The sequence below is a fragment of the Gossypium arboreum genome, chromosome 1 (assembly GCF_025698485.1).
Source record: "Gossypium arboreum isolate Shixiya-1 chromosome 1, ASM2569848v2, whole genome shotgun sequence".
Lineage (NCBI taxonomy): Eukaryota > Viridiplantae > Streptophyta > Magnoliopsida > Malvales > Malvaceae > Gossypium > Gossypium arboreum.
In genome coordinates, this window is record NC_069070.1 from 119,501,417 (window position 1) to 119,568,835 (window position 67,419).

The 67,419-nt window shown below is 35.6% G+C and overlaps 2 protein-coding genes and 3 long non-coding RNA genes across 5 annotated transcripts; 3 read left to right on the top strand and 2 right to left on the bottom strand.

Annotated features, from left to right (window-relative positions):
• Positions 1-8,800: 8,800 nt before the first annotated feature.
• LOC108481659 (uncharacterized) lies at positions 8,801-10,519 on the bottom strand. The gene has a single exon (XM_017784762.2). It carries the CDS (start codon positions 10,517-10,519, stop codon positions 8,801-8,803), a length of 1,719 nt encoding a protein of 572 aa, XP_017640251.2.
• A 5,442-nt stretch (positions 10,520-15,961) lies between these two features.
• Positions 15,962-17,401, top strand: LOC108480415 (uncharacterized). The gene is made up of 2 exons (XR_001870616.2): positions 15,962-16,408; positions 16,872-17,401. It is a non-coding gene; the product is annotated as an uncharacterized LOC108480415 (long non-coding RNA).
• LOC128295607 (uncharacterized) lies at positions 16,267-16,941 on the bottom strand. The gene is made up of 2 exons (XR_008286151.1): positions 16,812-16,941; positions 16,267-16,620 (listed from the first exon to the last, which is right to left on the bottom strand). It is a non-coding gene; the product is annotated as an uncharacterized LOC128295607 (long non-coding RNA).
• A 12,302-nt stretch (positions 17,402-29,703) lies between the features above and the next one.
• Positions 29,704-30,699, top strand: LOC128279333 (uncharacterized). The gene is made up of 2 exons (XR_008286152.1): positions 29,704-30,056; positions 30,355-30,699. It is a non-coding gene; the product is annotated as an uncharacterized LOC128279333 (long non-coding RNA).
• Positions 30,700-38,740: 8,041 nt separating this feature from the next.
• On the top strand, positions 38,741-39,835 carry LOC108481660 (rust resistance kinase Lr10-like). Its single transcript, XM_053019519.1, has one exon. It carries the CDS (start codon positions 38,873-38,875, stop codon positions 39,833-39,835), a length of 963 nt encoding a protein of 320 aa, XP_052875479.1. The 5' UTR covers positions 38,741-38,872.
• Positions 39,836-67,419: the final 27,584 nt, after the last annotated feature.

Consider the following 67,419-nt stretch of genomic DNA (forward strand, 5'->3'; position numbering starts at 1 on the left):
AATCGTCTGATTCGAAGTCAAATAACAAGTGAAGTCTAGGTGGATTTTTCCTTGGGTATTGTTTTAATCAATCGGTCTCTCTTAAAAGTAATTTCCCCAATTTTCTCCCTGTGCACCTTTAGTTTAGTTAATTTAGTTTAGATAAACAAATCCCTTAATTTTTAGGCTAGATAATAAAAAGAAAGCAATTACTAGTACTTTTAGTTCCTTTGGGTTCGACAATCCGGTCTTGCTAAAACTATATTACTGTTTGATAGGTACGTCTGCCTTTATCGTGATAATAGTTAGTTTTAAGAACGATTAATTATAAATATTTAAAACTTGTCATGAATATCACGTATCAAGGCATCTCATACAAAGTTGATATTTATAGCTTTGGAATGTTACTGATGGAAATAGTATGAAGAAGAAAGAATGTGAATGCATTCGCTGACCACATTAGTCAGATATATTTTTCAACTTGGATTTATGATTGATTGGATCACGAAAAGGACATGAAGCTGGGAGATGCTTCTGATTATGAGAAAGTAGTGGTGAGGAAGATGATAATAACAATTTTTTGATGTATATAATTATTGCCAGATGATCGTCCTTCAATGAATAAAGTCTTGAAGATGCTTGAAATTTGTCGAAACCCTTTTTTTTATTTTGAAAGCAATGGGGATCGACTTTTAAAAACGAGTGTGGAGTCACCACCAATCTCTTGATTTAGGTGTGATTGGACCACCTATTAAAACACTTTATTTAATGAAAAATAAATTTGGTTTAGGTAAAATAAAAAAAAGGGGTTCGGGAGTCGGTTACGCATGAGGAAGGGTTAGCACCCTCATTACGCCCAAAAACTGGTACCAAATTGATTTGATGCTGTCCTTAAAAAGTTTTAAAAGAAAAGATTTTTCGAAGTATATAAAAAAATGTTTGAATAGCTCAAATTAGTGGTCAAAAATTTCTTGTTCCAAAGATATGTGGTTTCATACCCTGTACGATTGGATACGATCCCTTATACCTTTAAGATGCGATCGATTTTTGACTTTTGAAAAAAATAAAAAAATTATAAAAGGGGATATTCTCGGCTTTTTATAGCCGGATTTACAGAGGAAAAATAAATAAATAAATAAAAATACATTTCTTGGTCATCATCATTTGTATTCATTAGTTTTTCTTCTCGTGTGTTCTTTTGCAGAGATGGTCGTACGGAGAAGATGACCCCGGTGATGTGGAGGCTGGCGCAAGGGTCTCGTGTGAGACCAACCTTACAGTGTCGTTCCACTTGCTCCAGAATCTTCGGCATTCACCGAGGTGAAACAACTTTGGGTGTATTGGGCCTCGGGTTTTGGGCTAAATTTGGGATATGGGTTAATTAGTTTTAGGACTTATTGGGTTATGGGTCATTTTGGGGTTTAAATTATTTTTGGCCCAAATATTTGTAACCGGACATTGGACTTTTAATTTTGGATTTTTATTATTTTTGTTTTTTATTTTGGTTTTGGTCTTGGTGTAAGCCCGGGCAAAAATGGGCCATTACAGCTGCCCCTCTTTGCTTATTGTCGTGTAATGAGAATAAAGCAAAGATCTCAAATAGGGCCAATTTTGCCCCATTTTGCTGGATTCTAACTGTAAGGAAATAGGATCGGTGGCTCAAATCTGCTCCATTGCCGATACATGGAGATAAGATATGCCAACCTTAATCTGCCTACAATTGCTTCAGGAAATAGATCTGCAAATTCCAGTTTGCTTCCTTGCTACTTCAGGAAGATAAGACTCATTCTTTAACCTGCTCTCTTGTTACCTCAAAGAGATGAGGCTGGCGGTGAAATTTGCCCCATTGCCGATACATGGAGATCTGCGAAGATCCGCTCCGCTGTAACTTCAGAGAGATCAAATCTTTAATTCCCAATCTACTTCCTTGCTACCTCAGGAAGATAAGACTCATTCTTTAACCTACTCTCTTGCTACTTTAGAGAGATAAGGTTTAATAGTAAAATCTGCTCCATTGTCGATACATGGAGATAAGATTCCATCTGCGAAGATTTGCTCCACTACAACTTCAAGGAGATAAAATCTTCAATTCTCAATCTGCTTCCTTGCTACTTCAGGCAGATAAGACTCAATCGCCAACCTGCTCTCTTGCTACCTCAGAGAGATAAGGTCAATAGCTAAAATCTGCTCCATTACCGATACATGGAGATAAGATTCGCCATCCTCGATCTGCTTCGCTACTGCTTAGGGAGATAAGATCTTCAGTCTTCAGTCTACTTCCTTGCTACCTCAAGAAGATAAGACTTCAATCTTCAACCTGCTCTCTTGCTACCTCAGAGAGGTAATGCTTAAGGCTTAAATCTACTCTATTGCCGATACATGGAGATAAGATTCACCATCTGCAAAGATCTACTCCACTGCAACTTCAGGGAGATAAAATCTTCAATCTTTACCAATGTTGCTACATTGCCCTCTAGGGGACCTATCCTGTAGACTCCATTTTATATGCACATGCTTATGCCAAATAATTATGATGTTATGATCGAAATGAATCAAATGCTCCTAACTAAATGTGATGCTTATGTCAAATAATTAGGGTGCTATGATCGAAATGAATCAAATACTCCTAACTAAATGATACATGTAGAAATGAAAATGATTCCATTTTAACAATTTAGGGCATCGTCACCCGTTGTTCATTAATATGTCGTTACTGACACCTTTGCTCAACCATCATCTTGATGAAGTATCCCAAAAAAAATCCTATCATGTCTAGCGAGCTTGCCCCATTGTAATTCCCACGTCCCTTCTACTATTCTCTTTGAGACCAAACTTTGCAACTCATAATTGAATTTTCTTCTCGGTCAATTTGCTACCTCACTCCTCAGGTGTTATAGCCAAAGGTGTATTTTTGTTCTTTGTATGAATACAAAATGTCATTTCTTTTTCTTCGACAAAATACTATCATCATTTGGACAGAGACCTTAAAAAGGCGATTTATCCAAATATATCCTTGAACTTGAGCGTATTCTAAACAATTATCTCACTTCAGATTCTTGCATTATCTAGAAACTCTTAGAGTAATATGCAAAACATCTATTGTGAAAACATCACTAGTTCATTCATCATTATGTCAATGTAACATGCTTGCAATCAAATCGTGATAATGAACAAGAGTGGAAAGTAATCTTGAATTAAAAGTAAATTATCAAAAGAATAACAATGGCCATTAATTTAGGAATGTATTTCTTGAAAAAGAAAGGATAAAGATAACCAATTTTCTGAAAATGAAGACTAGGTACCCTTGTTATCGCAACTTGAGCTTCTCTGTACAAACTTCTTGAAGACTAATTCAAACTGAACATGTGTTTAAGAGATCAGAAGCACTCTGTCAATGCTTCAAGATACAACATATCCCCTTCATGGTTAACTCAGGTATACCAAGATCACAACCTCCTCACTTTGGATCCATATTTGAGCCGCCCTTTTTGGGTTTTCAACTCAAATCCCTTTTGGTCACAAGGCGCCCTTTACTGGTTTTCACCTTGGCCTCTCCTTTTTCTTTTTCCTTTCTTTTTTTTTTTTATTATTGGGTCTCAAAGCGCCCTTTGCGGGTTTTCACTTTGGCCTTTTCCATTTTTATTTGGGTCTCAAAGTGCCCTTTGCGGGTTTTCATTTTGGCCCCTTTTTTTATTTTGTTTTTATTGAAAGTTTCAAAGCGCCCTTTGCGGGTTTTCACTTTGGCCTTTTCCCTTGTCAAGTGTAGTACTTTTTGACTGCATCCAAGTTCACTAGATTAGACAAATTTTTTCCATCCATTTCGGCCAGTATTAATGCACCACCAGAGAAAGCTTTCTTCACCACATAGGGCCCCTCCCAATTCGGCATCCATTTACCTCTGAAATCTTTTTGTATGGGAAGAATCTTCTTCAAAACCAAATCTCCCTCATGAAACTCTCTTGGGCGAACTTTTTTGTCATAAGCTCGCATCATTCTTTTTTGATACATCTGCCCATGCCGAATAGCTTTTAGCCTTTTTTCCTCAATCAATTTCAGCTGATCATATCGAGACTGTATCCATTCTGCTTCATCCAATTCAATTATGACAAAACTCGAAGAGAAGGTATCTCCAGTTTAATGGGCAGGATTGCTTCCATTCCGTAGACTAATGAGAACGGTGTTGCCCCAGTAGAAGTTCTGACAGATGTTCGATAAGCATAAAGAGCAAATGACAATTTTTTATGCCAATCTTTGTAAGTTTCGGTCATTTTCCCCACAATCTTCTTGATATTTTTATTAGCTGCTTCCACTGATCCATTCATCTTCGGACGATATGGTGACGAGTTATGATGTCTGATTTTAAACTGACTGCAGACCTCTGCTATTGTACTATTGTTCAAATTCAGTGCATTATCAGATATGATTTTCTCAGGCATTCCGTATTGACATATAATTTCTTTCTTTAAGAATCTACTGACTGCCGATTTAGTTACACTGGCGTACGAAGTAGCTTCCACCCATTTGGTAAAATAATCGATGACCACAAAAATAAAACGATGCCCATTTGAAGCCTTTGGTGAAATTGGCCCTATGACATCCATGCCCTACATGGAAAATGGCAATGGGGAAGTCATAACATGCAAGGGCGAGGGAGGTACGTGAATCTTATCATCATAAATTTGACATTTATGACATTTCTTAGCATAATTGATGCAGTCTCCTTCCATGGTTGACCAATAATACCTAAACTGCATAATTTGTCTGGCCATTGTGAACTAATTGGCGTGCGTTCCACAAACACCTTCGTGCACTTCCTCCAAAATTTTCTTGGACTCCACGGCATCCACGCATCTCAAAAGTACCTGATCTTTCCTTCTTTTGTATAAGATCTCTCCATCTAAAACATAATCGCAAGCGAGCCTTCTCAACATTCTTTTGTTATTCTCTGTGGCTTGATCTGGATACTCACGATTTCTAACGTACCGCAATATATCCTGATACCAAGGATGATTATCTCTTTCTTCTTCCTCTATATTATAACAATAAGACGGGGCCTCATAAATACTCATCTGAATAGGCTTCACATCCTCTTGTCGGCTTACTTTGATCATGGAAGCCAAAGTAGCCAAAGTATCTGCCATCTGGTTTTTTTCGCGCGGGAGATAATTGAAAGTAATATCATCAAACTCTTCAACCAACCCCAACACCAATCTTCTATAATTGATTAGCTTGGAATCTCTTGTTTCCCATTCACCTTGAAGTTGATAAATTACCAATGCAGAATCTCCATATACTTCCAACAATTTGATCCTGCATTCTATAGCTACTCTGAGCCCCATGATACATACTTCATATTCTGCCATATTACTTGTACAATCAAAATCCAATTTACATGTGAATGGATAATGATCTCCATCTGGGGATACCAGAACTGCCCCAACTCCATTACCCATAGCATTTGAGGCTCTGTCAAAATTCAATTTCCAACAGTGACCTTTTGTATTGTCTTCTTCAGCAGCTGCTACATACACTATCTTTTCATTGGGGAAGTCAAAATTCAAGGGCTCATAATCTTCTAAAGCTCGGCTGGCCAGAAAATCTGCTATTGCACTCCCCTTTATAGCTTTTTGACTCATGTAAATTATGTCAAATTTAGAAAGCAAAATTTGCCACTTAGCCATCCTTCCGTTCAAGGCATTTGATTCCATCATATATTTTAAAGGATCCAATTTTGAGATTAGCCAGGTTGTATGATACAACATATATTGCGTCAATCTTCATGCTGTCCAAACCAAAGCGCAACACAATTTTTTAATTGGCGAATATCTCAACTCACACTCAGTGAATTTCTTACTGAGGTAATATATCGCCTTTTCCTTTCTTCCTGATTTGTTATGTTGACCAAGAACACATCCCATTGAATTACCAAACACGGTCAAATACAATATCAACGGCCTGTCTGAACTTGGGGGGTGATAACATTGGAGGACTTGACAAATATTCTTTAACTTTATCAAAAGCCTTTTGATATTTATCATCCCATTCCCCTGGGTTATGCTTTTTAAGAAGACGGAATATAGGGTCACACTTCTCCGTTAATTGAGAAATAAACCGCGCAATGTAATTTAATCTTCCAAGGAAACCCTAAACTTCTTTTTGGGTACGTGGTGGAGACAACTCCTGTATAGCCTAGACCTTGTCTAAATCAATCTCAATTCCCTTCTCACTGACTACAAAGCCCAATAGCTTTCCGGATCTAGCCCCAAAAATACACTTTGTTGGATTAAGCTTTAACTGAAATTTCCTCAATCTCATGAACAACTTTCTCAACACCTGAATGTGCTCCTTTTCAGTTCGAGATTTGGCTATCATATTGTCAACATACACTTTGATTTCTTTGTGCATCATATCATGAAATAAAGTCACCATGGCTCTCTGACACGTTGCTCTAGCATTCTTCAATCCAAATGGCATCACCTTGTGACAAAACGTGCCCCACAAGGTTATAAAAGTAGTCTTTCCTATGTCTTCAAGATTCATCTTGATCTGATTATACCCCGAGAAACCATCCATAAAGGAAAACAACGAGTAACCAGCTGTATTATCCACTAGTGTATCAATGTGAGGCAAAGGGAAGTTGTTCTTTGGGCTCGCTTTATTTAGATATCTATAATCCACACACATTTGCACATTGCCGTCTTTCTTGGGAACTGGCACCACATTAGCTACCCATTCTGAGTACTTGATCACCTGAAGGAATCCCGCATCAAACTACTTTTTAACTTCTTCCTTGATCTTTAAGACAATATCTGGCCTCATTCGTCGAAGCTTCTGCTGTACTGGCTTGCAATCTTCTCTTATTGGAAGGCAATGTACTGCAATATCAGGACTTAAACCATGCATATCCTGGTATGACCATGCAAAAACATTTTTGAATTCCTGAAGTAACTCAACAAGGTCTCGCTTTGTCTCTTCAGCTATGCATGTTCCAATTTTTACAACTTTCCCCTCTTCCAAAGTCACCATGTCTACGGTTTCTTTGTGAGGTAAAATTCGCTTTTCCTCTTGTTCTACCATCCTTAACAAATCTGGAGATAAATCACAGTCTCTATCATCTTCAAAGTCCTGAGATCCCTCTAAACACATGTCTCGCTCAAATAGTGATTCTGAGTCAGTAACAGCGTCGCTCATGACATTGATATCTAGGGACCTATTAAAGGTACAAAAATATACAAAGAATGAATGAATTTGGTAATTATTGCTTTGTATGATATGTTTATAAATTGAAGAAAGAATTAAGATAATTATTTAGATAGAAAGAATAACACAATTGCTTGTGAAAAGAATAGCATTTACTCAAAATGATAGCAAAAAATGTACTTCATTGAAACAATGATGTTTGAACATGAGCCTATTTCACAAAGAAATCTTTATTGTTTCTAGGCTTAAAACAACAAGTTTGTTTCGAACATTACTCTGAGCAAGCTCTAAAAATTACAGGAAGATCTTCTGCAGTCCAATTGTTTAGAACACTCCCAGGCTCATATGGACGAATATTTGACGAAATCCCCTCTTCAATTGTCTCTTCAAATATGGCATTAATGTACACATCTCCCAATGCTTCTTCCATGCTTTCTTTCTCTAACATTCCCCGTTCAAGATAAATAATGCCTCTTGATACAAAAGACTTGGAGATATGAGGAATTATCATGGGCTCCTACTTGATTTCCCCACCACTCACTCGGGCTCTTCTTCTTTCTTGTCTTCTTTCTAGCTCATTTTTTCTTTGCCTTGCATCTGGCTTGAACCCCAAACCAAAGCGATCCTGTTTGTCTTTCAACATTGGCACTACAATTCTTCCTTGAAGGTATTTTCCAAGTCCCTTTCCTGGCATAGCTCCTCGGCCTACCATCAACTGCAAACCCATCATCGTAGTTTTGGACATTTTTGGCTCCAAAATTCTACTTCCTTCAGTGATGAATGCTGCATTCACAAACTCCAAGGACCGAAAAGAACACTCAATGGCTTCCTCATCTATTTCTACATATGGTGCACCACTACTTACAGCCGCAATAATATCTTCTTCAGCATTTATTGTTACCAACCGCCCTTCTGATACCAACTTCAGCTTTTGATGTAATGATGAAGGTACCGCCCCTGCGGAGTGTATCTAAGGTCTTCCCAACAAGCAATTAAAAGAGGGCTTAATATCTATTACTAGAAAATCTATCTCATACGTAGTTAGGCCAATTAACAAGGGTACCTCAATTCTCCCCATGACTCTCCTCTCTGTGCCATCAAATGCTCGTACTATGTTCTGACATCCTTTCATATGAGAACTATCCACAGGTAACTTGTTCAGTATGGATAACGGCAACACATTCAATGCTGAACCGTTATCTACCAATACCCCTGGCAGCGTATACCCTTTACACCTGGTAGTTATATGCAAAGCTTTGGTAGATCCCATCCCTCCTGGCAGAATCTCATCATCATTGAAAAAGATAAAATTGTCTGCACTTATGTTATTAACCAACCGATCCATCTTACTAACAGAAATATCGTTGGTTACATATGTCTCATTTAGCACCTTCATCAATGTACTCCAATGCACCTCTGAACTCAGGAGTAGAGCCAATATAGATATGCGGGCCGACTGTTTACGCAACTGTTCTACCACACTGTACTCGCTATGTTTCAGAAATTTCAAGAATTCCTTAGCTTCTTCTTCTTTCACTGGTTCATTAACAGGTATATCTAGTTCGACTCATTTTCTTTTCTTTTGCTCAACCAGCATCTCTTTTTCTTTCACCAGTTCTGTTCAGGTATCATATCGCCTTCCACTGCGTGTGTGAGACCCTACATTTTGATCCTCCTTTAACGAGCTAGCTGAATTCTCCTTTCCCGGGATAGTCACATTACATTTATAGTTCCAGGGGACTTGCTTATTATCCTTGTAAGAAAAAACTGCGGGCTTCTGAATTATAATCTTTGGCGCCATTTGAACTCCTGCTTTATTCTTAGGACACGAGATAATAACCACAGGATAATTGACTTTTGGACTTGATGTGGACTCTGACGCACATATATATTCCTCCTTATTGATCTCTTCATAAAACTCCATTTCCTTGCTGTCCATCAGGCCTTGAATAACAGCTCTGAATTCTTCACATTCCTGAATTCTGTGTCCCTCTTTATGATGGTAATCACAATAATTTTCCATTCCATTATCATTTCCTTCTGTGCTTAAAGTAACTAATCCCCTTCTTGCCATCTCCTTCCAAACTCGTCTCAAAGGCGTCTTTACTTCTGAAACATCCCTCTTGGTCCTTTTTCCAATACCTCTATCTATTGCATTTACCCCGCCATCAGTATGATTAGGCAGTGGATTTTCAGCACCGGGCGCATTATCAAATTTCACAATACCCATTTGGATAAATCTCTCAACCAGCTTCTTAAAAGTGGTGCAATTTTCTATCGAATGACCCATAATTCCTACGTGATATTCACACTGGGCATTAGCATCATACCATTTAGGGAACGAAGGCTGTATAGGCTTCAAGTAAAAAGGTGCCACCACATGTGCATCAAACAAACTTTGATATAATTCTTTGTATGTCGTAGGAATTGGTGTAAATTGAATCTTCTCATTATTCTGCCTGGTCCCTGACTCTTGACGTGATGAACCCTGACCAGTAGTTGTTGCCTTTGGTTGACTCACAGTAATAGACTTCGAGTATCCCACGTTCGCATTGTTCACCTCATTCTCTTTCTTTCGTGGTACAGACATTTTAGCACTTTCTCCCACGTCTATCCTTCCATTTTTTATGGCATTTTCAATCATTTCTCCTGTCATGACCATATCCGCAAAGCTTCTCGTGGCACTTCCTAGCATATGCGTTATAAACGGGGCCTTTAAAGTATTAATAAAGAGCATCGTGGTTTCTTTTTCTAAGAGCGGTGGCTGAACTTGAATGGCTATTTCCCTCCATCTCTGAGCATACTGCTTAAAAATTTCGTTTGGTTTTTCCTCTATATTCTGCAGAGTAATTCTATCAGGAATTATATCTGTCACATGGCTGTATTGCTTCATGAATGCCTGTGTTAAGTCCCTCCATGAACTAATTCTATTTCGATTCAATTGATTGTACCATTTAGCAGCTACTCCCACCAGCCTATCCTGGAAGTAATGAATCAGCAATTGATCATTATGAACATACCCTATCATCCTTCTACAAAACATAGTGATATGAGCTTCAGGACAGCTCGTTCCATTGTATTTCTCAAATTCTAGCATCCTGAACTTGTATGGCAGTACTAAGTCTGGGACCAAACTCAGATCCTTTGCATTAATCCCAGGGTGTCTATCACCACCCTCCATTGCTCTGACCTTTTCCTCCAGCCATTTACATCGTTCTTCTAACTGCCTTTGCGATTCTGCCTTTGCTCTTTCCTCTTTTGCAACTTTATCCAAATCAGGGACCATTGGATTATGTGAGTTATTACCAGGATTATAACCTGAACCAGCTTGAAAATTCATTGGAACCGAAACCCTGCTTGAAATTGCTGAGGCCTGATTGTAACAGATGGCTTCTGCAAATTAATCTCTGGTTGCGTCTGCATATGTACAGGAGTGAAGCCAGGAGGATATTGGGGGTCTTCATTACTTTCTCCCATATTATCTATTGGACCTTTTCCCTTATCCATTCTTCCCATCAGCAATTGGGACAACTGACTCATCATCTCTCTTTGGGTCTCCATCATCTGTTCTTTCATTTCTTGCTGCATCTTATCAAGCCGTTCTTGCATCTGTAACTGCATTTGCTCTTGCATATCCTTTTGTATTTGTTCTAACTTTTCCAGTCTTTTATCCTTTGACTTAGTCTTTTTCCTCGTACCGTAGGGATGCATATTTGGTGTGTTTTGGTTGGTTTCCAGATTACTGAAATAATTTGTAATTAATTAGAATCTTATTATGATCTTTAATGCATATGATGTAATGTAATGCAAATGCATGAATACAAAGGAGGCATCAATTCTGATTCAATTCCTTTTAGAAAATTTCACTAGAAAATAAAGCTCTTTACATAAAACTGAGTTACAAATATGACTTCGCCCTAACACTGAGGGCCTTAATTTTCCTAAGCAATGAAGCTAGTTCTTGTCCCCTATCTGACTCCAGCTCGTACTTCACACTTAATACGTCCGCCTGTACTGCCAAGGACTGCAAGTAGTCAGCTATTTCTCGAATCTGCGTTACAGCTTCTCCCATGATGTAATCCCTGCTTCTAACTTGGTCCTGAGAGTAATGAAGTTGATTCTTCCACTACTCCTCATTTGCCTCCAAGAACTCAATCCTTATTTCACAATTCTGTAAGGTTGTTTCTAGCTCTTCTATTTTTCCTTTCATCTCCTTGATCTTACTTAAGCTTGCTTTCAACTCTGTCACAGAATTGTAATTCTGGTATAAATACAGAGATCTTTCAAGTTCAGCTACTCTGGCTCTTAATTTATCTTTTTCATTCTTACTCTCCACCAAACTTCTTTCTAGAGTTTCATTCCTAGCTTGAGCCTCCTGGAACCTCTTTTCCTATTGATCTGCTTTAGCCCTTTCTTCTCGAACCGCCTGGCACCATTGTTCCGAAGTCTTTCCTAGCCCAGCGGTCCTCATTGATAAGCGCAACTTCTTATAATCTATTTTCAAACTTTCCAAATATTCCTCAACTTTACCCTTCCTTTCTGTAGCTTCTCTGCCTCTGACTTTTGAATCTTTACTTCTAACTTCAAGTGCATTTTTTCCTCTTCCAACTGCTCAATCTTCTTCCCGAACTCAGAACTCTTCTTCTCAAGATCCTGCTTCATAATTTCCAACTCCGACGGGGCAATTTGTAACTGTTCCTTAGTTGGCCAAGCGCTTTCTGAACTTGGTCTAGGAATATTGTCATTGACCCTTTTCCTAAACCATCCATTATATTCGGATGTTACCATAGAACCAACAGTCAGCCTTTTCATCCAGTACATCTACCTCCAAGCATCAGACAATTCTCGAACCTTCTTCCTATAATGGTCTCCTTTATATGGAAGTTCACACTGAGCCAACCCATGTGTCGTAGGTATAAACTGCTTCGACTTATACTGCCTTAGTGCAAGTAAAGGAGTATATCCAGTAGCTCTCCAGATTCCTAATAATGGCACCCAATTATAGTCTCCACATCGATACAAGATTTTGTCAGGAACCATCCAGAAAGCCCTCCACTCTACATCATCTTCATTTAGATTTTGGAGAATTTCAATCCATTTCTCTTCCGAAATATCATCTCTCCTTTGCATTTCTACCTCTTCTTTTAACAGGGAGTAACCTTCGGAGAAAACCCGGTATGATACCTTATCTACTTTCCAAAAATACCCGTGAAACCATACCATTAACAACTGTGCACAGCCAATAAATCGACCTTCCCCATCTTCTGGCACATGCTCAAAGATCTAAACGTCTCGGCCAATATTACAGGTACAGGTGTGACTCCTTTCCCGAGACGATCAAACAAATCAGTGACTGCTTCATCAACATGTCTTAAGGCTCTAGGAAAAATCACCAATCCATAGATGCTTAAGGCAAAAATTTCAACCCTTTTCTTCTCATCTGGGTGCATCAAAATCAAATCTCTCAAATTTTCCCAAGGAATACACTTACTATCCCCTTTCTGTTGAATTCGAGCAGTGACCCAAGATTCACTCATTGTCGAAATATTCACCAACCTCTTCGCAAAAATTTGACTATTAGTAAGCTTAGTATAAATTTTCTTGGCTTGAGCCTTTGGACTCCTCAACAAAGTAGTGTATTCTTCTAAAGTAGGAACCAAATCTACTTCTCCAAATGTGAAACAATTATAAGCAGCATTCCAAAATTGAGCCATACCTCGGAACAAACGCTTATCCACCTTAACATCGAGCAAGTACGGTATATCACCATAACTTTGGTAGAACAACTGTTTAGTAACCTCATCCCAACTAGTCCATATATCCTTCAACTCCTGCAGCTCATTCTGTGTTACAATAATGTGAGTAAAATTCTGCAACTCTGATGTATATCCTTCTATCAGGCTATCCCCTTTCTCGGTTTGCAACTTCTCTGACCATGCACGGACGACCTCATTATCCTCAACTTCACTAAGAAATTCATTCTCCATGTTAAACTTTCTAACTTAGCAATCGAATACGAACCAACACCTCCTTTAGTATGCAATGTCATGCAAAACACAACCAAAACAAAGCACAGGTTAGTATCAAATATGCGCAATAAAATACAAGTATAACAACAAAAATAATCATAACACACAAATGGGTAATGACTAAGGTTCGACGTGGCTCTACCTAAGGATAGTTCTTAAGGTTCACTATATAAAGCTCGGTTCTAAAGTAAAGGTACCCGAACCAGCAGATTCCTCAATCCTCACCCATTATAGGCTCATATAGATTAAGTTCGGTTCAGGGGAATACATTTCCCTATGACCATGCGGAGATGAAAATCTCACGGAATCATAGGTACAGATGTATCCCGGAAGCAATCCACTAGCCCATACGAAGGTGAAAACCTCACGAAAGCATAGTTTCTTACTCCCACTTAATAGGTATAACCACAACGGTCATGCAATATAATGCCATATTTATTAGACAAGACTCGAAACACAAAAATCACATAAGCAAGTGCAGTTAAAAGAATCATATTTTTTTAAAACAAATTTTCAATTAAAAAGACAGCAAACAATCAATTTTATGGCCTGACTCTCTTCGTTCAATCCCCAGTGGAGTCGCCAAGCTGTCGAAACCCTTTTTTTATTTTGAAAGCAATGGGGATCGACTTTTAAAAACGAGTGTGGAGTCGCCACCAATCTCTTGATTTAGGTGTGATTGGACCACCTATTAAAACACTTTATTTAATGAAAAATAAATTTGGTTTAGGTAAAATAAAAAAAAGGGGTTCGGGAGTCGGTTACGCATGAGGAAGGGTTAGCACCCTTATTAGCCCAAAAACTAGTACCAAATTGATTTGATGCTGTCCTTAAAAAGTTTTAAAAGAAAAGATTTTTCGAAGTATATAAAAAAAATGTTTGAATAGCTCAAATTAGTGGTAAAAAATTTCTCGTTCCAAAGATATGTGGTTTCATACCCTGTACGATTGGATACGATCCCTTATACCTTTAAGATGCGATCGATTTTTGACTTTTGAAAAAAATAAAAAAATTATAAAAGGGGTTATCCAAAATTTGGTTCATCGGAAAAGTCATACCCAGTACGATTGAGCATGATTTTCCAAATTTCCCAAACATTAGATATTGCCTTATTTCAGAATTTTTGAAAAAAATTTAGAAATTTGCTTAAAAACATGTTTATTCATTTTAAAATTGATGAAATATTTAATGAATTGTAAAAAAAACATATGAAATAATATACTCAAAATACAATAAACCTTGCTTAATACATCTAACAATCATATTAGGTATAATGTAACAAAAAAAATTCTTTAAGCATGGATAATGAATAATTAATATAAAAATAATACACATGGTCATAACATAAAATAAAATGATGTACAAAAATATTTATGAAACAAAATGAAAAATTAATGTTTATATAATACATAAGTTGACACACTTGTATAAAACTTGGGATATATGTTTATTGAAATAGTTATTATAAATTTCAAAGTTAAAATCAAATCATATACAAAATATTTAAAACACAAATTTATTTAAAATTGGTAATTCACAAGATAACTTAAATAATGTATTAAATATGAAAGAATAACAATACAAGATATAAAATAATATACAAAGTCAATTTATGAAACTGTTATATATAAGTAAAAAATTGGGTATAATTATTTGGAATTAATAATGGATAAAAAATGAAGCAAATATATAAGTTATATAAGTACAATATATATTGATATATATGAAAAAGAACATAAGGATAATATGAGATACAATAAATTATATGATTTAAGAGGGTTCTTCAAAATATCATACACATAAATAATTTTAAAGAGGATATATATCCATAGAACAATATTTACATAAAGCTATATAAAAATAATAACATATACCATAGTAAAAATAATTTAATATGTACCATATACATGTGAAAAAATGTTAGAAATAATTATATGTCAAAAATAATTATATGTCAAAATATCATTTAATTAGAATATGAATTATAGAATTAAACATAATTTTATATACGTAATAATTTAAAAACACAATTATATGAGTTTATTTAAAAATATATATATGTATAAGAATATCTTGGCTTTAATAATGAATACAAATTAAATATAAATTCTAAATATATGTTTAATAATAACTTAAATAATACACAAAATATGTGGGATTTTCTTTTAAATAAGAAAGATATGTGAATAAATCTAAAAGAAATTATATGTATAAAAATACTAATGTTTAAAAATGTATTTAAATTATATATATCAATAATTTTTGTATATGTATAGTTAAAATTTAGTTACTGTATATAACATGCGATTTTATTTTTAAAAACAAATACAAATAACATTTATATGTGAAAAAATAGTTAAATATATATATAATAATTTAATGTTAATAATGTTCATGGAATAAAACCAATTATTATGCTGCATACATGTACAATAACACATAAAACATTACATAAAATAATGTACAACAATATAGAAATTCAAGTATCCCAAATTACAACAAATAAGTAACCAACAATACAAATAATACCATTAATATTAACATTACAAATAATATAAACAGTAACAAATAAAATGAGAATAAAATAAGGATGAATATACGTACATTAATAAAAGGATTGAAAATATATGAGTGAATAAACCCAAATTTATAACATAAATCTAATAAAATACTTAATCGAAATCAAAGTAAAAATAAAAGAAAATTTACAAAATAAGTAAAACTACTAAAGGTGACATATATATAACACACATGAATTCACAGGGATCAAAATTGAAATAATCCCTGATCTTGAAACATTGTGTTGAAATATGGACTAAAACATAAAAGTATTTCAAATTTTAGGGATAATCTAAAAGAAAATAAAGCAAATCGAATGCAAATAGGAGCAAATTACAACGCGGTACAAGTAGGAGGAACCTGCCGCAAAATATTCCCTTCCAGGTGCAAAGGCACAAATTCGGGGCTCCAGGCGGGTTAACGCGCGGACCTTCATTCCCCCTGTGCGGCGCCGTTTTACTTTTAGTGCTAAAAACCCTATTTTCATTCTTTTCTCTTCAAAGAAGATGCCAAAAAAAACAGAACCCTTGCTCTGTGTGGGTTCATTTCATCACGCAGCCATGAACATCCGTCAGTTTGATGGCCAGTGGTGCGGATAAGGGCCAGATCTAGCCAACAAAGGTCACCTTTCCAAAAATCAGGTAACTTCGCTCCTTTCCTTTTTTTTTTTCACAAAAAAAAATGTGAATCTTATACTGCTTTTTTTTTTTAAAACAAAAACAAAATAAATTTCTCAAATATTCAAACAAAACTTTAATCTCACTCGACCCTCGCCCACATCTATATATATCGGAGATGTTTGGGGCTTTTCATCGGCGTCCTAGATTTCCCCCTTTTAATATTCTTGCTAAATCTGCGAATCAATCAAAGAAAATAAAGAATAAATCTGGGATTCACCTTTCAAAATTTTGGGCTAGATTTTTGAATATCTAATGTGCATGCGTATATTGAGCGTAATCTGTATGTGTAAAGAATCAAGGTACATATTCTCGGCTTTTTATAGCCGGATTTACAGAGGAAAAATAAATAAATAAATAAAAATACATTTACTGGCTGTCATCTGTTGTATTCTGTTAGTTTTTCTTCTCGTGTGTTCTTTTGCAGAGATGGCCGTACGGAGAAGATGACCCCGGGTGATGTGGAGGCTGAGCGCAAGGGTCTCTCATGTGAGACCAACCTTCTGGTGTCGTTCCAGCTTGCTCCAGAATCTTCTGGCATTCACCAGTGGTTGAAACAACTTTGGGTGCATTGGGCCTCAGGTTTTGGGCTAAATTTGGGATATGGGTTAATTAGTTTTTAGGACTTATTGTGTTATGGGTCATTTTGGGGTTTAAATTGTTTTTTGTCCAAATATTTGTAACTGGACATTGGACTTTTAATTTTGGATTTTTATTATTTTTGGTTTTGGTCTTGGTGTCAGCCCGGGCAAAAATGTGCCATTACAAAACTGATGTTGAACTCTTTGAGATGCCTCTAAGCCATTTTATCAACTTCCTCTTGAAACGTAAATGGAAGTTGATAGCTTTGAGAACTTAAATGATGGGCCAAGTACATCGGTGGAGATTGTTACTAATGACTATCGAAACCCTTTTTTTATTTTGAAAGCAATGAGGATTGACTTGTGAAAACAAAAATATTGAGTCGTCACCAATCTCTCGATTTAGGTGTGATTGGACTACCTACTAAAATGCTTTATTCGTGTAAAATAAAAAAAGTGGGTTTGGGAGTCAGTTACGTATGAGGAAGGGTTAGCACCTTTATTATGCTCAAAAATTGGTATCAAATTGATTTGATGCTATCTTTATATCAAAAGTTTTAAAAGAAAAGATTTTCTCAAAGTACGATTCTTTTTTTTTTAAATGTTCGAATAGTTTAAATTAGTGGTCAAAAATTTTTCGTTTCAAAGATATGCAGTTTCATACCCAGTACGATTGGATGCGATTCTTATACCTTTAAAACGCGATTGATTTTCGACTTCTTTAAAAAACATACATTAAAATTATAAAAGGTTATCCAAATGTTTGGTTCTCCGGAAAAGTCATACCCAGTACGATTGAGCATGATTTTCCGAATTCTCCAAATATTAGATATCGCCTTATTTCAGAATAACGGAAATTTAGAAATTTGCTTAAACATGTTTATTGAAAATAATTATGATAAAAATACAAAGTTCAAATCAATTTATGCATGAAGTATTTAAAACACAAATTCATTCAAAAATTGATAATTTACATGATAACTTTAAATAATGTATTAAATATGTAGGAATGACAATGCATGATATAAAATAATATAATAAATTTATGAAACATGTATATACAAGTAAAATTAAGTATAATTGTTTGTAAAAAAATGTAAGAAATAAACAAAGTAAATATATAAGCTATATGGGTAACAAAAGTTTCTAAAAAACAAGGTTATATACAAAACGTAAAATTATATTTACACGTAAATTTAGTAATATATATATTATTAAGATTATATTTATAAAGGGCATTTGGAAACAAATAATATATAATTTTACATGTAACAAACTGAGTTAAAGTGATGGAACATATAGATAGTACATACATAAGGATAATAAAATAATGTATACAATATATAAATCGTATGATAAAACAAATGGTTTTAGAAAGAATATATTATACATATAAATGACTTTAAAGGATAATATATACATTGAAAGAAAAATATTTACATAGATTTATATGAAAGTAATAACATGTACTATGGTAAAAATAATTTAGCATGGGTAATGTACAAATGAAGAAATTTTAATGATAATTGTATGTCCAAAATAATATTGAATAAAATATGAATTATAAGATTAACTTAATTTTATCATAACTTATATATATAATAATTTTAAAAACACAATTATACAAATATATATATATATATATATATATATATATATATATATATATGTATAAGACTATCTTGGTTTTAATAATGGATGCAAATTAAATATAAGTTCTAAATATATGTTTAATAATAACTTAAATAACACACAAAATATGAAGAAATAATAATACATGACAAGGTATTACACGCATGATAGATTTTTACATTTAAAACTTATGTATAAAATAAACACATGTGAAATTAGAAAATTATATGCATATCATTTTGCTCAAAAATACTTGAAAGAAATACTAAATAACATACTAGGATAACATAATAAGGAGACATATTTCAAAAATAACAATTTTATAAATACCAAGATGAATTTTCAAAACAATATTATATGTACATAAAGACATGTAAATTAAACATAAGTTAAGAAATACTTTAAGTAATTTAGGTATATAAATATATTAACAACACTTATTAATAAGATATTAAAACAATGTAATATAAAAAGAATTTTACAACATGCAAAACAATAGTTATTATAAAAACTAAAAAAGAATGATTAATATACAAATATATGCGAAATATTTAAAGAAATAAGATACATGATGTAAACAATCTAAAATAATTGTACAAATGTACAAACAAAATTATTAACATGGATTAAAGCATACACATATTGAATGTATTCTAAATTAACCGATTATACAAATATAAGACTCAATAAAAAATGCATCAAGATAAGAAGGACAATTTGTAAATAAAATGACCATAAAATAGATCAATGCATAACATGCATAAATATATAGGGACTAATATTGTAAATCCTCCCAGGCCTGAATCACATCACTGTATCATGGATTAAAATGAAAATGCGCTCAAATCAGCGAGCCAAATTGAAAAAGGAAAAAAAAACAAAGCAAAGCAAAAAGGAAGTAGTTGAAGCCCCATGCGAATGCAAAGGACTTAGCGCGCAAATTAACCATTTGAAGCACCAAAGTGTGGATCCAGCTAATGGCACCGTTTTCAATTCTGCACAATCAATTCTAAAAAACTAAAATCCAATATGCAGCCATTTAAATGCCAATTAAAAAAAAAAAAAAAAAAGACTTATTCCCTCTTTTATTTGCCGTTTCAACTTCACATAATGCTCTCAATTTGGGAGGTTCCTTTCAACCTTGGAATCTCCTTTGATTTGATTTCAACAAAACAAAGAGAAGAAAGCCATGGCCTCTTCACACGGTAAGTTTTCCTTCTTTTATTTCTTTCTTTCGGTTTTGAATGTGAAAAATAAACTAAAAAAAAATAAATCAAAAAGAAAATCAAGAGTCTCAAGAACTTTCAATCACTTTTTAATTTCAGTAACTTTTTTATTTTGGTATGCATGTGTATTTCTGAAAAAAGAAGAAGATCCCCATTTACATCGTTTACATTCGGTTTTATAGCCAAAAATGAGTAAATAAAAATACAAAAATCCTTGCTGTAATCTGTTATTGTTTGTCTGTCATTTGCTATTGTGGTTTTCGTTTGTTGCGGTGTGCATGGCGTGGAGGAGTTATTTGCGAACATGGCACGAGTGGAAGAATCAATTAAAGGTCATGTGGTGAAGCTTCTAAGGTTTCTGCTGAAAATTCCCTAGGTGTTTTGGGCTTGGGGTATTTTGGGTTATTTAGGCTAGTTGGATTAAGTTTAATAATTTGAACCCATTATTTTAGTTGCTGGACTATGTAAGAAATGGACATTGGACTATTATTTATATATTTTTTAGTTTTATTTTTTTTGTTTTGGTTTTGGTGTAAGCTCGGGCACAAATTGGGTCTTACAGCTGCCCCTCTTTGCTAATTGACGTGTAACGAGAATAGAGCAAAGACTTTAAATAGGGCCAATTTTGCCCGGTTTTGCTGAATCTTGACTGTAACTTTAGAGAAATAGAACTGGTGACTTAAATTTGCCCTATTGCCAATACATGGAGATAAGATTCGCCATCTTCAATCTGCTCCGCAACTGCTTTATGGAAATAGATCTTCAATCTTTAATCTGCTTCCTTGCTACCTCAGGAAGATAAGACTACAATTTTCAACCTGCTCTCTTGCTACCTCAGAGAGATAAGGTCTTGAGGCTTAAATCTGCTCCATTACCAGTACATGGTGATAATATTTACGTCCTTCAATCTTCAATCTTCAGTCTGCTTCCTTGCTACCTCAAGAAGATAAGACTACAATCGCTGCTCTTTTGCTATCTCAGAGAGATAAAGTCAGTGGCTAAAATCTGCTCCATCGCCAATACATGGAGATAAGATTCACCATCTACAAAGATCTGCTCCGCTGTAATCTTAGGGTGATAAAATCTTCAATTCTCAGTCTGCTTCCTTGCTACCTCAGGAAGATAAGACTCATTCTTCAACCTGCTCTCTTGCTACTTCAGAGAGATAAGGCTGGTGGCTAAACTCTGCCCCATTGCCGATACATGGAGATAAAATTCACCATCTGTAATTTGTTCTGCTGCAACTTCAGGAAAATGAATCTTGGGGCTTAAATCTATTCTATTGGCGATACATGAAGATAAGATTCACCTTTTTCGATCTACTCTACTTCTGTTGAGAGAAATAAGATCTTTCACATTTAGTCTACTTTCTTGCTACCTCAGGAAGATAAGACTCATTCTTCAACCTGCCCTCTTGCTACCTCAAAGAGATAAGTTGGTGGTAAAATCTGCTCCATTGCCGATACATGGAGATAAGATTCACCATCTTTGATCTGCTCCGCTACTGCTTAGGGAGATAAGATCTTGGGGCTTAAACCTGCTCCATTACCGATATATGGAGATAAGATTTGCCTCTTTCGATCTACCCCGCTTCTGTTCAGGGAAATAAAATCTTCAATCTTTAGTCTGCTTCCTTGCTACCTCAGGAAGACAAGACTACAATCGCCAACCTGCTCTCTTGCTACCTCAGAGAGATAAGGTCAATAGTTAAAATCTACTCCATTGCCGATACATGGAGATAAGATCTGTAAATTCCAGTCTGCTTCTTTGCTACCTCAGGAAGATAAGACTACTATCGTCAATCTGCTCCATTGCCGATACATAGAGATAAGATTTGTCTTTTCCAATCTTTAATCTTCAGTCCGCTTTCTTACTGCCTCAGAAAGATAAGACTCATTCTTCAACCTGCCCTCTTGCTACCTCAAAGAGATAAGGTTGGTGGTAAAATTTGCTCTATTGCCGATACATGGAGATAAGATTCACCATCTTTGATCTGCTCCGCTACTGCTTAGGGAGATAAGATCTTCAATCTTTAGTCTGCTCCACTGCAACTTTAGGGAGATAAGACTTGTATATTGAGACTGCTTTCTCAAGAATCGACATTTCAACCTGCTCCACTGCAACTTCAGGGAGGTAAGGTTTGCAATCTTCGATCTATTCCTCTGCAATTTCAGGGATATAAGGTCTGACTTCACCGATGTTACTACACCGTCTTCTCGAACCTGTCCTGTAGACTCGATTTCATGTATCATGTTTATGCCAAATAATTAGGATGTTATGATCAAAATAAATCAAATACTCCTAACTAGATGTGATACTTATGTCAACTAATTAGAATGTTATGATCAAAATGAATCAAATGCACCTAACTAGATGTGATGCTTATGTCAAATAATTAGGATCTATGATTAAAATGAATCAAATGCACCTAATTAGATGTGATGAATGATATATGAATGCAAAAAATGAAAATGATCTTTTTTTTAATGATCTTTTCTTTTTTCTTTTTCTTGGTAAAAATGCTTAAGGCATCATTGCTCGTTGTTCACCAGAGCATTATCACTGATTTATTATGCCGCTATCCTGTTCGGCTAGCATTCTTGACAGAAAACCCAAAGAAACAATCACATACTGCTCAGCAAGCTTGCCCCGCTGTAATTTCAAAGTCCCTTACACTGTAGCTTCTGGGATATAAAGTTTGAACTTCCCACTGCAGCTTCAGGGGAATAATCATTTGATTTCTCCTATCCATCCTGCTATAACTCAGAGGTATAGGATCTTCAATTAATTTGATCTGTTACACCATTCCCTAGGTATAATGAACAGATGTATATGTCTGATATCTGTATGAATACAGAATACCATTTTCTTTTCTCAAGAATAATTCCATTGCTCACTCTTTGCCAGGATCATAACACCAATTAATATTTCTGACAGAAAATCCAAGGAGATAATCTCAATTTGGGCTTAAATACTTCCCACCCTTAAGCTTAGTGAGTTTTAAACAATAGTCCTATTTCAGGCTCCTGTATTATTCAGAAACTCTCCAAAGTAATACGCGAAACTTCCTTTATGAAAGTATTATTAGTCCAAAAATCGTTATTTCAATGCAAAATGCTTGAAAAAGATCATAACCATGGACAAGAAAGGAATTAATTGAGAACATAGCTTGAAACAAACAAGCAAATGCAACTAAGAAAGAAATCTTTTAGGACGTGACCTGAAAAGAACAAGGTAATCAAAGATAACAAAAAATGGGAAAAATGGAAAGCTAGGTGCCCCAGATATCGCAGCTTGATCTTCTCTGTACCAACTTCTTGAGGACCATTCTGAGCTCAATCTGTGTTTATGGGATCTGGGGTACTTTGTCAATGCCCCAAGACGTAACATTCTTCTTTCATTGTTAATTCAGGCCTAGCAAGACTATTGTATGCCCCATTTTAATCCAAATCTGAGCCGCCCTTTTCGAGTTTTCAACTCAAATCCCCTTTGGTCTCAAAGCGCCCTTTGCGGGTTTTCACTTTGGCCTCTCCTTTTTCTTTCTTTTTCAATTTCTTTGATTGATTCTTTCTTTCTTTTTTTGATTTTTTTCTTTTTATTTCTCTTTTTTATTCTGATTTTTTTTAAGGTCTCAAGGCGCCCTTTGCGGGTTTTTACCTTGGCCTCTCCTATAGAACACTCTTTGACTGCATTTTGAATTCCTCGAACTGGGCAAATCCTTTCGATCAAAAACAGGCCTTCTTTACATAAGGTCCCTTTTAGTTTGGCATATTTCTTCCTTTAAAGTCCTTTTGTATAGGAAGGATTTTCTTCAATAACAAACTCCCCTTATGGAATTCTCGAGGATAAACCAGCATCATCCGATTGCGATGGCTATCCTTTAAATTTGACTGACCATATCAGGATTGAACCCATTCTAATTCATCCAACTTTAGTTGTGCCAAGACTCGAAGAAAAAGAACCTCGTCTTCAAAAACTGTTTCAGTCCTATAAATCAATGTGTTGCCCCGGTGAAGGTTTGGCCTACGTTCAATAAACATAGAGGGTAAATGATAACTTTTTATGCCAATCCTTACAGGACTCACCATTTTCACTATGACTTTTGTTCTATTATTTGCTTTTCCTTTTTTCTATTTTTGAACTTTTGTTTTTCTTTTGAATGCCTTTCTTGACTTTGTGATATATTGTTTGATCTTTGAACAGATTGCATACTTTTGACATTGGGCGCTTGTATTTGAAAGTAATCCTTTCTGACATTACTTATTAGCAACCTTTTTTTTTTGTTGTTTTTTTTTGTTTTTGTTTTTTTTTTTTGTTTTTGGAATTTGATGACTATTAGTCTTATAATATTGACATATGAAGCGACCTTCACCCTCTTCATGAAGTAATCAATGATTGCCAAGATGAATTGATGTATATTAGACGAGAATGGCCTAATAACATCCTTGCCCCACATAGAGAAAGTCTGTGAAGAAAGACACATGAATCTTGTCTCACTAAATACAGCCCAACTAATGCGATCCCCTTCCATGGTGAATCAACAGTACCCAAACCTCATGATTAACGTGGCTACCATAAAACCATCTACATGTGTCCTTCTGACGCCATTTAGACATTTTGTATTATCCACAGATCTTAGTATCCCAGGTATATCTTGACATGATCATGCAAAAACATCTTTGAATTCTTAAAGTAACTCAAAGATAATTCATTTTGTCCCTGTGGTGACTCAGGTTTCAATCTTTGCCCCTTGTTCACAATGTCCATTGACCCTTCGTAAAGTAGGATCTTTTTTTCATCTTGTTCTACCGTCCTTAACAAATCGGGAAATAAGTCACAATCTCTGTCATCTTCAAAGTCCTGAGATCCGATCTCACCCCAAAAGGGAGTCAGTTACAACGTTGCTCATGTCATTGATATCTGGGGACCTATAGTAGGTACAAAGGCAAATTCCAAGGATATTTATTTGTATGGTATGATCGTGAATGAAGAATGAAAGCATATTTAAAAAGTAAATAGTCCAAAGAACAAAAGAATATGTAAAGAATGAGAGAATATTTATTCAAAAAGTATGCATTTTATTGAAATAAAAATTTTGGACACAAGCCTATTTCACAAAAGGATTCTTATTGCCCCTAGGCTTAAGGCAACAAGAGTGTTTTGAATATTACTCTGGACTAGCTTTTAAAAATACAGGGATCTCCGCCACAGTCCCATTGCTCAAAACACCCCCAAGTACATAAGGGCTTGGAAACCTTTATTCCTTGGACCTCTCTTTGGATATGTCATTCAAATTCTTTTTGATAATTGGTGGTTATAACCCTTGGCTGGCCTATGTTGACCAATTTGGAAGGCATGCTCATAATGTTCACTTCATTTTCCTTGTTTCCCGGAGTTGACCCTTTGGCGCTTTCTCCCATATCTATTTTCCCATTTCTTATCGCACCTTCAATCATCTCACCGAACATTACTATATCTAAAAAGCTCAGAGTAGCACTTCCCAACATATGATTAATGAACAGGGCTTCCAGAGTATTGATGAAAAATATCGCAGTCTCCTTCTCTAAAAGAGGCGGTTGGACTTGTGTTGCTACCTCTCTCCATCTTTGGGCATATTGCCTAAAGCTCTCATTTTGCTTCTTTTCCATACTTTGCAAGGTAATTCTGTCAGGTGCCATGTCTGTTATGTGACTATACTGCTTCATGAAGGCTTGTGCTAAGTCTTTCCATAATTTGATTTTAGCACGACTCAATTGATTGTACCATTTAGCTGCTGACCCGATCAGACTGTCCTGGAAGCAATGAATTAATAATTGGTCGTTATTAACATATCCTGCCATCCTTCAACAGAACATTGTGATGTGAACTTCAGGACAACTAGTCCCATTGTACTTTTCAAACTCTGGAGTTTTAAATTTTAGCGGAAGTACCAGATCGGGAACCAAACTTAGATCTTTAGCGTCAATCCCACAATAAAAGTCAACATTCTCCATTGCTTTTAATTTTTCCTCCAACATCCTATACCGATCCTCAAGTTGTCTTGGCAATTCCCTCTCTGTTTTTTCTATTTTATCTAGATCAGGAACTTCAAGATTAGTGGGGTTGCCCCCCGGATTGGAACCTGAACCTATCGGGTAATCTACCGGTGCCGAGTTACCAGCCTGATATTGCTGAGTTCTGATAATAGGTACACTTTGCGGACTTGTCTGAACATTTGTCGGGGTGAAAGTTGGAGGGTAGAGAGGCTTCTTATTGTCCCTCCCAGTATTGATCATGGAACTTTTCTTTTCTTCAAGCTCCTTTTTCAGCAATTAAGACAACTGGTTCAACATATTCCTTTGAGACTCCAACATCAGGTCTCTCATATCTTGCCTAATCTTCGCCAGTTGCTCTTGCATCTGTATTTGTAATTGGTCTCGCATCTCTCTTTGAAGTTGTTCAAGTCTTTGCAATCTTTTGTCCATATCTTTTGTCTTAGCACGGGTACCATAACGACGCTTGGTTGGTAAGTCTTTATTGGTTCCCAGATTAATTGAAATGATTTCAACTAATTAGGGACCACTTTTATGAAAATTTAATGCAAATGATGAAATGATGCAATGTAATGCAAATGCATGGGATGGGTGCAAAAGAAAGGGAAGTGTTGATTTTCAATTTAATTCCATTAGAACAACTTTTCTAGAAAACAAATCCCTTTACATAAAATGGATTACACATACGGCCTTGCTTTCATATTCCAAGTGAAGACACCGATCCCTTTTCTTCGTGAAATCCAAATCTCGCAAGCCTCTAATAAATGCCTCATCTAGCTCTTCTTTGCTTGATCCAGGCTATGACTCATTATCCTCACTATGTTGATTAGCTCCATTAAGAAAATCAAGATACGATGGCTCTTGAACAATCTTTATTAGCTTGAATCTTCAAGTAAAAACTTGTTTTTCTCCACGAACTGGCAGCATAAAAACTTGTTTTTCTCCACGAACTGGCAGCATTCTTCCGTCAATTCAGACAACTGTATTATAATCCGCTTTATCAGGAAATTCATTTTCTTATGACAAACTATTCTATTTAGTAATCAAATATGAATCAACACCTCCTTTCTATGATGATGTAATGCAATGCAGTTATAAACAAAACAAAAACAAAACCTGTTAGTACAGGAGAAATAAATAACAAATAAAAGACCTATTCGGGTGACCACTAAATTTGGGCAAGGTTCTACCTAAGGTGAACTCTTAAGGTTCGCTATATGTAGCTCGATTCTAGAGAAAGGGTACCTAAACCAGCAGATTCCTCAATTCTCACCCATTATAGGCTCATATGAATCGAGTTTGATTCAGGGGAATACATTTCCCTATGACCATGCGGAGATGAAAATCTCACGAAATCATAGGTACAGATGTATCCCGGAAGCAATCCACTAGCCCGTACAGAGGTGAAAACCTCACGAAAGCATAGTTTCTTACTCCCACTTAACAGGTATAACCACAGCGGTCATGCAATGCAATGCCATATTATTCTACAAGACTCAAACCAAAACAATTATGCAAACAGATGCAATTTAAAATAATCGTGATCTTCAAAACAAATTTTCAATTCTTTGACAAAAGGACAACAAATAATCAATTTTATGGCCGACTCTCTTTGTTCGATCCCCTGGAGTCGCTAAGTCGTCAAACCCTTTTTTTATTCTGAAAGCAATGAGGATCGACTTGTGAAAACAAAAATGTGGAGTCGCCACCAATCTCTCGATTTAGGTGTGATTGGACCACCTACTAAAATGCTTTATTCGTGTAAAATAAAAAAAAGTGGGTTCGGAGTCGATTCATGATGAGGAAGGGTTAGCACCCTCATTACGCCCAAAAATTGGTACCAAATTGATTTGATGCTATCCTTATATCAAAAGTTTTAAAAGAAAAGATTTTCTCAAAGTACGATTCTTTTTTTAAATGTTCGAATAGTTTAAATTAGTGGTCAAAATCCTTCGTTTCAAAGATATGCGTTTCATACCCAAAGACGATTGGATGCGATCCTTATACCTTTAAAACGCGATTGATTTTCGACTTCTTTAAAAACATACATTAAAATTATAAAGGTTATCCAAATGTTTGGTTCTCCGGAAAAGTCATACCCAGACGATTGAGCATGATTTTTCAATTCCCCAAATATTAGATATCGCCTTATTTCGAATAACGGAAATTTAGAAATTTGCTTAAACATGTTTATTGAAAATAATTATGATAAAAATACAAAGTTCAAATCAAATTATGCATGAAGTATTTAAAACACAAATTCATTCAAAATTGATAATTCACATGATAACTTTAAATAATGTATTAAATATGTAGGAATGACAATGCATGATATAAAATAATATAATAAATTTATGAAACATGTATATACAAGTAAAATTAAGTATAATTGTTTGTAAAAAAAATGTAAGAAAGAAACAAAGTAAATATATAAGCTATATGGGTAACAAAAGTTTCTAAAAAACAAGGTTATATACAAAACGTAAAATTATATTTACACGTAAATTTAGTAATATATATATTATTAAGATTATATTTATAAAGGGCATTTGGAAACAAATAATATATAATTTTACATGTAACAAACTGAGTTAAAGTGATGGAACATATAGATAGTACATACATAAGGATAATAAAATAATGTATACAATATATAAATCGTATGATAAAACAAATGGTTTTAGAAAGAATATATTATACATATAAATGACTTTAAAGGATAATATATACATTGAAAGAAAAATATTTACATAGATTTATATGAAAGTAATAACATGTACTATGGTAAAAATAATTTAGCATGGGTAATGTACAAATGAAGAAATTTTAATGATAATTGTATGTCCAAAATAATATTGAATAAAATATGAATTATAAGATTAACTTAATTTTATCATAACTTATATATATAATAATTTTAAAAACACAATTATACAAATATATATATATATATATATATATATATATGTATAAGACTATCTTGGTTTTAATAATGGATGCAAATTAAATATAAGTTCTAAATATATGTTTAATAATAACTTAAATAACACACAAAATATGAAGAAATAATAATACATGACAAGGTATTACATGCATGATAGATTTTTACATTTAAAAACTTATGTATAAAATAAACACATGTGAAATTAGAAAATTATATGCATATCATTTTGCTCAAAAATACTTAAAAGAAATACTAAATAACATACTAGGATAACATAATAAGGAGACATATTTCAAAAATAACAATTTTATAAATACCAAGATGAATTTTCAAAACAATATTATATGTACATAAAGACATGTAAATTAAACATAAGTTAAGAAATACTTTAAGTAATTTAGGTATATAAATATATTAACAACACTTATTAATAAGATATTAAAACAATGTAATATAAAAAGAATTTTACAACATGCAAAACAATAGTTATTATAAAAACTAAAAAAGAATGATTAATATACAAATATATGCGAAATATTTAAAGAAATAAGATACATGATGTAAACAATCTAAAATAATTGTACAAATGTACAAACAAAATTATTAACATGGATTAAAGCATACACATATTGAATGTATTCTAAATTAACCGATTATACAAATATAAGACTCAATAAAAAATGCATCAAGATAAGAAGGACAATTTGTAAATAAAATGACCATAAAATAGATCAATGCATAACATGCATAAATATATAGGGACTAATATTGTAAATCCTCCCAGGCCTGAATCACATCACTGTATCATGGATTAAAATGAAAATGCGCTCAAATCAGCGAGCCAAATTGAAAAAGAAAAAAAAAACAAAGCAAAGCAAAAAGGAAGTAGTTGAAGCCCCATGCGAATGCAAAGGACTTAGCGCGCAAATTAACCATTTGAAGCACCAAAGTGTGGATCCAGCTAATGGCACCGTTTTCAATTCTGCACAATCAATTCTAAAAAACTAAAATCCAATATACAGCCATTTAAATGCCAATTAAAAAAAAAAAAAAAAAGAAAAAGACCTATTCCCTCTTTTATTTGCCGTTTCAACTTCACATAATGCTCTCAATTTGGGAGGTTCCTTTCAACCTTGGAATCTCCTTTGATTTGATTTCAACAAAACAAAGAGAAGAAAGCCATGGCCTCTTCACACGGTAAGTTTTCCTTCTTTTATTTCTTTCTTTCGGTTTTGAATGTGAAAAATAAACTAAAAAAAAATAAATCGAAAAGAAAATCAAGAGTCTCAAGAACTTTCAATCACTTTTTAATTTCAGTAACTTTTTTTATTTTGGTATGCATGTGTATTTCTGAAAAAAAGAAGAAGATCCCCCATTTACATCGTTTACATTCGGTTTTATAGCCAAAAAATGAGTAAATAAAAATACAAAAAATCCTTGCTGTAATCTGTTATTGTTTGCTGTCATTTGCTATTGTGGTTTTCGTTTGTTGCAGGTGTGCATGGCGTGGAGGAGTTATTTGCGGAACATGGCACGAGTGGAAGAATCAACTAAAGGCTGCGGTGGCTGAAGCTTCTAAGGTTTCTGCTGAAAATTCCCTAGGTGTTTTGGGCTTGGGGTATTTTGGGTTATTTAGGCTAGTTGGATTAAGTTTAATAATTTGAACCCATTATTTTAGTTGCTGGACTATGTAAGAAATGGACATTGGACTATTATTTATATATTTTTTAGTTTTATTTTTTTTGTTTTGGTTTTAGTGTAAGCCCGGGCACAAATTGGGTCTTACAATGACCAATTGTAAAATTGTATAAGGTTAGAAACATTTCATTTTGTCATCTCACCTTTGAGTTTTATATTGGCATGATCAGTTATTAGTGTGTGATTGCAGAGCAGAGGAGTCTGAGGGAGAAACTCGGCAATTAACTTTTTTTTTAGCTAATTAAAGATCATGTTTTTGTTTTAAAAAAAAAACTTTAATAGCATTTTAGTAGTAATTACTAAAATTACGGCAACAACATTTTAGTAATAATCTCGATTGGGTTAATAAAAAATAGGCGAACTGAGGCATGGACAGATGTATGTGTAACAACACTGTAAAATCACTTCAGCGCAACTGCCTCTGCTGTTTTCTCTTCTATTATTCTAGTTACTATTTCCGTAATCAAGTTCTATTATGTTTCTAAATTCTGTGAACCTTCTTAAAAATTCCACCTTTGTGGACAAGTAATTTCTTTTCACAAAATTATTAATAAATTCTTTTATAATTTTTTATTAATTAAATTATTTTTGAATTTCGAATTTATTTTTTTATTATTACATATGGATGTTAAGTGACATTTTTTACTTAGATCAAAATTTTACGTGACACGTTCTGTTGGAGTCACATTTTAATTAATTTTTTAATGATAATATTTTTTTAAACAAAAATGGATGGCCTGCACCGGTTAACAACTTTTGTTTTTTAATAAGGGTTAAATCAAATGTCCATTATACTGATTTGTCAGTGCAACTTAGTCTTCCTCACTTAGGTGACTTTGATTATTCGACTACGACTTTTCGTTATCGCTGAATAAAAGATTAAACTATTTTATTATTAAAATGAAGACTAAAGCGTTAAAAGCTGTTCAGTCTCACACGCTCCTCACAGTCTTCTTAAACACCATTGTTGATTGTCCATTAACTGTTGTTCTTCTTCCCTGCCCAAGTTTTTAGGATTCCACAATCAAAACTAAAACTCCCTTTGTTGGGTCACCTAATGGCTACTTTAGCTTTATTTCTACTTGTATTCCCAGGCGCTTGTCTCGCTAGGCATCGATACCAGGACTGCGGCTCTGTTTTTTGTGGAAATTTGAATATCAGTTATCCATTAGGATTAAAAAACCAACCTCTTCATTGTGGTTACCATAACCTCGAACTCGAGTGTGAGAAGAACAACCGCACCACTTTGGTTTTAGGAAAAGGAAAATTCTTTGTCCAACAAATCTTTTACAAAAATGATTCAATGGGAGCTGTTGATGCGAGCTTGGATATGGATAAGGAGTAAACTGAATTCATTGATTATTAGAAAGAAGCACCAGCTGAGTATTTAACACCAGAAGTGCGTAACTAACTGTTAACTGACTCATAACAACTAACTCAACTAACTAGTTTGACTAGTTTATACAATTAATATTTCTTTCATTCCATAACAAATTGCAACTCCCTTCCTCTCAGTTATACAAATCTTAATCCCTGTGTATCTCCATATGATATTTATGTCTATATATATAATGATTATCTTTCTAGACATGATCATATTAATCGAGCTTTCTTTATGAAAGTTTTAAATTGCACAAAATCAATAAAATTATCTACGTATGTTGATGCCTCTCGTTGTACCACCAAACCCAATTCCTCTTCCCCATTAAGTTCCTATGTCTATTTTCTAGATCAAAATACCCCTCCATCTGATTTCAATCAATTTTGCACTGTGGAAGCCGAGGTTCCAATTATGGTTGATAATATAATAGGCATGTCTACTCAGGATATCTACAACAAACTATCAGAGGGCATTGTGGTTTCATGGAGTACCTACAATCGCTGCAGCTATAAACGTTCATTTCAAGACGTGCAAGTTTCTTCAAAGATCTCAGTTCTATATATAGCTTTAGGTTTAGTGTGGTTAATTAGATCATCTGTTAGAATTAAGTGACCCGAATCCTTATTTAAATAAAATACAGTGATAAAATTAAAAAAAAGAAGAAACCATATAGAATTACACTTCTTTTATTTTATTTTAGAATAAGATTTTTTAAACCTTATTAAATTCCATCTATTTGATATTGATTAGAATAAGGTATTTCAGTTTTACTAGAATATGGCTTTACAAGCCTATAAATAGACATAGTCTATCCTCTTGTAATTATTCGAATTCGACATAGTGAATTTTCTTCTCTTCTGCCCATGGTTTTTTCTCGAAAGGGTTTCCACGTAAAAATCTGTGTGTTTATTTTATTTTATTTTTAACAAATTGGTATCAGAGCTTCCGAGTTGTTCATCTCGATCACAGTAATTGTATCTTTGAAGTATAAAATTCTGCTGTTGGATCGCAAAACTAGATTTGCATTGTGGCAGATTAAGATGCAAGCAGTTCTTGCGCATATAGATCTGGAGGATGCCCTGCTAGGGATAGATAAGATGCCTTCGACATTAACAGATGAAGAGAAGAAGCGTAAGGATTGAAAGGCATTAACACAATCACATCTGCATTTGTCCAATGAAATTTTGCAAGATATGATGAAAGAGAAAACCGCCGCTGCATTATGGAAGAGGCTAGAACAAACATGTATGTCGAAATCTCTAACAAGCAAGTTGCATATGAAGCAACGTCTTTATGCTTATTATTTGGAGGAAGATGCGTCTGTACATGAACACTTAACAGTGTTTAAAGAAATTTTCTCAAACTTGGAAGCCATGGAGGTTCAGTATGATAAGGAAGATCTAGGGTTGATTCTACTTTGTTCGTTGCCCCAGTCTTATTCAACCTTTAGAGACACGATTTTATATAGCCGCGAGTCTCTCATAGTTGATGAGGTTTATGATTCTTTGACCTCGTATGATAAGATGAAGCATTTTGTGGTTAAACCCCACTCTCAAGGAGAGGGTCTCATTGTTCGTGGGAGACAAGATCGGAATGCTGATGATGATCGTGGAAGGACATAGGAACGGAATCCTCGCGGTAAATTTAAGGGTAGATCAAAGTCTTCAAACAGAGGTAAAACTTGTAACTTCTGCAAAAAGAAAGGGCACATTAAATCTGAGTGCTACAAGCTACAGAATAAGACTAAAAGGGAGCCTGCGAATCAAAAGGGAAAACAACTAAAAAATTTCGGTGAAGCTGATGTTGTAGAAGACTACAACGATGGTGAACTTCTAGTCGCTTCTGTCAATGATTCTAAAGTAAGCGAGGAGTGGATACTTGATTCAGGCTGCACCTTCCACATGAGTCCCAATCGGGATTGGTTTACAACTTACAAAACAGTGTCTGAAGGTGTTGTTTTGATTGGAAATAATGCTTCGTGTAAAATCGCATGTGTTGGAACAATTAAAGTTAAGATGTTTGATGGAGTTGTCAGAACACTTAGTGACGTACGACATGTTCCAGAATTGAAAAGAAATTTAATTTTGTTGAGTACTCTTGATTCAAAAGGGTACAGATACACAGCTGAAAGTGAGGTTTTAAAGATTTCCAAAGGTTCCCTTGTTGTGATGAAAGGGCAGAGAAAGATTGCCAAGTTATATGTTGCAAGGTCCTACTGTTACTGGTGATGCAGCTGTCGCTTCCTCTTCCTTGTCAGATGATGATATTACTAAACTTTGGCATATGCGCCTAGGGCATATGAGTGAGAATGGCATGGCAGAATTGAGCAAAAAAGAACTTCTTGAGGGGCAAGGAATTTGCAAACTGAATTTTTGTGAGCACTGTGTTTTGGGGAAGCAAAAGAGAGTTCGATTCACCAGAGGAATCTATAACACGAAGGGAACGTTCGAGTATATTCATTCTGATCTGTGGGGGCCATCCAGAGTGCCTTCGAGAGGTAAAGCTAATTATATGCTAACCTTTATTAATGATTTTTCTAGAAAAGTTTGGGCGTTCTTCCTGAAGCAGAAAAGGGATGTGTTTTCCGCATTTAAGTCTTGGAAAATTATGATTGAAAAACAGACCAGAAAACAAATAAAATACCTCCGTACAGACAATGGCTTAGAGTTCTGTTCGATGAGTTTAATAGATTGTGCAAGTCAGAAGGGATCGTGAGACACTTGACAGTTCACCATACTCCACAGCAAAATGGCGTTGCAGAACGAATGAACAAAACGATCATGGAGAAGGTTCGATGTATGTTGTCAAATACCAACTTACCAAAGTCGTTTTGGGCAGAAGCAACCTTTAATGCATGTTTTTTGATCAACGGATTTCCATCCGTTGCCATTGAGAAAAAGACTCCACAAGAGGTATGGTTTGGTAATCTTGCTAATTATTCTGATTTAAATATTTTTGGGTATCCTGCGTATGCCCATGTTGATAATGGAAAATTGGAACTGAGATCCATTAAATGCGTTTTTCTTGGTTATAAAGCTGGTGTAAAAGGGTATAAGTTTTGGTGTCCTGAAAATAAAAAAGTTGTGATTAGCAGAGATGTTGTTTTTGATGAAATTGCTATGCTACCTAACTTATCTCTTAAAGACTCTTCCAATAAAGAAAATCAAAAGCAGGTGGAGCATCAGATTAATACAGAGTCGACTCCTTAAGCTAGTACAAAAATTAAGAATAGAGTTGCTTCTTCACCGCAATACTCTATCGCCAAAAACACAACTATAAGAGAAATTAAACCTCTAAAGAAGTATGCTGAGGTTGATCTAGTTGCTTATGCTTTAAATGTGGCTGAAGATATAGATACGAATCAAGAGCCATCTAATTATTCTGAGGTGGTTAGTTGTAAAGACTCAGAAAAGTGGATGTTTGCCATGCAAGAGGAGATGGAATCACTCCACAAAAATAGAACATGGGATCTTGTAAAACTTCCTAAAGGTAAAAAGGATGTTTGTTGTAAATGGGTGTTTAAAAAGAAAGAAGGGACTCTAGGAGTTGCAGAACCCAGATATAAAGCAAGGCTTGTTGCAAAGGGTTACAGTCAAATTCCAGGAGTGGACTTCACAGATGTGTTCTCCCCAGTTGTTAAGCATAGTTCAATTCAAGCTTTGCTTGGTATTGTGGCCATGCATGATTTGGAGCTTGAGCAGTTAGATGTAAAAACTGCATTTTGCATAGAGAACTTGAGGAGGATATTAGCATACAACAATCAGAGGGTTTTACAGTCTCAGAAAAAGAGGACTATGTTTGCTTGCTGAAAAAGTCCCTTTACGGTTTGAAATAGTCACCAAGACAGTGGTACAAGAGGTTTGATTCCTTTATGACTTTTCATAATTTCAAAAGAAGTAGTTTTGACAGTTGTGTTTACTTTAAGAAAAACAGTGATGGTTCTTTTGTGTATCTACTTCTTTATGTTGATGACATGTTGATAGTAGAAAAAGATAAATGAGAGATAAGAAATGTCAAAACCCAACTAAGTGAAGAATTTGAGATGAAAGATTTAGGACCAGCAAAAAAGATACTTGGTATGGAGATTCTCAGAGATAGAAAAACAAGTAAATTGTACCTAAGTCAGAAGGGGTACATTGAGAAAGTTCTTTGCAGGTTTAATATGCAGAGTGCTAAGCCTGTTAGTACTCCTTTAACAGCCCGTTTCAGACTTTCATCGGCTTTGCCTCCACAATTAGATGATGAGATTGAGTACATGTCACATGTTCCATACTCTAGTGCAGTGGGATCTCTCATGTATGCTATGGTTTGTTCACGTCCAAATTTATCATATGCAGTTAGTGCAGTTAGCAGATATATGGCGAATCCCGGTAAAGAATATTGGAAAGCAGTTCAGTGGATTTTAAGATATTTATGAGGTACTACTGATGTTGGCTTACAGTTTGGAAGAACTAGAGATGGAGTCATTGGATATGTTGATGCTGATTTTGCTGGAGACCTTGATAGAAGAAGATCTCTCACAGGTTATGTCTTTACCATTGGAGGTTGTGCAATCAGTTGGAAAGCCACTTTGCAAACTACATTCGCATTGTCTACCACTGAAGTTGAGTACATAGCAATTAATGAGGCTTGTAAAGAAGCTATTTGGTTGAAGGGACTCTTTAGTGAACTCAATGAAGACCTTCAAATCAGCACAGTATTTTGTGACAGTCAGAGTGCCATCTTTCTTACAAAAGATCAAATGTTTCATGAGAGAACAAAACACATTGATGTTTGGTATCATTTCGTGATATTATTGCTCGTGGTGATATAGTTGTGAGCAAAATTAGTACTCATGAAAATCCTGCAGATATGATGACTAAGTCACTTCCTATAACCAAGTTTGAGCATTGCTTAGACTTGGTTGGTGTTCATTGTTGAAGTTAAACCCTTAAGGGGTTTTGTGGAAGAGGTGGAGAACTTGTTCGTTGAGAGTTTACGATGAAGAACTTGTTCATTGAGAATTCGTGTCAAGATGGAGATTGTTAGACTTAAGTGACCCGAATCCTTATTTAAATAAAATACAGTGATAAAATAAAATAAAAGAAGAATCCATATAGAATTACACTTCTTTTATTTTATTTTAGAATAAGGTTTTTTAAACCTTATTAAATTTCATCTATTTGATATTGATTAGAATAAGGTATTTCAGTTTTACTAGAATATGGCTTTACAAGCCTATAAATAGACATAGTCTATCCTCTTGTAATTATTCGAATTCGACATAGTGAATTTTCTTCTCTCTGACCGTGGTTTTTTCCCGAAAGGGTTTCTACGTAAAAATCTGTGTTTTTTTTTTAATTTTATTTTTAACATCATCAAATTGAGATATTTTGGTTTAAAGCAATTGCCTCTACCTTATTCTTCTACTGCTAGCTAAGTATCATGCTTTAGTACTCGAAAGTTATAATTCCTTCCAACTTAATTGGTACAGTTGTTGTCACTAAAAAATTTGTGCTTATGTAAAGAGTTTGGTTTTATATGCAACAAATGATGGTTTTAAACTCTAATGTTTGATATGTAATTAGTACACAGCTAATTTGTTAATAGTAAAACATTTAATAAGTTTTGAATCAAACCCACCAATCTGTTTCTTTGGGTGTATTCATATTGCAGATTGAATGAAGTTAAAATTGGTTTGAGAAGATACTGAAAGAGCTTTGAACATTTCATTTTCCATCGGCCCTATCGACCCCTTGCTAATGAAATGTATAAAAGTATGATTTGCAGAGTTTATTTGCATGTTTATATTTTACTATTTTGTTCTTTAATTATAATTAGAGGTGATCATGGGCCGGGCCGGGTCGGGTTCGGGCCGGGCCCATATAAATTTTAGGCCCATCTACTAGGCGGGCAGGCCCGGCCAAATATGGGCCTAAAATTTTGCCCAAGCCCGCCCGAAATAAAATTACTAAGCTCGAGCCCGGCCCGGCTATTATATTAAATTTTTTATTTCATTAAATAAAAACTTTTAAAAATATAATAAATCAAATATATTTAAAAACATAAAACAAATATTAAAACAAATAAAATAATACTAAAACAATTCTTAAAACAATACACAAATTAATAATATAATAAAAATGGTTATATTAAAAATTTAAAATAATTAAAATAAAATAAAATATATATATATTAATATATAATTAACTGGCCAGCCAAAAACCTTACTGAGGCCTGCCCGCTTTTCTAAACGGCCTCGTTTTTTTGCCCAAGCCCATTTTTCGGGCCTATATTTTTACCCAAACCCTCTCATTTTTCAGGCGGGCCTTCGGGCCGGGCCGGTAGTAGCAGCCGCCAAACCCATGATCAGCTCTAATTATAATGATATACATATCTTTTATCTTTGTATTTCTACAGCAATTTATGATCACTCTATTGAAGCAACAGGTATGTTTGTGGACTCAAATTTTATATATACGAAAACAATGCGCAATAGAAACAATAATCCAAGATATTTCTCTTGATTTAAAAGTTAAAAAATCTATAAAAGGCACATTAAAAAGATCTATCTTAATTTTATCTTCGTTTGGTATTGAACAAGAAACACAATGCATCAATGATGGTATAAAATAAGTCAACTGCTATCTAAAAATTAATTACATAAATTAATAAAGTGCATCTCTCTTCCAAATACCTGTCATATTATAGAATTTTTTTAAGAATGTAGCTTATATGTTATTTGATTTATTTCAAGTACTAATTTACTACCTTGTGTTTCTACAAAGTTGGAGTTATCTTATTCAGGCCTTTCTCTGGGATATTTTGCTTGCTTGCTCTTGTTATGTATAAATTGAGAAGGAGACACTTATCCATGGATGATATCATCGAAGACTTCCTTCAAAGTTAAAACAATCTAGTGCCGATTAGGTATTCTTTTAAAGAAATCATAAAAATGACTAGAAGTTTTAAAGAAAAATTAGGTGAAGGGGGTTATGGTTCGGTGTTTAAGGGAAAGCTTCGTAGTGGACATCATGCGGCTGTAAAACTGTTAGATATGTTAAAGGGTAACGGCCAAGATTTCATAAATGAAGTTGCTTCTATTGGGAGAATTCATCATGCCAATATGACAAAACTTACTGGATTTTGCGTAGAGAGATCAAAGCAAGCTTTGGTATATGACTTCATGTCAAATGGATCTTTAGATAAAATCATATTTTCCAAAGAAAACACATATACTTTGGGTTGGAAAAAAATATTTGATATTGTACTTGGGGTGGCTCAAGGAATAGACTACTTGCATCAAGGATGTGAGAGGCAAATTTTACATTTTGATATCAAGCCACACAACATTCTTCTAGATGAGAATTTTATTTCAAAAGTTTCAGATTTTGGTCTTGCTAAATTGTATTCGGTAGATGATAGTTTTGTCTCTCTCACTGTAGCACGAGGGACAATAGGATATATTGCTCCTGAATTGATTTACAAAAATCTTAGAGGTATCTCATACAAAGCCGATGTTTATAGCTTTGGAATGCTACTGATGGAAATGGTAGGAAGAAGAAAAAATGTGAATGCATTCGCTGACCACACTAGTCAGATATATTTTCTAACTTGGATTTATGATCGATTGGATCACGGAGAGGACATAGAGTTTGGAGATGTTTCTGATGCTGAAAAGGTAATGGTGAGGAAGATGATAATAACAACATTTTGGTGTATACAATTACTGCCGACTAATCGTCCTTCAATGAGTAAAGTCTTGAAAATGCTTGAAACTGATGTTGAACTCCTTGAGATGCCTCCCAAGCCATTTTATCAACTTCCTCTTGAAACATCAATGGAAGTTCATAGTGGTAAGAACTTAAATGATGAGACAAGTACTTCACTGGAGACTGTTACTAATGACCAATTCTAAAATTGTATAAGATTAGAAATATTTCATTTTGTTACCTCGCCTTTGAGTTTTATATTATTTATAAGAATTTGTTAGGGTTTGTGACTAATTTTATCTGGAGGAAGTATGAAGCTCAGTCTGGAACTTAAGCAACAAAGTAATAAATCTGGATAAAGAATGAAGAGAACCTTGAAAAACAGAATGAAAGCAAAGAAAGAGAGTAGTTTTGGATGAAATTCTAATGAATTTTCATTAACTTGAATGAAGGCTAAAAGCCAATACATATCCCAGGCACAAGCTGGTCAAAATGAACAAATTTCACCTAAACAAACACCTACTACCACTAAGCAATATTGAAACTTGTAAAACATTGCTTGTACACTTTGCAAGTTGATTTATCAGCTCAATACTACCTAACTGTGTCATTCACTTAGTTTGAATCTGACTAAGTTACAAAATATTGATTGAAGTAACAAAATGAAACTGAAATAGAACAGTAGCATTAACATCCTCAGTTGCATGTATTTCATCCAGTAATGTTGCAGCAGCTTGATCTATTTCTTTATACTTCATCTGCATAACTTACATTGCATGAATTTCTCCTTGGTTGCATGAGCTGCATGGAGGCCAACTTCAACAGAATTGCTGGCATGATCACCTATTATTATGTGATTGCAGAGCAAGAGGAGTCTGAGGGAGAAACTCTGCAATTAAAGTAATGATTCATTGGCCGGTGGTGAGTCAGAGTATACTTCATGGTGACAAAGATGCTGGATGTCTTGTTTCCATTTTTGTTGTTACAATGCTCGAGTTGAAGTATTTCTACACTTTGAGTGTGATGTCTTGTCTTTCTTTTAATCATTTTTGTTGTTGTGTTTGTGAATATTGGCATTATTGTTTTTGTTTCCTGTCTAGTTTTCTTACAAAAACAATTAAGTTCCTTTTTTGTTGTTTTTGTAAGAATTAATTCTCCACAATTTTATAAGAATTAATTATTGTCCATGAGCTTTGAGTAAGTCACTCTTTCTCCACAATTAATGCTTCTTTTCAAAAAGAAATATACTTCATATATTTCCCTGACTTAGTTAGGAACTTAATTGTTAATCCCATTGTTCTTCTTCCCAACCCAAATGTTTAGGATGCCACAACTAATAGCAAAACTCCCATTGTCGGGTCACCTCATGGCCGCCTTTGCTTTATTTCTACTTATATTCCCAGGTGCTTGTGTCTCTAGGCATTGAAACCAGGATTGTGGCTTTTTTTTTTTCTCTTCTAAGTTTGAATATTAGATATCCCTTCCAATTAAAAAATCAACGTCGTCAGTGGGGTTACCACAAAGCCTTGAGCTTGAGTGTGAGAATAATTGCACTACTTTGGTTTTAAGATAAGAGAAATTATATGTTCAAGAATTTTTTTATGAAAATTATACAATGCAAGTGGTTGATGCGGGCCTAGACAAGGATGATTGCAATCCCTTTCCTTCTTTTTCTGTATATGATCTTCCTTATCTCCGGGAAGTTCGTATCATGACTATTCTAATGGTTATTCATATGATGCCAACATTATGTATGTAGTTAATTGCACGAATCCTACAAAATCATATCTCTATTTTGATGCCATTTGTTGTATTACCAAATCCAATATCTCTTCCCTTCCAACTTTCTACTCCTATTTTTTAAATGGACATACCATTGCATCTGATTTCCATCAATTTTGCATTGTGGAAGCCGAAGTTCCAATTTGATTTATAATATAACAAACATGTCTACGTTGGATATCAAAGAAAAGCTAAAGGAGGGTATTTTTCTTTCATGAGATTACTGCTATTACTAGAGCTGCTCCTACGAAAACAAACTTTGATTTCAGTATGAGTGAGTTTCTTGATGTGTTTAGAACATCTTTCTTTTTTGATAGGCCAGTTTAGAACATCTACCTCTGCTTTTTGATATGTAAGTTTCATTATGCTAATTAAGTATATCTTTAATAAAATAATTATAGTTGTTAACTCAACACAGGATTTTGAACATGATTTTCAATAGTGTAAATCCTTAAGAATTTAGGAAAATGTCCAAGTGTACTACTTATGATGCTTGGATTATTCTCAAAACTCCAAACTCCACATGAAAGGACAATGCTTCAAATGTTAAGTACCAAGTTTTAGAAATGAGAATGTCAGAAAATGAAAGTCTTTCAATTTTTTATGCCAAATTATGTAGTGGCGGACCCATTGAATAAGATTGTAATGTATGGACTTCAATGATAATCTTACTGTTTTTGTGTAATGGCCTTCATTTCTCTATTTTGATCTCTGTTTATTATTTGAGCTTTATTCATCTCCATCTTACACTTCTTTTTATAAGGTTTAGAAGAATTAAAAATGGTCTCGAAGCAACAACTAGATAGGATTCATTTATCAATTTGTTTGGTCAAAAACAATATAATAGACGCAAAAAAAAAAGGGGGGGGGGAGGTAATGGTTGTTCATTAACTTTTTCTTGGAGGTCCAAATGTTATGCCTATCTATCAGTTCTAAACACATAATAATGCTACTTTTCTATTTTTCAGAAATAGGAAGCAAGGAAAAGAAAAGAAAAAAACAGAGAGAAGAGAGTGTCGTAACCATTTTTTTTGAAAAAACGGGAATCGACTTAGATTTTTGGAAATGGAAACGAATAGAGGAGTCGCCACCAATCTTTTTTGATGAGGTGTGATCGGATCACCTTAAATTAATCATTTTAATAAAAGTTAAGATTTACTAAAACGATAATTTTTGGTCTACGAAAATTAGAAAATGAGTTCGGGAGTCGGTTACACACGAGGAAGGATTAGCACCCTCGATACACCCAAAATTGGTACCTAGTTGATTATTAGTGTCTTAGTGTCGAAAATTTGAAAACTTGAAAGAATTTAAAATACGATCCCTCTTTGTAAAGAAAATGCTCAAATGTTAAAGACCTTCTCGTCTCACAATATAAAATGTCACATCCAGTAAGTTAGGACACGACATCTTGAATTTTCGAGAGCGAGCTTTCCTTTTATATAAAAATTCGTGTATTTCAAAAGGTTATTCAGTTAGTTAAGGTGAACGAGGAAAATCGAAACCCAGTAAGTTAGGGCACGTTTCCTCGAATTTCCGAACACCGAATATTGCCTTTACTTGCAAAAATCTTATTTCGAGGTAACAAAATGCTATATCCGGTAAGTTAGGGCACAACACGTCGTATCTCGGAGAATAAGCATTTTTCAAAACTCATGTCGCGATTTAAAAGAGTATTCCATTATTTAGGTTAAAGGAGAAAAATCGAAACCTAGTAAGTTAGGGCACGATTGTCTCGAATTACCAAATACAGAATATTACTTTTATGAAAGAATTATTATTGGGTTGGATATAATGATAATAATAATAATATTAAAGTAAAGTAAACAATAATACTATATATAAAAATATATATATATATATGTATATAATAGAAATACACACTACTATATAATAATAATAATAAATATAGAAATACAAAAAGCAAATATAATAAAAATATTAAATTAAAGTAATAAAAACAATACTATATATAAATATATATATATTCATAAAAATATACACTAATATATAATAATAATAGTAATAGCAAAAATAATGAAAATATGAGTAATATTAATAATATATTAGAATACAAAAGTAAAGTAATAACAATAGGGTGATAATAATAATAATAATAATACAAACAATAATACATATATATACATATATAATAATAGTAGGCGAAATAAAAAATAATAGAAGTAACAATAATGATAGTAATAATATAAATAAATATGGAGAGGGTATATATAATATAATAATAATATAAATAATAATATATACATGAGAAATAATAATAATAATAATATAAATAATAGTAAGAATGATAAAATAAAAAAAAATAAAACAAAGCTCTCAACTCTCTCCCTCTTTCCCCATTCCGGCCATGGTCCTGTTAAGACTCAGGCGCGCCAGCATCAAGTCGTCTGTCTTTTGCAGCCGTTCTTTTACCACCGTCTTGTGATGGTGGAATTTAAAAAATGTATTAGTTTTTGTTTTCTTTTTAATTTTTATATCTAAATATATGTATACTATTTTTTAAAGAAAAGAAAAAAAGAAAAAATGTTTATATGTACCAAAAAAGTGAAAATAAAAAGGAAAAAGAAATAAAAACCTTAACGCGTTTGAATCTTTTGTTCTTCAATACTCGCTTTGTTTATTTCAGATTTGCTTGCAAACCTTTTGCTTTTACATTCTTCTCTTTTTTTTTGTATCAAAAAAACCTTTCAAAAATACAATTCTTTCCTCCTCCCCTTTTACAATGGACTTTTGGTTTTTGCTTTTATAGCCATCTTACATACATTTCTTATCATTCTATGTCTCTTCTCCATTTGATGGTGTAGGTGTAAGTGGGAGACAAGGTGGTGGAGTAGGTGCAAGTGGGAGGCAAGGTGGTGGAGTAGGTGCAAGTGGGAGGCAAGGTGGCTAGGGTTTTGTCTTTTTTTTTTTTTTAAAATAAGTTTAGGTTGTATTGGGCTAGGGTTTTTATTATTTGGGCTTAGTTTTGGGTCTGATTTTGTAATCGGGTTTGTGAATTGGGTAGGATTTAGGTTTGATATTAATTTGTTGGGCTGGGCAAATTTGGGCCTCTATAGCTGCCCCTCTTTGCTCATTGTCGTGTAATGAGAATGGAGCAAAGACTTAAAAATGGCCAAATTTACCTGGTCTCACCCGATCTCGACTTCTTCTGTGCTCCACTTCTTCATGTAGCCTCACTTCAGTCTATTACATCTTGATGCTCCGATCTATTCCACTGTAACTTCAGAAAAATAAGACTTGTGACTTCAATCTTCTCCGCCGAAACTTCAAGGAGATCTGCTGTGGCTTTTAACCGCTCCAAGCCATTTCAAGGAGAAGAGATCCGCTGAAACTTCAAGGAGGTACGAATAGTGGCTTCGAGCCTCTCCAGTGCCATTTCAGGGAGAAGAAAGTTGTAATTTTCAGCTTGGTACCCTACTGCTTAAGGGTTTAAGGCCCATCGTCTTCGATCTGTTTCCCTACTACTTAGGGTGTTAAGATCTGTAAATTTAGCCTGTTACCCTACTGTTTAGGGGTTAAGGCTTGTCACCTTCGATCTGTTTCCCTACTACTTAGGGGGTTTAAGATCTGTAAATCTTCAGCCTGTTACCCTACTGCTTAGGGGTTTAAGGTTTGTCACCTTCGATCTGTTTCCCTACTGTTTAGGGTCTGTAAATTTTGCCTGTTACCTTACTGCTTAGGGGTTTAAGGCTTATCGTCTTTGATATGTTTCCCTACTGCTTAGGGGGTTAAGATCTGTAAATTTAGCCTGTTACCCTACTGCTCAGGGGTTTAAGGCCCATCGTCTTCGATCTATTTCCCTACTGCTTAGGGGGTTAAGATCTGTAAATTCAACCTGTTACCCTACTGCTTAGGGGTTTAAGGCCCACCATCTTCGATCTGTTTCCCTACTGCTTAGGGGGTTAAGATCTGTAAATTTAGCCTGCTACCCTACTGCTTAGGGGGTTAAGGCCATCGCTTTCAATTTGCTCCACTACTGCTTAGGGGGATAAGATCTGTAAATTCAGCCTGTTACCCTACTGTTTAGGGGTTTAAGACCCTTCGTCTTCGATCTGCTCCACTACTACTTAGGGAGATAAGATCTACAATTTGGTCTGTTACCCTACTGCTTAGGGGTTTAAGACCCTTCGTCTTTGATCTATTTCCCTACTGCTTAGGGGGTTAAGATCTGGAAATTCAGCCTGTTACCCTACTGCTTAGGGGTTTAATGCCCTTCGTCTTTGATCTGCTCCACTACTGCTTAGGGAGATAAGATCTGCAATTTGGTCTGTTACCCTACTGCTTAGGGGTTTAAGACCCTTCGTCTTCGATCTGCTCTAATACTGCTTAGGGAGATAAGATCTGTAATTTGGTCTGTTACCCTACTGCTTAGGGGTTTAAGACCCTTTGTTTTCGATCTGCTCCACTACTGCTTAGGGAAATAAGATCGTAATTGGTCATTACCCTACCGCTAGGGGTTTAAGGCCCATCAACCTCGATTTGTTTCCCTACTTGCTTAGGAGATAAGATCTGCAAATTCATCGATTCTAGGGACATGACCAGAGAATCAGTTCCATGTATTTATGCTTATGTCAAAGAATTAGAATGCTATGATCAAAATGAATTAAATGTTCCTAATTAGATGCACTTATGAATGATCTATGAATGTATGAGTGCAGCATGTTGTGAGCCTGAATCCCTGTTTAGGTTGCCATTGCTCTTTGTTCATCAAGGTTCCTTCACAGAAATGGTACCCTGTCTTCTTGTTCAACTCAAATTTTGAACAGAAAACCCGAAGAGGTAGTCCTAATTTAAACTCTTTCTTCTCAGATGCTCCCAATCTTTGAGTTTGGTTAGTTCTAAAAAATAGTCCTGTTTCAGGTTCCTGTACTATTTAGAAACTTTCAGGGTAATATGCAGAACTCTTTTTGCGAAAATAGCTTTAGTCCATTAATCATCATTTCAATGCAAAATGCTTGAAAAAGATCATAATAATGACAAAACTAAAATTTATCAGAAATAACATTTGAAGGGAATAGATTAATCACAGTCAACAAACATTGCTGGAATAAAAAATGAATAAAAGGGAATAGGTGCCCCAAATACCACAGTGTGAGCTTCTTTGCACGAACTTCTTGAGGACTCCCTTTTTGCCCAATATGTGCTTAGGGGATCTAGAGTACCCTTGTAGATGCCTAAGACGTAACATCTCTCTTCCTTGTTAATTTAGGTATCATAAGACTATCGCATGCCCCACCTTTGATCAAAATTTGAATCGCCCTTTACGGGTTTTCAATCCAAAATCCCTTTGGTCTCAAGGTGCTCTTTGCGAGTTTTCACCCTGGCCTCTCCCTCCCCTTTTTTTTTTTTATTTTTAGGCGAAGTATTTCTTAACCGAATCCGAATTCACGGGATTGGGTAAGGTCTTGCCATCCATTTCAGCCAATATCAATGCTCCTCCAGAAAAAGCCTTCTTTACCACATAAGGTCCTTCCCAATTCGGCATCCATTTCCCCCTGAAATCCTTTTGTATAGGCAGGATCTTTTTCAACACTAGGTCTCCCTCGTGGAATTCCCTAGGACGAACCTTTTTGTTGTAAGCTCGCATCATTCGCTTTTGGTACATCTGACCATGGCGAATAGCCCTTAGCCTCTTTTCTTCAATCAGATTCAACTGATCGTATCGGATCGGATCCTTCGCTTCGTCAACTTTAATTCTGACAAAACTCTGAGGGAAGGAATCTCGACTTCGATAGGTAAAACTGCCTCCATCCCGTAGACCAATGAGAAAGGCGTTGCTCCGGTGGAAGTCCTGACAGATGTTCGATAAGCATAGAAGGCGAATGGTAGCTTCTCATGCCAATCTTAATAAGTTTCTATCATCTTTCCCACAATCTTCTTGATGTTCTTATTGGCTGCTTCGACTGCACCGTTCATCTTCGGGCGATACGGTGACAAGTTGTGGTGTCTAATCTTGAACTGCCTGCAGACCTTTGCTATTGTATTGTTGTTCAAATTCAACGCGTTGTCAGATATGATCCTTTCCGGTATTCCATATCGACAAATGATTTCCTTTTTTAGGAACTTGCTAACTGCCGATTTTGTAACATTGGCATATGAAGCGGCTTCCACCCACTTGGTGAAATAATCAATGACCACAAAGATGACACGATGCCCATTTAAAGCTTTTGGTGATATTGGCCCAATCACATCCATGCCCCACATCGAGAAAGGCTATGGCGAAATCATGACATGCAGAGGTGAGGGAGGTACATTAATCTTGTCTCCATAGATTTGGCACTTATGACATCTTTTGGCGTAGTTAATACAGTCTCCTTCCACGGTGGGCCAATAATAACCAAACCTCATAATTTGCCTGGCCATTGTAAAGCCATTAGCATGTGTCCCACAGACGCCCTCATGGACTTCCTCTAAGATTTTCTTAGCCTCTATAGCATCTACACATCTCAACAGTACTTGATCCTTCCTTTTTTTGTATAGGATCTCCCTATCTAAGACATAGTCATGGGCCAGTCTTCTTAACGTTCTTTTGTCGTTCTCAGTAGCTTGGTCGGGGTACTCACAATTCTTCACATATCGCAGGATATCATGGTACCAAGGGTGATCATCATTTTCTTCTTCTTCTTCGAGGTTGTAACAATGAGCCGGGGCCTCGTAAATGCTTATTTGGATTAGTTTCACATCCTCTGGTTGGTTCACCTTGATCATAGAAGCTAAAGTTGCTAGGGCGTCAGCAATCTGATTTTCCTCTCGCGGGAGGTAGCAGAAGACAATACTCTTTAATTAATTCAAGGATCAGCCTTCGATAATTGATCAACTTGGGGTCTCTCGTCTCCCATTCACCTTTAAGTTGATAAATCACTAGGGCAGAATCTCCATATACCTCTAACACCTTGATTTTACGTTCTATGGCCACACGTATTCCTATGATGCATGTTTCGTATTCTGCCATATTGTTCGTGCAGTCAAAATCCAATTTACTAGTGAAGGGATAATGATCTCCGTTCGGGGATACCAGGACTGCCCCGATTCCATTACCCACGGCATTTGATGCTCCGTCAAAGTTTAGCTTCCAAGGATGACCTTCTTGAGGGTCTTCTTCAGTGGTTGCTATGCACATTAGATCTTCATTTGAGAAGTTAAAGTTTAGAGGCTCGTAGTCCTCTAGGGCTCTACTGGCTAGAAAATCTGCTATCGCACTCCCTTTTACGGCCTTCTGGTTCACATAGACTATATCGAATTCAGAAAGTAGAATTTGCCATCGGGCCATTCTCTCGTTCAAGGCAGTCGACTCTATCAAGTACTTCAGAGGGTCCATTTTAGAGATTAGCCAAGTTGTGTGATACAACATGTATTGTCTCAGTCTTCGGGTTGTCCAGATTAAGGCACAACACAACTTTTCAATGAACGAGTATCTCGTCTCACACTCAGTAAACTTTTTACTGAGGTAATATATCACTCTTTCTTTACTTCCTGATTCATCGTGTTGGCCAAACACGCATCCCATAGAATTTTCAAATACCGTCAAATACAGTATCAGTGGCTTATCTGGACTAGGTGGTGTCAACACTGGGGTATTAGACAAGTATTGCTTAACTTTGTCGAACGTCTTCTGGCATTCCTCGTCCCAAACCCCAGGGTTGTGTTTCTTAATGAGACGGAATATGGGGTCACATTTCTCGGTTAGTTATGAAATAAATCGAGCGATGTAATTTAATCTTTTTAGGAATCCCCGAACTTCCTTCTGAGTTCATGGTGGAGGTAACTCTTGTATGGCTTTGACTTTATCTGGGTCAATCTCAATCCCTTTTTCACTGACCACGAATCCTAGCAGTTTTCCTGACCTGGCCCCGAAGGTACATTTTGCTGGATTGAGTTTTAACTGGAATTTCCTCAACCTCAAAAATAATTTTCTCAAGACTTGCACATGCTCTTCTTCAGTCCGATATTTGGCGATCATGTCGTCGGCGTAGACTTCAATTTCTTTATGCATCATATCATGGAATAGGGTTACCATGGCTCTCTGATATGTTGCTCCCGCATTTTTCAATCCGAACGGCATCACCTTATAGCAAAAGGTTCCCCACATGGTCACAAATGTGGTTTTATTCATGTCTTCAGGATGCATCTTGATCTGATTGTACCCCGAGAAACCATCCATGAAGGAGAAAAGTGAGTAACCTGCCGTGTTATCCACTAAGGTGTTAATATGAGGCAACGGGAAATTATCTTTCGGGCTGGCTTTGTTTAAGTCTCTATAGTCTACACACATCCGTACTTTTCCATCATTTTTAGGGACGGGGACGATGTTGGCTACCCATTCCGAGTACTTAACTACTTGTAAGAAACCAGCATCAAATTGCTTCTTGACCTCCTCCTTTATTTTCAACAAAACATCAGGCCGCATTCTTCGAAGCTTTTGCTGAACTGGCTTGCATTCTTCTTTGATGGAGAGTCTGTGTACCATAATGTCAGTACTTAGCCCAGGAATGTCTTGATATGACCATGCAAAGACATCCTTGAACTCCTGGAGTAACTCCACAAGGTCCTACTTTGTCTTAGTGGTAATGCAAGCCCCGATCTTTACTTCTTTCTTTTCTATTTCATCTCACAAGTTTACGACTTCGACGGTCTCTTTGTGGGGTAGAACCTGTTTCTCCTCGTGTTCTACCATCCTTAACAGATCAAGGGATAAGTTACAGTCTCCGTCATCCTCAAAGTTCTGAGATCTCTCTAGACACATTTCTCACTCAAAAGGAGACTCTGAGTTAGTAGCAACGTCACTCACATTGTTGATATCTAAAGACCTGTTGTAGGTGCGAAGAAAGATACAAAGAACAAGAGAATCTAAGAATAATGATATGTATGGTATGATCATGAATGAAAGAATAAAAGAATATTTGCACGAAATAAGTCAAAAGGATGCATTTCATTGAAATAACGATTTCAAACATAAGTCTATTTCAAAAAAGGACACTTATTACTCCTAAGCCCGAAGTAATAGGTGTGTTTTGAGTATTACTTTGTGTTAGTTCTAAAGACTACAGGAATCTCTTCCGCAGTCCAATTATTCAGAACACTTTCTGGCTCATAAGGGCGAATGCCTGACAAATCTTCAACTCCATTCCCTTCTTCATATGTGGCGTTAATGCTTAAGTTTTCCAACATTTCTTCAGAAAATCCTTTCCTTGTTGCTCTTCCTTCAGAGTAAATAGTCCCTCCTGACACGAATGTTCTGGATATGTGGGGAAAGGTCATCGGCTCCCACTTAACCTCTTCCCCACTTAAACGCGCTCTTCTCCTTTATTGTTTCTTCTCTTGCTCTTTTTTCTTTTGTTTTGCATCCGGCTTGAATCCTAAGCCAAAATGGTCTCGTTTGTCCATGGCATAGGTGCTTCAACCTTCCCTTGTAGGCTTCTTCCAAGCCCTTTCCCTGGCAAAGCTCCTTTCCCAACCGTCAGTAGTAGGCCCATTCTTGTAGTTTTAGAGATGCTGGGCGTCGGGATCTTATTTACTTCAACAAAAAAGGTCGCATTTACAAATTCTAGCGACCGAAAAGAACACTCTATGGCTTCATCATCTGTCCCCACATATGGTGCATTGCTGGTAATGGATGCAATGATATCTTCTTCTACATTCACGGTCACCAATCGTCCTTCCGTTATAAATTTGAGCTTTTGATGTAACGATGACAGTACTGCCCCCGCTGAGTGAATCCAAGACCTTCCTAATAAGCAATTGTAAGAGGGCCTGATGTCCATTACCAAGAAATCTATCTCGTACGTGCTAGGGCCAATTAAAAGGGGTATTTCAATCCTCCCCATTACTTTTTTTTCTGTACCATCGAACGCCCTCACCACATTTTGGCATGTTTTCATATGGGAACTATCCACTGGCAACTTATTTAATGTGGATAGAGGTAGGACGTTTAGTGCCGATCCATTATCAATCAATACCCTCGGCAATGTGAATCCCTTGCAACGTGTGGTAATGTGCAGAGCCTTTGTGGACCCCATACCTCCCGGTGGTATTTCATCGTCGTTAAAGAAAATGAAGTTGTCGGCACTTATATTGTTGATTAAGCGGTCCAGTTTGTTTACAGAGATATCGTTAGCAACATAAGTTTCATTCATCACCTTCATCAATGCGCTGCAATGGGTTTCGGAGCTCAAGAGTAAGGCCGGTACCGATATATGAGCTGGCTGTTTGTGCAACTGTTCTATGACACTATATTTGCTGTGCTTCAAGAATTTTAAGAATCCTTTTGCTTCTTTTTCAGTCACTGGCCCATTAACAGTTGGTTCAGGTCCCGCCGGCTTCTCTTTCTCTTGTTCAATTGCTAATGATTTTCCTTTAACCTGCTCAAATTTTGTATTTGGGGTATAACGCCTTCCGCTACGAGTATAAAAACCCTCATCTTGACCTTCCTCTGATGTATTAATCGGGATCTCCTCTCCCGAGATTGTCACATTGCAGCTATAGTTCCACGGTACCCTTTTGTTATCTTTATAAGGGAAAGCAACGGGCTTCTGAATTATGACCTTTGGCGCAACTTGTGCCCCGACTTCATTCATTCTCGGACGCAATATGATAACCACTGGGTGGTTGACTTTGCAAATGTCCTTCATCGACCTCTTTTCGGAAGCACACACATTTGTTTCTTCTGGGCTCCCAACATATTCGAAGAATTCCAGCTCCTTATTATCCATCAATCCTTGTAATAAAACCCTGAATTCGCTGCATTTCTGAATCTTGTGATCTTCTTGATCATGGAACTAGCCATAATTTTTTGCTTCTCGGGGTCTGACCCTTGAATTCTGTGTTATCAACCCTCTTTCCACCATTTTCTTCCATACTTCTTTCAGCGGGGTGTTCACTTCTACAATATTCACCTTAATTTTTTTCCTCGAACTCTCGATTATCGCATTTATCCCCATATCTCCATGGTTGGGTAATGGATTCTCTGCACTGGATGTATCGTCAAATTTCACGATGCCCATGTTGATGAGTCTTTCAACCAATTTCTTGAAAGTGGTACAATTTTCTATCGAGTGTCCTGTGGCTCCTGCATGGTATTCGCATTGGGCATTTGCGTCATACCATTTGGGGTATGGAGGTTGCATTGGCTTTAGATAGAATGGAGACACGACATGTGCATCGAATAAACTTTGGTATAAGTCCTTATACGTCATTGGAATGGGCGTAAATTGGAGTTTCTCCCTATTTTGCTTTGCATTGGGCTCTTGTCTGGGTGGGCCTTGCTGACCAGTGGTTGTGGACTTTGGTTGGCTTACGATGATCGATTTCGAATATGAGCTCACATTATTCATCTCGTGCTCTTTCTTCCTCGATGTTAACCTCTTGGCGTTTTCCCCAGCCTCTATTTTCCCACATCTTATTGCGTTTTCTATCATTTCTCTAGACATTACTATGTCTGAAAAACTCTTGGTTGCGCTTCCCAGCATGTGGTTAATAAAAGGTGCCTTCAGGGTGTTGATGAAGAGCATGGTGGTTTCCTTTTCCAATAGAGGGGGTTGGACTTGTGTGGCCACCTCTCTCCATCGCTGGGCATACTGCCTAAAGCTCTCATTATGCTTTTTTTCCATATTCTGTAAAGTGATTCTATCAGGGGCTATGTCTGCCACATGTCCATACTGCTTTATGAAAGCTTGTGCTAGATCTTTCCATGAACTGATCTGGGCACGACTCAGTTGGTTGTACCATCTAGAAGCGGCCCCAACCAGACTTTCTTGGAAACAATGAATTAATAGTTGGTCATTATTAACATGACTTGCCATTCTTCTGCAGAACATCGTAATATGGGCTTCCGGGCAAGTAGTCCCATTGTACTTCTCAAATTCTGGCATCTTGAATTTGTGAGGAAGCACCAAATCTGGAACCAAGCTTAAATCTTTGGCATCAACTCTATGATGCCCATCAACATTTTTTAAAACCTTAAATTTTTCCTCCAACCATTTGCAGCGTTCTTCTAACTATCTTACAGCCTCAGTTCTTTAAGTCATCTTTTTCAACCATGTCTAAATCAGGAATAACATGATTTGCAGGATTATCGCCCAAATTGAATCCTGAATCAGTTGGGAAATTTATAGGGATCCCAGCATCGACCGGCCTTTGTTGAGGCCTTATAGTGACAGATGACCTTCGGGGATATGCCTCAGGTTGGGTTTGTACGTGAGGTGGAGTGAAACCAGGGGGATGACCCTCATTCTCCTCTTCAGTGATTGCCATGGGAGTCTTTCCCTTGTCAATGGCTCTTAGTAGTTGAGCTATCTCAGCTATCATGTTCCTTTGAGCCTTCATCATTTGCTCCCTCATATCATTTTGCATTTTTTCCAATTGTCTTGCAATTGGTCCTGCATGTCTTTCTGTAACTGTTCAAATCTTTGGTCCATATTTCTCGACTTAGCGCGTGTAATGTAAGGATGTGTTGCTTCTAGATTTTCTTTCTTCCACTCTCATTCTCCCTAATAATTTTAACTAATTAGGGTCTTTCTATAAACTTGAATGCATATGATGTGATGAAATGCAAATGCATGAATGCAAAATGATGTCGATTTAGATTCAGTTTCATTTTAGAAAACGTTATTTAAGGAACAAAAATCTTTTCGTAAAACAGATTACAAATACACTTTTGCCCGTAGGCCTAGAGTCTTAACCCTATCTAATAATAATGCTAACTCTCGTCCTTTGTCTGACGATAACTCATACATCATACTCAGCGTTCTAGCTTGTATTGCCAAATCTTGCAAGTATTTAGCAACCTCTCGAATCTGAACTAGGGCCTTTTCTATGACATGATCCCTATCTCTTAATTGATCCCGAAGATGGTGAAGTTCTCCCTTCCACTGTTCTTCTCTTGTCTCGAGCTGCTCAATCCGTACCTCATAGTCCTGTAGTGCCGCTTCTAACTCTCTAATGTTATGCTTCATATTCTTAATCTTGTCCAAGCTTGCCTTTAACTCAATTGCAGAGTTACGACTTCGGTAATGATGAAGGGATCGTCCAAGCTCTGACACCTTAACTTTTAACCCTTGATTTTCCTTCTCTAGGGCCTGATTACAAGACTGCATTTTTTGGAACTTTTTCTCCCAATACTCAGCCTTGACTCTTTCTTCTTGAATCTCTTGTTGCCATTGCTCTGAAGATTTCCCTAATCCGACCCTTTTCAGTGTCATCTGAGCTTTCTTATAATGTGTCTTTAGGTCATCTCGATCTTCCTTGACCTTCCTCTTTTCCTTTTTCATCTTCTCGACTTCCATCTTTTGAACGTCAACATCGAGACTTAAGCATATTTTCTCCTCTTCGAGTTTCTCAATCCTCTTTTCTAGCTCTGAATTCTTCCTTTCAAACTCTTGCTTCATAACCTCCAACTCCGACGGGATCACTCGCAAGTTCTCCTCTAATGATCGAGCCTCTCCCAAAATCGGCCTAGGGATATTATCGTTGAATCTCTTACTAAACCACCCTTTATACTCAGGAGTTGACGTCGAGCCTTCAGTCAAGATCTCCATACAGAAAGGCTTCTTCCAAGCCTCAGAAATCTCCCGCATCTTCTTCTTGTAGTGATCACTTTTATAAGAGAAATCGCTCTGAGCTAAACCCTGTGTAGTCGGTATAAATTGCCTTGCTTGATATTGCCTTAGAACAAGCAATGGTGTATATTTAACAACTCTCCAAATTCCTGGCAAAGGGACCCAATCGAAACTGCCACATCGGTAAAGGACTTCACTAGGAACCAACCAAGGAGCCTTCCACATAACATCTTCCTTTCAAAGATTCTGAAGAATATCTATCCACCTCTCTTCTGAAATGTCATCTCTTCTAGGCATGTCTACAACTTCCTTTAAGGGAGAATAACCCTCAAAGAATACTCGACAAGGATCCTTATCAAGCTTCCAGAAGTGGCTATGAAACCAGACCAATAGTAACTGTGCACATCCAATGAACCTTCCTTTACCGGTTCTTCGACATGCATTCAAGGATCTTATCGTCTCAGCTAGGATCGCGGGCACAGGTGTGTTCTGTTTACCAAGTCGATTGAATAAATCCGCAACCGCCTCATCTATATACCCCAACGCCTTTGGGAAAATCACCATGCCGTAAATACTCAAAGCTAGGATGTCAACCTTTTTCTTCACGTCTGGATGTGTCGATATCAAATCCCTTAAAATGGCCCATGGAATGCATTTACTATCACCCTTTTGCTGCACACGAGCTACAGCCCACTGCTCACTCATCCCAGTAATCAATACCAACTTCTTCGTAAAATTTGGAACGCTAGCAGGCCTAACATAAGCCTTGTGACCCTGAATCTTCGGGCAACGCAATAAAGTCGTATACTCCTCCAAAGTAGGTACAAGATCAACATCTCCAAATGTAAAGCAACTATAAGCAGGGTTCCAGAACTATACCATAGCTCGAAACAAGTGTTTATCTACCTCGACGTCTAGCAAATATGGAAGGTCTCCATAATTCCGATAGAAAAGCTGCTTAGCTTTATCATCCCATTGGGCCCAAATGTTTCTACGCTCCTGCAACTCATTTTGCGTCGAATTAACACGGGTGAAATCCCATAATTCTGACGTATATCCCTCAGTGACACTATCTCCTTTCTCTAATCGGGTTTTCTCTGACCAGGTACAGACAGAAGCATTGTCCTCTACTTTACTAAGGTATTCGTTCCTCATTATAAAACTTCCTAACTTAGAAATCGAACCTTGAATCGACACCTTTTAATGATGAATGGTATGCGATGATGACAAAAAAAAATAAAATAAAAAACAAGTTAGTATCATATAAAAAGATGTAATAAACAAGCACTTATAAAGGTAGGTACTAAAGGTCATCCTCATACTACCTGGGGCAAGCACTTAAAGTTCACTAAATGTAGTTTGGTTCTGAAGCAAAGGTACCTGAACCAGCAGATTCCTCGATCCTCACCCATTATAGGCTCATATGGACCAAGTTCAGTTCAGGGGAATACATTTCTTTATGCCCATGCGGAGGTGAAAACCTCACGAAGACATAGGTACGGATGTATTCCAGAAGCGATCCTCTAGCCCATGCGGAGGTGAAAACCTCACGAAAGCATAGTTTCTCACTCTCACTTAAAAGGTGTGACCACAACGGTCATGCAATGCGATGCAAAACTATTTAAGGACTCAAACCAATGCAACAGGTATTATATCATAAACCACAAAAAAAAAAGCTGATGAAATGCAATGAAAGGATCGTATTTCAAAACCAGATTTTCAATTTTCGATAAAAAGACAAAAGTTAATCAACTTGTGGCTTGACTCTCTTATTTAGTCCCCAGTGGAGTCGCCAAGCTGTCGTAACCATTTTTTTTGAAAAAAGGGGAATCGACTTAGATTTTTGGAAATGGAAACGAATAGAGGAGTCGCCACCAATCTTTTTTGATGAGGTGTGATCGGATCACCTTAAATTAATCATTTTAATAAAAGTTAAGATTTACTAAAGCGATAATTTTTGGTCTCTGAAAATTAAAAAATGAGTTCGAGTCGGTTACATACGAGGAAGGATTAGCACCCTCGATCGCCCAAAATTGGTACCTAGTTGATTAATTAGTGTCTTAGTGTCAAAAATTTGAAAACTTGAAAGAATTTAAAATACGATCCCTCTTTGTAAAGAAAATGCTCAAATGTTAAAGACCTTCTCGTCTCACAATATAAAATGTCACATCCAGTAAGTTAGGACACGACATCTTGAATTTTCGAGAGCGAGCTTGCCTTTTATATAAAAATTCGTGTATTTCAAAAGGTTATTCAGTTAGTTAAGGTGAACGAGGAAAATCGAAACCCAGTAAGTTAGGGCACGTTTCCTCGAATTTCCGAACACCGAATATTGCCTTGCAAAAATCTTATTTCGAGGTAACAAAATGCCATACCCGGTAAGTTAGGGCACAACACGTCGTATCTCGGAGAATAAGCATTTTTCAAAACTCATGTCGCGATTTAAAAGAGTATTCCGTTATTTAGGTTAAAGGAGAAAAATCGAAACCCAGTAAGTTAGGGCACGATTGTCTCGAATTACCAAATCTGAAATATTACTTTTATGAAAGAATTATTATTGGGTTGGATATAATGATAATAATAATAATATTAAAGTAAAGTAAATAATAATACTATATATAAAATATATATATATGTATATAATAGAAATACACACTACTATATAATAATAATAATAATAAATATAGAAATACAAAAAGCAAATATAATAAAAATATTAAATTAAAGTAATAAAAACAATACTATATATAAATATATATATATACATAAAATATACACTAATATATAATAATAATAGTAATAGCAAAAATAATGAAAATATGAGTAATATTAATAATATATTAGAATACAAAAGTAAAGTAATAACAATAGGGTGATAATAATAATAATAATAATACAAACAATAATACATATATATACATATATAATAATAGTAGTCGAAATAAAAATGATAGAAGTAACAATAATGATAGTAATAATATAAATAAATATGGAGAGAGTATATATAATATAATAATAATATAAATAATATATACATGAGAAATAATAATAATAATAATATAAATAATAGTAAGAATGATAAAATAAAAAAAAATAAAACAAAGCTCTCAACTCTCTCCCTCTTTCCCCATTCCGGCCATGGTCCTGTTAAGTACCAGTGCCGGGATGGCGCTGTCTGCTGCTCTTTGCCCACACACGGTGGCGAATTTAAAAATGTATTATTTTTGTTTTCTTTTTATTTTATATCTAAATATATGTATACTATTTTTGAAAGAAAAGAAAAAAGAAAAATGTTTATATGTACAAAAAAGTGAAAATAAAAGGAAAAAGAAATAAAAACCTTAACGCGTTTGAATCTTTTGTTCTTCAATACTCGCTTTTTTTATTTCAGATTTGCTTGCAAACCTTTTGCTTTTACATTCTTCTCTTTTTTTTTGTATTAAAAAAACCTTTCAAAAATACAATTCTTTCCTCCTCCCCTTTTACAATGGACTTTTGGTTTTTGTTTTTATAGCCATCTTACATACATTTCTTATCATTCTATGTCTCTTCTCCATTTGATGGTGTAGGTGCAAGTGGGAGACAAGGTGGTGGAGTAGGTGCAAGTGGGAGGCAAGGTGGCTAGGGTTTTGTCTTTTTTTTTTTTTTTAAATAAGTTTAGGTTGTATTGGGTTAGGGTTTTTATTATTTGAGCTTAGTTTTGAGTCTGATTTTATAATCGGGTTTGTGAATTGGGTAAGATTTAGATTTGATTTTAATTTGTTGGGCCGGGCAAATTTGGGCCTTTACAGAGAGGAGAAAGGACAATTTCATGAGACAAGACCAAGGTATCAGTATTGTACTGGCAGCAATTGTTAATTGTACTGGCAGCAATTGTTACATACTCTTTTGGTCTTAACCCAGTATTTAATAGTTTAATGAAACTCTATCTCAATGAAGCTTTGTCTCAATGGCATGATGACGTCCTAGAAATGACTAGAACACGGATTCATATATGGTTTACTTTGATTACTTTGATCAGTTTTAAGAAATACTGAAGCATGTAACCTTTAAGAAATACTTAACAAGAGAAGAAGATTTTTCAGTTAAAATTAAAACTACATCTATACAGAGAAGACTTTACAATTATAAAAAATGGAAGAATCAAACGTAAATGATCTAGTTGTATGTAGCTGTATCATATATCTCTTGCCACAGAGAAGAAGCACAACAATTTTCAAATGGAATTTCGTAACAATTAAAATCAAAATCATTTCCAAATTGAACAACTATTTACTTGCTCCTCGTTATAATACTCCTCACAATGTGATTCATCTAAAAACGACATTTGAATTGCAGTATCCATTTTAGGGACTTCGATTTCTTCCATGGCGTCGTTTCCATCGACCAACACTGGTTTTTCCTTAAACAAGAGAGCCATATTTTCTCTTTTTTTTTTTTTGAGAGGGGGGGTGTAGAACAACAAAAATGAAAATGTTTCAAACTTGGGATGGTTCAATCAATGGACGCTAACCTTTTTATAGGCCAAGTAATTTGTTACTTGGGAGACCCCATGCAAACGTGCAGTCATGTGCTTATCCAATCATTAATTAGATAATCAATTGGTCAAATAAAAATAATAATTGTTTAAATGAACGATTGTGATAGGCAAATATGTGACAAAGAAAAAACATAAAATTACTTTAGACAAGGCCGGTGACAAATCAAAGTTAGACTAATTATGTTTCCACCACACGATTTTAAGTTGATGGATTCCAATGATGTTAAGAATAGAGAAGTCACCCACTTTGTAAAGCAACAACTACTTTCCAGGCAGGCAATATCCAGCATTGGTTGCAGTTGACACAATGAAACAAATAGTAGACAATATCCGCATCAAATGAACATCAAGTACCATTGCCAACTTGGGTATATTGGAGTTGTTGATCCACTTGGGCTATTTTTACTCTTTGGATCTTTACAATTAAACAATAAAAATAGTACTCAAATATGGTGGAAGTTTCATATCTAATAATAGAAACATCCAATGACTTTAATTGATAAGAGAAGTGAATAGACAGTTTTATATTATTTAATTCGAGAAAGAGATTTTCTCAATAGACAAGATCTAATTTTTGTGGAGTGTGACCAAAGGCATAAATGGGAAACTACAACATAACCCACCAAGTTGGTAGACCCTTGAATAATACATGAAATAAGTGAGTTTTTGTCACATGTTGATATTGGGTGTTGAGGAGGAAATGGGCAATAAATAAACAGATGAAGCAACATTGCATTGGCCCATGTTTATTTAATCATTCAACCAACACTTCGGTGCACGTGATGCCTCTAAAGATGTGAAGTTGAAGTACATCTCTTTTAGGTTAAGTGACAATGAATGGAACCACACCCATGTGCTCTGGTTCTTCCTTTGATTGAAAACTGGAAATATCGGTTGAATTTATTAAAAATTTAATTTAGCCACTCCATTAGTTGGAAATTAATATTAATTTGGATTATGATCTGATTTAGGGTAAGTCACTAAACCCACTTTGGAGATCAGTTTGATTTTATATTACTTATATAATATATACAGCAAATGGCATTATTGGTAAATGATTTTAGTTAGGATTCAAATATTGGTGCATTTTTATATCATAAGATGAAAGATTTACACGTCAGGCTAAGTAAGGAATGCATTTGGTTTACAACTTTTTTATATTTCTTTTTCTTGATTCTTTTTAATATGGTTCACAATCAATCGATTTCATATTTAATTAAAGTTAATATATTGAATATTGAATTCTTTTTATTTTAAAACCCCAACTTCTTTTTTTTTTGAGCAGCTTTAAAACCCCAACTTCATTCATTAATTCAACGGTAATACAGTCAGCAAATTCATGATATCTGAAATTTTCATAATTAAATTATACTTTATGTTTTAAGGATGATTAAAATATACTTAATTTATGAATAAATTTAATAATAATTTAAGTTTTTTAATGAAATTTCAAACTCAAAAACTGTAACTTCAAATTATATCGTTTTTTCATTTATGGTTAAAAGTTTTTTAATAAAATCGATAGTTAGAAAATACATTTAAAAAATAATTTATAACTACTTATAACTTTTCTTTAACTCTTAAATAAAAAATAAATTAATATAAATGAATTCAAGTTCATATACTCTTACACTAATAAAATGATAATTTTAATTAAACTAACATTCAATCAATAATCTGTAATAACCGAAATTGTAAAGCCCAACTTTTTTCTTTTAATATGGTTCACAATCAATCAATTTCATATTTAATGAAAGTTAATATGATATTGAATATTAAATTGTTTTTTAAACCCCAACTTCATTCATTAATTCAAGGGTAATATAGTCAACAACTTCATGATTAAATTATTTATTTTTGAAAGGATGATTAAACTATACTCAATTCTTGAATAAGTTTAATAATTATTTAACTTATTTTCAATGAAATTTCAAACCTCAAAAGTGAAAATTCAAATTATATCAATTTTTTATTTAGGTCTAAATTTTTTTATAAAATTGATAGTTTATGATTCACATTTAGAAAAATAATCTTAAAATTACTCGTAACTCTTTCTTAATCCTTAAATAAGAAAATAAAACGAGCATAAACAAGTTCGAGACTAAAACTCAATCAATAATATGTAACAACCGAAATTGTGTTCGATAAATTCAACCTTATTATTGGGTTTTAAGTTTTAACACTTGCCATTTCTTTTAACGAATCTAGAAACAACTATTAACAGTCTGACAACTTTCTTTGACTTTATATCACAGATTAAAATTGGAAGCATATAAACTCAAAAAAAAAAAATTCATTACTTGATGAAACTTAAATGTATACATTTTGTTGAGTTAGAAAAAAAAATTGTATGTAATCTAATTGTATATAGCTGTATCATAGGTCTCTTGCCACAAAGAAGTAAAACCATTTTCTGACTGAATATCGTAGAAATTCAAAGGAAAATCATTTCCAAATTGAACCAAGTAGCCGTCCATTGATATCTCTTGGACATGATCCTCCACATACCAATTCATGTCATCGCTTGGAGAGGAAGGCACCATTTCCATTTCACTCCATTCAAAGCAATCGTTGCTTCCAATGTCTCCTTCAATACTGCATGAACCAGCATTCACCATTCTGATCTCAGCTTCTAGAGATTCCATCAGACTATTTACTTGCTCCTCATTGCAGTACTCCTCACACTGCGATTCCTCTAATAACGACATTAGAAGATCGGCATCGATTTCGGGAACTTCGATTTCCTCCACACCATTACTTCCGTTGATCAATCCTGGATTTTCCGTTAATATGAAAGCCATAATTTACAACCTTTCTTTCTTTAGTGTAGAATAACAAAGAATAGAAGAGGCTGAGATAGCTTAGACTTGAGAAAATGTTTTGCAATGTCTCTCCTTTAATGGAAGATAACCTTTTTATAGCCCAATCAATTATGCTTAGGAGACCCCATCCAACGTGGGCACATGTGCTCAACCAATAATTAAATAGATAATCAATTAATTTAATGAAGCCAGTTTATAAATCGGTATCAAGTAGACTAAATGAATGGTCGTGCTAGGCAAAGATGGAACAAATAAAGAATATAAAATTATTTTAGAAATGGTGACAAATCAAAGTTAAAACAATTATATTTCCACCGCATGATTTGAAGTATATCTCAAGTGATGGATTCCAATGAAGTTAAGAATAGAGAAGTCACCGACTTTGTCAAGCAACAACTACTTTCCAGGCAAGCAATATCCAGCATTGGTTGCATTTGACCAATGAAACAGATAGCAGACAATATCGACATCAAATGAAAATTTAGTACCATTGCCAACTTGGGTATATTGGGGTTGATGATCCACTTGGGTTATTTTTAATCTTGGGATCTTTACAACTAAACAATAAAAATAGTAATCAAATACGTTGGAAGTTACAACACATTAATATGATTTGGATCGAAATGACTTGTGACTTTGTTGTTAAATTTAATTATTACATGTCACATGTAATAATTAAATCAGAAAAAAATATTTCAAACAATTTATCATTAATTCTTGTTTTCTTTTTAAAAAAACTGATTCTATGAAATAATTTGAATGTAAATTGTTCGAAGGTGGCAACTACAGCAGCAACATGCATGCAACCATGCAATCATGCATGAGCATGCAAGTAACCAAGCATCACGGCTGAAGCATGCTATTGTCCAAGGAGTAATTCAATTAGCATGTCCATGTGACAGTTGACTTTTGTTGTTTCAATGTAACCTTTTGTATTTGCTAAGGTTTAGTTAGATACTTAGCTGTTTTAGTAGCTGTTAGGAAGTCATTATGCTGATTTAACAGGTTATTTACTTGCACAAGCAAGCTTTGTTTTTTACCAATGTAATCCATCTACTTATGTACATGTAATTTTGAACTTTTCTAGTAACAAGCATAGCCAACTTGTTCTCTCAATTTGTTCATCCGATTTTGCTTCTGTTTTGAGCTTTCAAACACAAAAATCTCTTTGTTTTGTTTCATTGATCATTTGATCGAAACTTAACACATACTTTACCCGGGTATATTACTTTGTTGCTCCAGTTTCAACAAGTTGCTCATATTTTACCCGGGTGAAATAGATCTGTTTTTCCTCCTGTGTGAAAAACTCAACAAATGGTATCAAGAGCCTGTTGTCTTTGAGGGCCTTGGTTGTGCATAGTTTGTGGCTGACTCGTGTTTGAAAGAAAGAAACATGAGTTGTTATTGTTGGTTGTTTTTTAGTTGCTGCAAGTATGAGCTTCTCACCACCACCACCACCTGTTTTTGCTGGTGAAAATTACAACATCTGGGCTGTAAAAATGAGGACATACCTGCAGGCACATGACCTGTGGAATGTGGTCCAAAATGACACTGAACCACCTCCCCTAAGAGCAAACCCAACTATTGCTCAGATTAGGCAGTATAATGAAGACGGTGCAAAGAAGTACAAGGCCATGTCATGCCTTCAAAGTGGAGTTTCAGATGTGATCTTCACAAGGATAATGGTCTGTGACAGTCCAAAGCAGGCATAGGACAAACTCAAGGAGGAGTTTCAAGGATATGAGAAGACTAGGCAGTAGCAACTAATAAACCTGAGAAGGGACTTTGAGAATCTGAGGATGAAGGAGTCAGAGACTGTCAAGCAGTATGCTGACAGGATAATGGCCACTGTCAACAACATAAGATTGCTTGGGGATGATTTCAGTGACCAAAGGGTAGTTGAAAAAGTCATAACAACCCTGCTAGAGAAGTATGAATCAAAGATCTCTTCCCTGGAGGACTCGAGGGACCTATCAACTATTCCATTGACAGATTTGATAAATGCTCTCTATGCACAAGAGTAAAGAAGAGCAAACAGAATGGAGGAGTATTCTGAGGGAGCTTTTCAGGCCAGAGGCAGAGAAAGCTCAAACTCGAGCTCCAACTTCAAAGGCAAGAAGCCTTGGACAGAAAAGAAGGACAAAGGCAAGAAGGAAGCCACCAAAAGAAAGTTTCCACCTTGTGCTTATTGTAAGAAGACCAATCACCTTGAAAAATACTGTTGGTACAAGCCTGACATTCAGTGTAGAGGGTGCAAACAGCTTGAACACATTGAAAAGGTGTGTAGAAACAAACCAAAACCACAGCTACACCATCAGAATCAAGCTCAGACTGCTGAAGATGTTGAAGCACAAAAAGAGCATGTCTTCACAGCTTCTTGTTTTGCAAGCTCGAGCAAGGTTAGCAAGATGTGGTTGATTGATAGTGGTTGTACTCATCACATGGCTTCAAACAGAAGCATGTTCAAGGAGCTAGACACCACCTTTGTGACCAAAGTCAGAATAAGGAATGGTGAGCTCATAGAGGCCAAAAGCAAAGGCAAAGCTGTGATTGGCACAAAGTCAGGTAACAAAACTATCTCTGAGGTTCTCTATGTACCTGACATTGACCAAAATCTACTAAGTGTTGGTCAGTTATTGGAGAAGGGCTACTCTCTCATTTTTGAAGGTAAGGTGTGTGTGATCAAAGATGCTTTCGACCAAGTGTTAGCAACAGTAGCCATGAGTGATCGAAGTTTCACTGTGAATGTAAATCAGTTAGAGCCAAAGATATATATGGCTCAGGCTGATGAGTCAAGTTTGTGGCATAGGAGCCATGTGAACTACAAGTCACTTGGCCTACTGCAAAAAATGAGCCTCGTTGAAGACATGTTCTGCATTGAGCCAAAGAAGGATGTGTGTGAAGTCCATCAGCTTGGCAAGCAGACCAGACTGCCCTTTCCTGCCAACAAAGCATGGAGAGCTCAAGAGAGGCTCCAGTTGGTTCATACAGACATTTGTGGACCCATGAAGACCACTTCTCCAAATGGGAGCAGGTACTTTGCACTCTTTATTGATGATTGCACTAGGTTCTGTTGGGTAAATTTTTTGAAGCAAAAGTCAGATGTTGCTGACTTCTTTTGCAAATTTAAGGCTTTGGCTGAAAACCAAGCCAACTGTAAGCTGAAATGCTTAAGGCCAGATAATGGGACTGAGTATGTATCTCAAAGGTTCCAAAATATATGTAATGATGCTGGAATTCTTCATCAGCTGACAACCATCTACACACCACAGCAAAATGGTGTCTGTGAGAGGAAGAATAGAACAGTTCTCGATATGGCCAGGTGCCTTTTGTTTGAGGCTAAAATGCCTAACAATTTTTGGGCTGAGGCAGTAAATACATCAGTTTACTTGCTGAGCAGACTTCCAACTAATGCAGTGAAAGGAAAAACACCCTTTGAAGCTTGGTTTAGACAAAAACCAACAGCGTCACACTTGAGGGTATTTGGTTGTTTGTGCTATGCACTGGTTCCAGTAGAGAAAAGGACTAAGCTTGAAAAATGGTCCATGCCAGGGGTGTTTGTAGGCTACAGCAGTGTGAAGAAAGGTTATAGGATCTTTGATCCATTGACCAAAAAGATCATTGTGAGCAAAGATGTAAAGTTCAATGAAGAAGGGTATTGGAAATGTGATGGAACTAATGCAAGCCTGCTTGAGAAAGATCAAAATAGTCTTGACCTGCAGCATACTGAAATTGAAGCTGAAGCTGAAGATGACTATGATGATGCACCTATTCGAGGCACTAGAACTCTGGCAGATATCTATGAAAGGTGTGCCATGACCATAGTTGAGCCATCCTGCTATGCTGAAGCTGTAAAAGAGGAATGCTGGCAAGAGGCTATAGAGGCTGAACTGAAGATGATTCAAAAGAATGACACTTGGGAGCTGGTCAATAGGCTAGAAAATAGAAAAGTCATTGGTGTTAAATGGGTGTTCAGGACCAAGACAAATTCAGATGGGTCTCTGAACAAACACAAGGCCAGATTGGTTGTGAAGGGCTACAGTCAGTAGCAAGGGGTCGATTTCTTTGAAACCTTTGCACCTGTTGCAAGGTTGGATACCATAAGGCTTTTATTTGCCTTAGCAGCTCAGAAATAGTGGAAAGTGCACCAATTAGATGTGAAATCAGCTTTTTTAAATGGATTTCTCAAAGAAGAATTCTTCATTGAGCAGCCTGAAGGGTTTGAGGTCTCTGGTGAGGAACACAAGGTCTATAGGCTTAAGACGGCCTTGTATGGCTTGAAACAGGCTCCAAGAGCTTGGTATGATAGAATTGATGCCTACTTGTCAAGGCTTGGGTTCACAAAAAGCATAAGTGAGCCCACTCTTTATGTCAAGAAGGATGAAAATGAGACACTACTGATTGTGTCATTGTATGTTGATGACCTGCTAGTCACTGGCAGCAAAAATGAGCTGATTGAATACTTTAAGAAGCAAATGCAAGACATTTTTGAGATGACTGATCTTGGTCTGATGACATACTTCCTTGGTATGGAGGTAAATCAGAGAGAACAAGGGATTTTTATAAGCCAGCAAGCCTTTGCACTAAAGGCTCTAAGCAAATTCTGCATGTCAAAGTGCAAACCTGCTAGTAGACCAATTGCACTAGGAGAGAAGCTGTCAAGCACAAGTGAGCATGATCGAGTTGATGAAAGGGGTACAGGAGTTTGGTTGGTTGCTTACTCTACCTAACAGCAACAAGGCCAGACATCTTATATGTTGTTGGCTTACTCTCAAGATTCATGCACTGCTGCAATGTTGCACATTTTAAAGCAGCAAAGAGGGTCCTAAGATATGTCAAAGGGACTTTGAATTTTGGTGTGAAGTTTGGAAGGTCAAAAGAGTTGAAACTTGTTGGTTATTCAGATAGTGACTGGGCTGGTTCAGTTGATGACATGAATAGCACATCAGGCTACTTCTTTGGTATAAGTTCAAGTGTTTTCAGTTGGAGCTCAAAGAAGCAACAAACAGTAGCTCAATCCACTGCAGAGGCTGAGTATATTGCAGCTGCTACTGCTGTTAACCAAGCCATTT

What these genes read in the sequence shown, in the direction of transcription:
- LOC108481660 (XM_053019519.1), top strand. Translation starts at nt 38,873, where the DNA reads ATGACTAGAAGTTTTAAAGAAAAATTAGGTGAAGGGGGTTATGGTTCG.
- LOC108481659 (XM_017784762.2), bottom strand. Translation starts at nt 10,519, where the DNA reads ATGAATTTTCAAGCTGGTTCAGGTTATAATCCTGGTAATAACTCACAT.